Source organism: Gorilla gorilla, chromosome 8 (assembly GCF_029281585.2).
Source record: "Gorilla gorilla gorilla isolate KB3781 chromosome 8, NHGRI_mGorGor1-v2.1_pri, whole genome shotgun sequence".
NCBI classification, from domain to species: domain Eukaryota; kingdom Metazoa; phylum Chordata; class Mammalia; order Primates; family Hominidae; genus Gorilla; species Gorilla gorilla.
The window spans coordinates 66480835-66552748 of record NC_073232.2 but is presented as its reverse complement, the minus strand read 5'-3'; the positions used below and the strand labels follow the sequence as shown (position 1 = coordinate 66552748).

The 71914-nt window shown below is 48.2% G+C and overlaps 1 protein-coding gene across 1 annotated transcript; it reads right to left on the bottom strand.

Moving 5' to 3' along the window:
• Positions 1-28335: 28335 nt before the first annotated feature.
• DRGX (dorsal root ganglia homeobox) lies at positions 28336-60285 on the bottom strand. The gene is made up of 7 exons (XM_019034511.4): positions 60131-60285; positions 59602-59716; positions 55356-55453; positions 54325-54426; positions 50858-51036; positions 50656-50768; positions 28336-30648 (listed from the first exon to the last, which is right to left on the bottom strand). Exons 2-7 carry the CDS (start codon positions 59633-59635, stop codon positions 30383-30385), a joined length of 792 nt encoding a protein of 263 aa, XP_018890056.1. The 5' UTR covers positions 59636-59716; positions 60131-60285; the 3' UTR covers positions 28336-30382.
• Positions 60286-71914: the final 11629 nt, after the last annotated feature.

Genomic DNA, 71914 nt, shown 5'->3' with positions numbered 1-71914 from the left:
ATACCTGAGACTGGGTAATTTATTTTTTTAAAAAAAGAGCTTCAATTGGCTCATGGTTCTGCAGGCTGTACAGGAAGCATAGCAGCTTCTGCTTCTGGAGAGGCCTCAGGAAGCTTCCAGTTACAGTAGAAGGCAAAGGGGAACAAATGTCTCACATGGCAGGAGAAGGAGCAATAGAAAGGTTGGGGGTAGGTACTACACACCTTTAAACAATCAGACGTCATAAGAATTCACTCACTATCCCAAGAACAGCATCAAGATAGTGCTAAACTGTTCATGAGAAACTGCCCCCATGATCCAATCACCTTCCACCAAGCCCCACCTCCAACATTGGCGATTACAATTCAACATAAGATTTGGTGGGAACACAGACAAAACCATATCACAAAGATTTCAACATCAGTCTCTTAGTAATTGATACAAGTAGACAGAAAATCAGTAATGATATGGAAGACTTGAAAAACACCATTAACCAACTTGATCTTACTGACATTTATATAGCACTTCAACCAACATCATAAAAATATCCTTTTCAAGCGCACATAGAATATTTACCAAGATAGGCCATATTCTGGGTCATAAAGCAAATCTCAATAAATTTTAAAGGGTTCAAACAATAAAAAGCATGTTCTCCAACCAAAAGAAAATTAAATTAGACATCAATAGCAGAGATGGAGGGGCAGAGCAAGATAGCAGAATAGAAAGCTCCACCAATCATCACCCCTGCACGGACACCAATTTAACAACTATCTACACAGAAAAAAACACCTTCCTAAGGACCAAAAATCAGGTGAGCACTCATAGTACCTGGTTTTAACTTCATATCGCTGAGATAGACACTGAAGAGAGAAAAAACAGTCGTTAATTGCCAACACCACTCCTCCTCCACCCCTGGCAGTGGCTTGGCACAGACAGCCTCTCTGGGCCCTTGGGGAGGAAGACCATAAAAACTGTGAGGCACTGAATTTGGGACTATTCTGTTAGAACAGAAAGGAAAACCAGACCAAACAGCTGACACCCACCCACAGAAGGAGCATTTAAACCAGCCCTAGCCAGAGGGGAATTGCCTACCCCAGCAGTCCAAACGTGAGTCCCTGCAAACCTCACTACTGAGGGCTACACTACTCTGTGCCTCCAAGTAAACTTGAAAGGCAGTCTATGCCATAAGGACTGTAACTCTTAGGTGAGGCCTGGTGCTGAACCAGACCCAGAGACAGTGGACTGGGGGAGCATGAGACATACTGAGACACCAGTATGATAAAGGGATCAATTTAGCAAGAGGATTTAACCATTTTAAATATATATGCACCTAACACAGGAACATCAGATATATAAAGGAAGTATAATATGAGCTAAAGAGAGAGATAAGCCCAATACAATAATAGCTGGAGACTTCAACACCCCACTCTCAGCATTGGGCAGATTATCCAGAGAGAAAATCAACAAATAAACATCAGACTTAATTTGCATTATAGACCAAATGGATCTAATAGATATTTACAGAACATTTTATCCAAGAGCTGCATAATACACATTATTTTCCTCAACACATGGATCATTCTCAATAGACCATATGTTGTTAGGTCACAAAACGAGTCTTAGAACATTCAGAAAAACTGAAATAATATCAAGCATCTTCTCTGACCACAATGGAATAAAACTAAAAATTAATAACAAGAGGAATTTTGGAAACTACACAAATGCATGGAAATTAAACATGCCCCTGAATGGCCAGTGAGTCAGTGAAGAAATTAAGAAGGAAATTGAAAAATGTATTGAAATAAATGATAATGGAACCACAACATACCAAAACGTATGGAATACAGCAAAAATAACACTAAGAAAAAAGTTTATAGCTGTAAATGGTTCCATCAAAAAAGAGGAAAAACTTCTAATAAGCAATCTAATGATGCATCTTAAAGAATAAAAAAACCAAGAGCAAACCAAACCCAAGATTAGAAGAAAAGAAATAATAAAGATCAGAGCAGAAATAAATGAAACTGAAATGAAAAAATATAAAAGATTAATCAAACAAAAAGTTGATTTTTTTGAAAAGTTAAATGAAATTGACAAACCTTTAGCCAGACTAAGAAAAAATAAGACAAGATCCAAGTAAATAAAATCAGAAATGAAAAAGGAGACATTACAACCAATACTGCAGAAATTCAAAGGATCATTAGTGGCCACTATCAGCAACCGTATACCAATAAGTTGGAAAATCTAGACTAAATGGACAAATTCCTGTAAACATACAACTTACCAAGACTAAATCAGGAAGAAATCCAAAACCTGCACAGATCAATAATAAGTAATGACATCAAAGCCATAACAAAAAGTATCCCAGTAAAGACAACCCCAGGATCTGATGGCTTCACTGCTGAATTCTACCAAACAGTTAAAGAAATAATATCAATCTTACTCAAACTATTCCAAAAAATAGAGGACAGAATACTTCCAAACTTATTCTATGAGGCCAGTATTACCTTCATACCAAAACCAGACAAAGACACTTCAGAAAAAGAAAACTACAGGTCCATATCTCTAATGAATATTGATGCAAAAATCCTCAACAAAATACTAGCAAATCGAATTCAACAATGCATTAGAAAGATCCTTTATCATGACCAAATGGGATTTATCTCTGGGATGCAAGGATGGTTCAACATACATAAATCAATCAGTGTGATACATCATACCAGTAGAATGAAGGATGAGAACCATTTGATCATTTCAATTGATGCTGAAAGAGCATTTGATAAAATTCAATACCTCTTTATGATAAAAATTCAAAAAATGAGGTTTAACAGAACATAACTCAACATAATAAAAGCCATATGTGACAGACCCACAGCTAGTATCATACTGAATGCAGGAAAACTGAAAGTCTTTCCTCTAAGATCTAGAACACAACAAGGATGTCCACTGTCACCATTATTACTCAACACAGTACTAGAAGTCCTAGCTAGAGCAGTCAGACAAGAGAAGGATATAAAGGGCAACCAAACCGGAAATGAGGAAGTCAAATCATCCTTGTTTTTAAATGATATGGTCTTATATTTGGAAAAACCTAAAGACTCCACAAGAAAACTACCAGAACTGATAAACAAATCCACTAAAGTTGCAGGATACAAAATCAACATACAAAAATTAGTAGCATTTCTATATGCCAATAGTGAACAATGTGAAAAAGAAATTTTAAAAAAAATCCCATTTACAATAGCCACACATAAAATTATATACCTAGGAATTAACTTAACCAAAGAAGTGAAACGTCTCTATAAAGAAAACTATAGAATACTGATGAGAGAAATTGAAGAGGATACCAAAAAAATGGAAAAATATTCCATGTTGGTGAATTGGAAGTATCAATATTGTTAAAACATCCATACTACCCAAAGCAATCTACAGATTCAATGCAGTCCTTATCAAAATACCAATGACATTCTTCACAGAAATAGAAAAACCTAGCATTAAATTTACGTGTAACCACAAAAGATCCATAATAGCCAAAGCTATCCTAAGCAAAAAGAACAAAACTGAAGAAATCACATGACCTGACTTCAAATTATACTACAGAGCCATAGTCACCCAAACAACATGCTACTGGCATAAAAACTGACACATAGATCAAGGGAAAAGAATATAAAACCCAGAAACAAATCCACACAGCTACAGTGAACTCATTTTTAACAAAGGTGACAAGAACATACACTGGGGAAAAGACAGTCTCTTCAATAAATGGTGCAGGGAAAACTGAATATCCATTGCAAAAGAATGAAACTAGATCCCTGTCACTCACTATATACAAAAATCAAATAAAAATTGATTAAACATTTAAATCTAAGACCTTAAACTATGAAACTACTACAAGAAAACGTTGGGGAATATCTCCAGGACATTGATCTGAGCAAAAATTTCTTGAGCAATACCCTGAAAGCACAAGCAACCAAAGCAAAAATGGACAAATGAGATCACATCAAATTAAAAAGCTTCTGCACAGCAAGGAAACAATCAACAAAGTGAAGGGAAAAACCCACAGAATGGGAGAAAATATTTGCAAACTACCCATCTGACAAGGGATTAATAAGCAGAATATATAAAGAGCTTAAACAACGCTACAGGAAATAATCTAATAATCTGATCAAAAAATGGGCAAAAGATCTGAAGAGACATTTCTCAAAAGAAGACATACAAATGGCAAACAGGCATATGAAAAGGTGCTCAACATCATTGATCATCAGAGAAATGCAAATCAAAACTACAAGGATGCCTGGCATGGTGACTCATGCCTGTCATCCCAGCACTTCGGGAGGCTGATGTGGGTGGATCGCCTGAGGTCAGGAGTTTGAGACCAGCCTGGCCAATATGGTGAAACACCATCTCTACTAAAAATACAAAAATTAGCCGGGTGTGGTGGCATGCACCTGTAGTCCCAGCCCTACTCCAGAGGCTAAGACAGGAGAATTGCTTGAACCCAGGAAGCGGAGGTTGCAGTGAGCCAAGATCATGCCACTGCATTCCAGCCTGGCCACAGAGCAAGACTTCATCTCAAAACAAAGAAACAAAACAACAACAACAAAAACAAAAACTACAATGATGTATCATCTCACCCCAGTTAAAATGACTTTTATCCAAAAGACAGGCAATAACAGATGCTGGCAAGGATGTGGAGAAAAGAAAACCATGTACAATGTTGGTGAGAATGTAAATTAGTACAACCACTATGGAGAACAGTTTAAAGATGCCTCATAAAACTAAAAAAAAGAACTACCATACGATCCAGCAATTCCACTGCTAGGTATGTACCCAAAAGAAAGGAAATCAGTATATTGAAATGATGTCTGCTCTCCCATGTTTAATGCAGCACTGTTCACAATAGCCAAGATTTGGAAGCAACTTAAGTGTCCATCAACAGACAAGTGCATAAACAAAATGTGGCACCTATACAGGATGGAGTAGTATTCAGCCATAAAAAGAATGAGATCCTCTCACTTGCAATAGCAAAAGTAGATTTTAGAACAAGGAATAAATAGAAACATTTCAGAATGATAAAGGAGCCAATTAATCAAGAAGACACAATAATCCTGAATGTGCATGTGCCTAACAACAGAGTTCTAAAGTTCATGAAGCAAATTAAAGTCTAAATAAAACAGCATCACCTACCCATCAAATTGGAAAAATCATCAATTCTGACAAATCCCAAGTGTTGACAAGAATAGGGAGTTATGGGAATTCGAGTAGACTGCTTGACAGAACATTAATTCATACAAACACTGTATTAGTTATCTATTGATACATCACAAAATATCAAAAACATAGTGGCTTTAAAAAAAGCCACCTTACTTCCTCACACTATCAAGGGTCAGGAATGCAAGAGTAGCTTAGCTGCATATTCCAGGTTAGTGTAACTCATGAGATTGAGGCAAGATGTCAGCTAGGGCAGCATTTGTTGGGGCAGCATTTGTCTGGCCTTCCTCAGTCAAGGGGTCTGAGAGAAGGTATCCCCCAGTCACCACCTCTCACTGAAGGAGATCCCCAAAGACATGCAACCAAAGCATGCCAGAGTAACAAACAATTACCCAACTCCTACTCCGCAGAGGCAGCTCACAGTCACTACCGAAGAGAGGCCCCACCTATGAGGAGCTAAGGCACAGGCTTAAAATCAGATTGCCTGGGTTCACATTCCCACCAGACTACCATTTACTCAGTGATTGGGCAGGCCACTCTGACCCTCAGTATCTTCATCTGTAAAATGAGGATCATTCTAATCCCAACCTAATACAATGGTGATGAGGATTAGGTGAATTAGTATGCCCAGGGTCTGGCACCCACTAAATGTTCACAAGTGTCAGGCACTGTCACCATCATTTTCTGGTTCCTTTGGCCACAGGACCTCACTGCTCAGCAGAGGCTTATTGTCCAGTGATGGCCCTGAGAGCCTAGCAGGGCTAAGCCAGGGGCAGGACCCCTCCCAATCCTGGAGGCTGAGAAGGTCACTGCTCGCTGCACTTCCTCCCACAACACGGGCTTGAAAAAGCTGCAAGAAGACCTCCAGGAGCACAGGGCTCCTCAGAACCTGGTGGAGGCTCTGGATTCTGCAGCAGCTGCAGTTGTAGCTCACGCACAGGGAAGGCCCAAGTTTAATAAAGGACGGAATTAGATTCAGATGACGAAGCAAATGAGCCTTAATTGGAAAAAGTTACTCCCTCCTTCCTTGCACCAACTCCAAGAACATAATCTGGTGAAGCAATCGTGGCAGAAGTGGCCATGGCCTCTGAGGAGCATCTCTACTTCGGGGATGGTGTTCAAGGCTTAGGGCTCAGACCCTGAGCAGAGAACCTCCTCATGTTGTCTGTGAGCAATGCTGGCTGTGAGATACAGGCTGGTGCGCTGCTTGAAGCTCCCAGGCAGGCCCTGGACTGCACAGGACCTGTGTGAGAAAAGCCAGAGGGATTCAGACTCCTAGAGTTCCTGGCATGGGAAGTGTCATACCAGGCTTTGCAGTGGCCACCAGCATCCCCCACCCATGAGGGCTTCCCATTCCTCACCACCTCTCTGTCTCCTATCACCCAAGTCCATCATCCCAGCACTGCCAGGCTCCCCTCCCCTATTCCTCTTCATTACTTTTTCCCCAGTGCTTGTCACCTGCCAACATACCATGTGTCTTAGTTTGTGTTGCTATAACAGAACACCTGAGACTGGGCAATTTATAAAGAGAAGTTTATTTAGCTCACAATTCTGAAGGCTGGAAAGTTTGAAATTGCACGTCTGCATCTGGTGAGGGGCTTTGGCTGCTTCCACTCATGGCAGAAGGCAAAGGGGAGCCAGCCTTTGCAGAGATCTCTTGGTGAGAGAGGAAGCAAGAGAGAAGGGGAGGTGCCAGGCTCTTCAACAACCAGCTCTTGTGTGAACGAAGAGAGTAAGAACTCACTCATCTGGGAGGGAGAACATTGACCTCTTCTTGAAGGACCTGCCCTCATGACCCAAACACCTCACATTTGGCTCCACCTTCAACTTTGGGATCAAATTTCAACATGAGGTTTGGAAGGGACAAACATCCAAGCCATAGCACCCCATAATTTAGGATTAAATTAGGTCTACCTTTTATTGTCTCTTTTCTCTCAACAAGAATACAAGCCAAAAAAGGCAAGCATCTCTGTCTGTTTTGTCCTCCGATGTATCCAAAGCACCTGGAACATAGTAGATGCTCAGTAAATATGTGTGGAAGACCGGAAGGAGAGAGGGAGGGAGCAGGGAGGGAGGAAGGCAGGCAGAAAGACAGCAGTGTGAATTAGCATCAGATGGTAGACCACCGGTCACAAAGAAGGATTCAAGGCCCCTTGGAGCTCATGAAGAGACCAAGGAGCATCTTGGCATTCCAGTCATGCCCGCACCAATAAGCGCCCTGAGATAGTGGGGAAGATCACAGTCAGAGCCAGGTGGGAGGCGGAAGAAAACGGACGTCACTGGGGGAACTCTCAGAACGACAAAGGAATAAGAATTTTTTCTCCCTGCTCACTGCTTGTGGACTTGTTAGGCAAGAGGGTCAGCACACTCTGTAGGCCCCAGGATGAAGCTGCCTCTGCTGCTGGACCAGCACTCCCTGGAAGTGGAACACAGTGTCAGTACATAGGCCTGTGGCTACAGCAGTTCTTCCTAGGCTTGGGAGGGGCAGGGGTAAAGGGGGATCCTGGTGTCAATCATAGGAAAAGGGATGGATCCCTAGACAAGAAGTGACCTTGAAAGGAAGGCCTGGGACAGAGAGACAGGTCAGCCTGGCTCTCAGATCTCATTTCCTGGGACCTTGACTGAGGACACAGACTGTCCTTAGTGGGGATTGCTGAGCTGCTGCCTGTCTGCCTGTGGTGGAGGTTAGAGGTGGAGCAGAAAGAGGAATGATGCAGCCAGGGTGGCCTCCAAACTGAAGGTGCAGTACCCTGTGCTCTGATGGCCCTGGGTCATAGGTCTTTTTGCAGCCCACTTCCCTGTAGGATGAATGTGACAGATTGTATTTTCCAAAATGCTACTAAATTATTTCCCATCCCACATACTCTCCTGGAAATTTTTCATTCCCACAGTAAGAGATAGAGTCTATGTTTCTTCCCCCGCCTGCCCCTGGATGGGCCTTTGTGACTGCCTCCACTCATAAAGTACAGTGGAAGTGACCCTATGTGACTTCTGAGGCTGGGTCACAAAAGGCGATACAGCTTCTACCTGCTTCTCTCTTTGTAACCCAGGGCTGTCAAGTAAAAAGTCTGAGGCCACCATGCTGTGAGGAAGCCCAACTAGCTCACACAGGCAGACCACAGGGAGAGGCCCTGAGACTATGTGACAAGATGCTGGATCTCCCCTGATCTGCCACAGCCCTTGCCCTTCCAACTCCAGCCATGACCCGAGGAGAACTACATGAGAGGTATGGTGCCAGAGCCACCAGCCAAACCATTCCCAAATTCCTGACCCACAGACCCAACAGATATAATAAAGCATTGGTGTTGCCTTAAGCCACTGATTCTAAAATAATTTGTCACTCAGCAACAGAGCAATGGAACATTTCAGCTGGTCTCCACCATGCTCCACTGTGCAATAGGGGATAGGGGAAAGATGGAGTGTCTGTGCTTGGGTCACAGGAGACACAACCCTCAGGGACAGCATGGAGGAGGTGGCTGATTAGTAAGAGAGTAGTATGGGAATCCTCCATGGCAGAAGTTGAGGCTGTAAGCCCTGGCCAGCCAGCCCTCCTTGCCTTGAAGGGCAGGTCTCACTTTTTAGAGGCCCGGTAAGCCACTTATTGATAGCAATTATTCTCTCCATTGTGCTGAAGAGAAACCTGAGGCTTAGTGCACACCAAGGTCATTGTGCCCACACAGAGTGGAACTTGGATCTGAGCCTTGGGTTTCCCCAACTGCAAGCCTAAGTGGCTTTGCCAACACCACGGATGCTCAGGGAAGAGCCCAGTCATGCTGTGCAGACTGCAGCAGTGTGGGAGGAAACAGGGAGGGGTCCTGCATGGGGCAAGCTGAGGCCAACTCACTTCCCCACCCTGCACAGAGAACTGGACCAGTCCTGTCCAGTAACCTCCACTCCCTCCACAAGCAGGCATGACTATATCCGTCCAGAGACATGCTCCTCCCCATGAACCCCTGCTGCCAGCCTGCCTTGCCCCTGCAGCCCTCCACATACCTTCTGCAGAAGAATGTCCTCTCCATCAGACAGGGAATTGGTGCACTGGGAAAGATGCCCTATGCCAGGCAGGTTATCGTGAGGGTGTGAACCCCAAAGCCTGGATTCTGCAGGCTTCAGGCAGTGTTGCGGGACATAGCTGTCATTGAGGGCTGCCACAGTGGAAAGTCAGATTCACCCAAAGTTAGAAAGCTCCATGCCTGGAACACATGTGGGGTGGGCAGCAATAGTGAATGGGGCAATGAAGAATCTGCAGGTGGTAGCAACAGCCAATTCCCCACAGCCCCAGGTCTGCTGCAGGAATACTTTCCCAGCACAAAAGCCTCCTAAGAAGTGAATGTTAGGAGATGGTGCTTGGAGGGACAGAAAGGGAACTCAGAAGGTGTTATGATTCTAAGTTCCTCTAAATGGGGATACAGGGAGTAAAGTGTGAAGCTGTTCAGGCGCCCCCTGCCCACTGAGGCATTCTGATGAGGAGGCAGAGCCAAGCCTGCAGGACTATCTGGGTCCAACCAGGAGAGGAGGGTGAACGCCTGGCAGGGGCAGCCTGAAGGTGCTGTAGGCACTGGAGACCTGGAGCTGCTGGATGAGGGAGGCCAGCGGGGCACCAGGCTCTGACAAACCGCCACCCTCCAAAGTCACCCCACTGAGTAAACAGAGATGAATCTTCCCCATAAAGAGGGACTCCAACTGATGCCATTACTAATCACTGGCAATAAAACTGCTAAATAAAGAACGGAGACGGAATGATAAATCTACAGGAGGGAAGCCCGACAGAACAATTATGCTTGAGAGGCAAACATGCATTCACAGACATCACTGCCAGCCATGTATTATTAATAAAATAGTCATTGAGTTCAGTCAATAATAAAAGAAGAGGGGACACCAGCCTCCCCGACCCTAGTGGAGTCTTCCATCAACTCTCAGCCCTAGCACTGAGCACTGACAAGAGCTCCTAGGTATGGGAATGCACTGCCCTGCCCTACTCCTGGGGTCACAGGCAGGACCCTGATGGTTCCCACTGCCAAGCACACCAGGTCCAGGTCGTCCTTTCTCAGTTGTAATGACAGCATCTCCCACTACGGTCACATAACAAATCATCCTGAAACTTAGCAGCTTAAAAGAACAAACACTTATTATCCTGCAGTTTCTCTGGGTGAGAATTGGGCATGGCCTGGCTGGGTGTCTCTGGCCTTTGGTGTCTCATGAGGCTGCAGTCAAGCTGTTGACCTGGGCTGCTGTTTCATCCAAAGACTGCTGGGGAAGGGCACTCTTTCAAACTCATGCAGATGGGCCTCTGCTCCTCTAGGGCTGTTGGCCTGAGGCCTCCCTCAGTTCCTGCCTCATGATATGGCAGCTGGGGGCCCACCCTCTCCTGAGGGAGCTATCCAAGAAAAAGTGGGAGCACACACCTGGGACGGAAGCTGCCATCATTTTCTACCCTAATCTGGGAAGTGGCATCCCAAAGCTGCTTTTATTCATCAGAAATGAGTTACTAAATCCAGTCCACACTCAAGGGGAGGGAGCTACAGGAATCACTGGGGGACATTTTAGAAGCTGCCTGCCACACTTACTACATATGGGGGTTGGGGGTGAAAAGACCAGCTGAGAGGCAGGTGGTCCTCAGAGTCAAAGAAGGCATCAGGGAGTGAGGGAGGGATGGAGGGAGGCAGGACATTCATCAACAAGATGAAATATTTCCTCCCAAGTTGTGTTTGCTTCTCCCCCCTACAACCCTGCAGTAAAAAAGTACCCTAAAAGAACAAAGGAATTTGAGAATTTGTGTCAACGCACATCTGCTCTTTAATCCCCTCACACACATGGTGACACAGATACCAAAAAAGGGAGCGTGAGGGGGCTCCTTGGAGCATGGCTGGCAGCTGTGCCTGGCTATTGTGTATGACCCTCTTCTCTCCTGGCACTCCTCTGCCCACAGAGAAATGGGAACCAAGAAGCAGGTGGCCTTTTCAGGATAGGAGAAACATGCCCAATGTGGACTGCATTTGGGGTCCCGCCTATGCTCGGGGCTCTGTCTCCCTTACCTCACTCAGGGCTCATCCCAGAGCAGCCATCACTCTGCCTGCTTTCTGGGAGGGAGGAGCCCACCAGGAACACTGGTCTTTGACCCAGGCCCAGCACTGGGGAGCCAGCTCTGTACAGACATCTGGAGAAAGAGATCTGGATATTAATGAAAGTGAGAGTGGAGGTACCACTCATTTCCATGAGTCATTGACGGCCACTTGAGCTGGAGCTCCAGGAAGCTCACAGAGCCGGGGGTGTAGACAGCCTCTGGGGGCCTAAAGGTGAGCAGAGGTGTCCCAATAGCCTCCTAACTCTGCCCAGGACTTCCTGAACTCTCATGCTTTCTCCCACATCTCATTCCTCTACCTACCTGCCCACCTCTGAGTTGGCCAGGGGAGGGCTGGCCTAGGGTCAAGTTTCCCTCCCCCTGTTGTGACAGCTGGGGACCCCCCACCAAGACAGGCTGGAAGGCAGAACCCAGCCCCAGTCTTGAGACACCAACAGGATGACCTGTTGCCCCGTCTCCAGCTAGCTTCCAGCATCCCTCCCCACACCCTCCAGCCCCCTCCACTGCAGCGACGGGCAGTGCAGGATTGGCCGGGAAGCAAAGCAGGAGGAAACCCCAGCAGGAATATGTGTTCCCTGTCCCTCTCTGGGACTCAGAGCTGAGTGTAGTGGAATGCCTGTTCCCAGGCCAAGACTCCTATCCAGCAGCCCCCCTCCAAGCGATAGGGCCCACTGGCTCAGGGGCCCTGCCAGTGAAAGGAGCCGGGCACATTCCTCAGCCCCGGGCTCAAAACAAACAAGCCCAGTACAAACACATCCCATCTTCCCATCTCACCACATATCGCCATATATCTCTCAAACTTCCTGAGCCCAGTACAAACACCACCAGGAAAGTCTCCGATAAGGGGACAGCCGTTCAAAGTTTTACTGAAAAAGCGGGAACCAAAAGAATTCCTTTGTTCCCCTGTAACTCTCAGGCTATAAAAAGCAAACACTCCCATTGTTCAGGGCCCTCTTGTATGCTGTGGAATGGAGGGACCAGGTTCGAACTTGTAGTAAAGATCCTTGCTGCTTGGCTTTGACTCTGGACTCTGGTGGTCTTCTTTGGGGAACAAATGGTCTGGGCATAACATCTGGGGGCTCGTCCGGGATTCCCCAAGCCCACCAGACCCCTGGTCAATGGATCTGCTAGGATCGATCTACTGATAGGTGAGCTGGCTCGTCTCCGTTTGTCTGTCTGCGTCTGTTCTGAATCCGAATCTGTGATTCGCGAGGTCTGAAACTGGAGCTGGCACAGTCCTGGCGGACGCGCTATAGGACGGCCAGTGGAGACCGGTGGGAGACGTCCCCTGGCTCTCATCTGATCTATATTGCGATCTGAACTGCCCCAGTTAGGATGGCAGCAGTTGCCTCTAATCTGGGCTGCCTCAGCGCGACCGCGACCCAGGCAGCTAACTCTGACCCAGGCTTCCGGTGAGCGCTTGTGATCTGAACTGTCCCGGTTTGGCGGGCAGCAGCTAACTCTGACCCGGGCTTCCGGTGAGCGCTTGCGATCTGAACTGCCCCGGTTTGGTGGGCAGCAGCTGCCTCTGACCTGGGCTGCCTCAGCGCAACTACGATCTAGGCAGCTAACTCTGACCAAGGCTGCCAAAGTGCGCCTGCGATTAGATATCATTAAAAAGTCAAATCAGATTTCCTTTACAGGGATTCAAACCCACATTCCTTTATAGGAAGAGACTACAAATTATTACAGGATGGGTAATACCCAGAGCACTCCCCTATCTCTCCTTACGAGTAATTTCAAAGAAGTTAGAGCAAGGGGCCATGATCTTGGTATAGAAATCAGGAAAGGAAAGCTAATTACTCTGTGTCGCTCCGAATGGCCTGCCTTTAATGTGGGGTGGCCACCCGAAGGGACCTTCCGACTTGCTGTCATCACTAGAGTAAAGACCAAGATTTTCCTACCTGGGCGTGTGGGCCACTTAGATCAAATCCCATATATCCTCATATGGCAGGACCTTGTTGAGAACCCACCTCCTTGGCTGTCCCCTTTCCAATTAGCCTCTGAACCCTGTAAGGCACTGGTTGCTCGACCACTAAAATCCAAGCAGCCAACTGCCCCCCCCCATCCTGTTCTACCTGACAGCGGGGACCCACTGTTCACAGAACCCCCCTCCGTACCCCTCCGGGCCCCAGGCCCCAGCCCCCCTGGCTGAGCTGCGGGAGGGAGCAGGCGGACGGGAGGCGGCCGGCACACACAGGCCCGCTGAAAGGGAAAGTAACTTTGAAGGGCCGGCGGGGCGGACGCAAGGGCGCACTTCGCGGACTAGCCCCCCTCAGCCGCCTGACTCCACGGTGGCTTTACCCCTTCGGGAAATAGGACCCCCAGATGACACAGGAATCCCCCGGCTCCAGTACTGGCCATTCTCCACCAGTGATCTGTATAACTGGAAGACTCAGAGTGCTCGGTTTTCAGACAACCCCAAAGATTTACTGGCTTTACTGGATAGTGTCATGTTCACCCACCAGCCCACTTGGGATGATTGTCAGCAGCTCCTCTGAATCTTGTTCACCACGGAGGAGCGAGAGAGAATACAGATAGAAGCTAGAAAGCTGGTCCCGGGGACGACGGTCAACCGACTGCCAACCCCGACCTCATAAACGCAACCTTTCCTCTGACCAGGCCGGCGTGGGACTACAATACGGCAGAAGGTAGGGGACGGCTACACCTTTATCGCCAGACTCTAATGGCAGGTCTCCGGGCAGCTGCTCGCAAGCCCACTAATTTGGCTAAAGTATATTCTATTCTGCAGGGGAAGACAGAGAGCCCAGCTACCTACTTAGAAAAATTAATGGAAACTTTTAGACAGTACACCCCCATAGATCCAGAGGCTCCAGGAAGTCAGGCAGCTGTTATAATGCCTTTCATAAATCAGGCAGCCCCAAATATTAAGAGAAAACTCCAGAAATTAGAAGACTTGGAGGGAAAGCGGATTCAGGACCTCCTTCAGATAGCTCAGCGGGTTTACAATAACAGAGATACTCCAGAGGAAAAGCAATTTAAGGCCACTGAAAAAATGACCAAGGTCCTGGCAGCAGTGGTACAGAAAAAGCATCTACAGCCAGAGTACACCCAACCTAGGCGGCCCCCCGGCATGATAATCTGAACAAAGGCCTGCAGGACCGCCCACTTCCTGACGCCGACCTCATCTGGTTCACTGATGGGAGCAGCTTCATGCATCAAGGCCAGAGGTACGCTGGAGCGGCAGTAACTTCAGAGACTGAGGTAATCTGGGCGGAACCCCTGCCCCCAGGGACATCGGCCCAGAAGGCCGAACTGATAGCGCTCACCCAAGCTCTTACCTTAGGGGCGAGGAAAAAGCTGACAGTATATACAGACAGCCGATATGCTTTTGCAACGGCACATATACATGGGGCCATTTACAGGGAGCGAGGGTTACTGACGGCTGAAGGAAAAGAGATAAAAAACAAGCAAGAGATCCTAGCCCTGCTAACAGCCCTATGAAGGCCAGAAAAGTTAGCCATTGTACATTGCCCAGGGCATCAGAAACTAACTACTCCAACTGCTCAAGGCAACTTTCTGGCAGACCAAACTGCAAGGAATGTGGCGAAGGCTCCCAGCCAACTCCTTGCACTCCAGCTCCCTGACCCGGGCCCCCAGGACTTGCCATATTTCCCTGAATATTCAGAACAAGATCTCCAGTGGATTGACAAACTTCCCCTGAAACAAATCCAGAATGGGTGGTGGACTGATACTAATGACCAAACCATCCTACCAGAAAAACTAGGACAACAGGTGTTAGAACACATCCACCGAACCACCCACCTGGGGGCCCGGCGGATGAAAGACCTGATCAGACGCTCCAAGCTCAAAATCAGACATATAGCTGAGACGGCCAGCAGTATCGTGACAAGTTGCAAAGTCTACCAGCTTAACAACGCATACCCCCAATCTCAAGCTGCAACAGGAACAAGGCTCAGGGGAACCAGGCCCGGTATCTACTGAGAAGTAGATTTTACTGAAATAAAGCCAGGAAAGTACGGGTACCGGTACTTACTTGTCTTTGTAGATACTTTTTCAGGGTGGACTGAAGCATTCCCAACCAAAAAAAAGAAACTGCTCAGGTCGTAGCAAAGAAAATTCTGGAAGATATCCTTCCCAGGTATGGCTTCCCCATCCAGATAGGGTCAGATAATGGGCCCGCTTTCGTCACTAAGGTAAGTCAGGACTTGGCTTCCATCCTTGGGGCAAATTGGAAACTACATTGCGCTTACAGGCCCCAGAGTTCAGGACAGGTAGAAAGGATGAATCGGACCTTAAAAGAGACCTTAACTAAATTGACTATAGAGACTGGCGCTAATTGGGTAGTCCTTCTCCCCTATGCTCTGTTCCGGGCCCGTAATACCCCTTACAAACTGGGCCTTACCCCTTACAAAATCATGTATGGCAGACCTCCACCCCTGGTTCCTAGCTTAAAAGATGACCTGCTTAAGTCTGAAACAGAAAATGTCTCTGAATTCTTATTTTCCTTACAAGCCTTACAAAAAATTCACCAAGAAATCTGGCCCAAGCTGAAAGAGCTATATGAGACCAGTCCCCCACCGACACCCCATCCGTACCAGCCGGGAGACTGGGTCCTGGTTAAGCGACACCGACAAGAGACCCTAGAGCCCAGGTGGAAAGGACCACTCCAAGTACTCCTGACCACACCCACCGCCCTAAAGGTAGAAGGCATCGCGTCGTGGATCCACTACACCCACGTCAAGTCAGTGGACCCAACCTCCGACCTTCTGGGGCCAATCACGGCGGCGGCTGAAGCACCGGACACGTGGACTGTGGACAGAGCTAAGAACAACCCCTTAAAACTCACCCTGCGCCGGCAGCATAGCTCACTGCAAACATGCAGTTAGGTAGTCTAACTCTAACATTAGTCGCCCTAGTGGCCGCTGGGAAAAACATAAAGCCAGCTCCTAATCCCTTTGTCTGGAGATTCTGGCTTTATGAAAACCAAACCCACCCTGGGCGACCTCATAAGCCCGGGAAATTAGTGGCCAGTGCAGATTGCCCCTCCTCAGGGTGCAATAGCCCAATTTTACTAAATTTTACCGATTTCCCAGTAGCCAAACCAGTGGCACCAATAATATGCTTCGAGTATGATCAGACTGAATACAATTGTAAACACTATTGGTGGCACCAAAGTGCCGGCTGCCCTTATAACTATTGTAACATCCATAAATACCGATGGTGGGGTGGAAAAGAACAGATAGATCCCAGATGGCCCTTCCATCGCAGACGAGATAGAGACCTTTCATATACATAGATAGTTAGAGACCTCTGGAACTCCCGCTGGACCACGCCTCAACACGGGGCTGTATACTACTCCTCCGCCTCCACATGGCCTAGCAGTCACCTCTATCTGTGGCGGGGTCTAGTGCAGGTACGGCCCCTGGTCCATGGAAATATCCAGCGACAAGAAAACTGCCTGACACAAGACTTACGTCCTTTTTCCTGGTTAAAATTATTGCAAGAAGGATTAGAACTTGCCCACCTTACAGGACTTCACAGCCTGTCTGGCTGCTTTCTGTGTGCCACTCTAGGGCATCCACCGCTCACCGCTGTCTCCCTGCCATGGGGATCCTCCACCTCAGCCCGAGCTAACAACCACCGAAACCTCTCATATGCCCCTATCCCTAACGTGCCACTATACCTAAACCCCAGTCAAGAAAAGTTTCCCTACTGTTTCTCAGGAACTAATTCCAGCCTCTGCAGCATCACTGCAACGCCCCCTAACATCACCTTAAGGGCTTCGTCAGGAACATTATCTAAAAACCTGTCAAGCCCCTCTGTTACCAACCTACTGTGTCTTCCTGTCACATTAGTTCCCCGGTTAACTCTGCTTACTGCTGGTGAGTTCCTAGGGTATACCGGTAACTGGACTAGTGCTGTTATTCACCCAGACCCTAGACCGAGACCTGCACGAGCCATATTTCTCCCCCTCATTGCAGGAATCTCCCTCACCGCATCCTTCATGGCGGCCAGACTGGCTGGGGGAGCCCTAGGTCACACCCTTATAGAAAGTAACAAGCTGTACCAACAATTTGCCATTGCTATGGAGGAGTCAGCTGAGTCCCTTGCCTCCCTCCAGCGGCAGCTCACGTCCCTAGCACAGGTAACCTTGCAGAACCGGAGGGCCTTAGACCTACTCACTGCTGAAAAACGGGGAACGTGTATGTTTCTAAAGGAAGACTGTTGTTTCTACATAGATGAATCAGGGCTCGTGGAAGACCGGGTCCAACAGTTACGCAAGTTAAGCACAGAAGTAAGAACACGGCAGTTTGCTTCAGCTGCAGACCAATGGTGGAACTCATCTATGTTTTCTCTGTTAGCCCCCTTCCTTGGACCCCTGCTGAGTCTACTATTTCTGCTTACCATAGGACCTTGTGTTGTTAACAGAATTTTGCGGTTCGTTAGAGAAAGGTTTAACACTGTACAACTCATGGTCCTCAGAGCCCAATACCAACCTGTAAACGCTGAAGCAGAATCAGACTTATAAGACCCAAGATTGGCTCTAAAAATACCTGAAAAGAAAAGGGGGGAATGAAAGGAGCCGGGCACATTCCTCAGCCCCGGGCTCAAAACAAACAAGCCCAGTACAAACACATCCCATCTTCCCATCTCACCACATATCGCCATATATCTCTCAAACTTCCTGAGCCCAGTACAAACACATCCCATCTTCCCATCTCACCACATATCGCCATATATCTCTCAAACTTCCTGAGCCCAGTACAAACACCACCAGGAAAGTCTCCGATAAGGGGACAGCCGTTCAAAGTTTTACTGAAAAAGCGGGAACCAAAAGAATTCCTTTGTTCCCCTGTAACTCTCAGGCTATAAAAAGCAAACACTCCCATTGTTCAGGGCCCTCTTGTATGCTGTGGATTGGAAGGACCAGGTTCGAACTTGTAGTAAAGATCCTTGCCGCTTGGCTTTGACTCTGGACTCTGGTGGTCTTCTTTGGGGGAACAAATGGTCTGGGCATAACACCAGCCCTTATCCGCTTGGGCCCAGGGGTGTAATGGCTCCCCACTGTTGCCAGCTTCACCTACACACCTGAAAACCCTCCCTCCATGAAGCTCTTTGAAACCACCTACGGGAAGGCACCTGCAGGACCCTGACTGGTGGAGATGGGGTGGACTCAGCCCAGAGCTGGGAGCTGGTGGAGACAGGGTGGGAATGAGAATGGGACAGAGACAAGGATGAAGGCTCCAGTGGCCATAAGATGAGCTGCCAGGCCCATCTGACAGCTGTGTGGACGTGTCTGGCTGCCTCAACAAGCTGAGGTGAGCATAGAGTCTCCTCCTGGGACCCCACCTGGCTGCTGAAGTCTGGCTTTTTACTGCACAGCTGCCAAGAGGTACAAACAGGAGTGGCAGCATCCTGCTCCCAGCTCTCTGGGTGAGTGCCCTCTCTCTAGATCAGTCTGGTCACTCACCTGCCTCAGCCAAGTACTCTCAGGACCACAGTTGATGTAATACTTTTTCTTTAAATCAACTCCCTTTTTTATTCCACTAAAATATTCTAAAAGGAAACTTCATCTCAATGTTTTGCTGTGCCAGTTTTCTGTTTCTTAATGCATGTCAACATGGATACACATCTACATAACAACTGTGTTGATGCAGGAACCGTCTAAGTGTTTTTCATACCAGGAATGCAGCACTCCCCACACTCTACTCCAGCTCTGTGCCTGGGACACCCAGTCTTCTCACAGCCAGGGCATGATCCCTGCAGCCACCTTGGGGCACAGGAAGTGGGGTGCCTTGCTTCTTGTGTTGGCAGTCAGGATTCAAGCTGTCTGTCTTGGAGTGGGCAGGGCTGAGGGGTTCCTCAGCTTGGCAGTCCTGGGGAAGGAGCTTCTAATCCACTGTCAGCACTGCAGACAGCAGCAGGCCCACCTCTCTCCAGCAGGGCAGGGGGGCTCAGGACAGGTTGCCGATCCCTGAAGACCATGCCTTTGCTTTGGGACAAATTCCCAGGAAAGGAGGGAGCCTAGGCATCTGCATCAGATGTATTTTGGCTCTGCTGATCACTAGCCGTTTTGTCTCTAGGTAAGTCACTTAAACCCTTTAAGCCTCTGCTTCTTCCGGATGTAAAGTAAAAAACATAAAATAATGCCAGCCTTATAAATGTATGTGTGTATCAGAAATAATAGGTGAGAAGCCTCTGGCCGAATGCTTGGCACATAGATGGTATCCATAAATAATCTTTATTTTCATAATCAAAGACAAAGTCAGCCCAGCAACCCTTGATATTCCAAAACTTCCTTGGTATTACAAAACTTCCTTGCAGCCCATACAGTGTAAAGCTCAGACCCCCACCCTGCTTCTCAAGGCCCCTGGCCTCTGGCCTAAGCCTGTGTTCTGGACCTCCCCCACCACACCCTGGCCACCTTTGCTCTTCTCACATGGGACTACATTGACTCTTCATATAAATACATCAATTTTCCCACAGGACGGGTCTCCAAACATTGTACCTGCACCCCTAAGTCAACTTTCTAGTACCAAAGCTCAACTTCAGAGCATCAGCCTGTGCATGGACACTTTAAGCTAAATAGTCAGTGCTTTAGTGTGAACATACTTTTATCAATACCACAGTGTTGGTGCTATACAAGATTACTGGCCCTTATTATCTTTTTAAAAAGTGGGAAAGGAGACATTAAGTTGCTAACTAAAATTAAAGCAGAAAAAAAATATAAATCATGAGGCATACTGCTACCAACAAGCCACTGCTTTCACTCTGATGTTCACTGGAACAGTCTGGGCACTAGGTGTCCATCTGTGTAAGGAACAAACCAGGAGAAGAGCAGCAGCCAGAGGTCCGGAGGAAGCAGAAAGGAAGTTTCTAGAAGTTAAGTGCATGGATGGAGGGAATAGAGATGCATGGATTGAGAATGAACTGCAAAAGAACATTCCAGAAGCAGAAGCCTAGGCCCTGTGTCATTCATCCAAGTGTCCATGGGGGCTGAATTGTGAAGCTAAATGTGGATTATACTTACAATGAAATATTACCCAGTCTTAGAAAGGAGGGAAATTCTTACACCTGCTACATATTTTGGGACTCCCTCCAAAATAGGTATTTAAGAAGGAAAAAGCAAAGACCCATCAGTGTATTTGACATGCCACTATTTGTTTGAATGGGAGATATGCCTATATGCTGTCTCTGGGTGGATACGGGGAACCTGGTAGCAGAGGACATCTTTAGGGAGAGAGGCCAGAAGAGAGAAGGTCAGCAATGGGGAGAAAACATCCAACATAATTCACCAGGCTTCCCCGTTTTTTTCTTACCACGTGAGTAGGTTGTAGCATACGGATCCAAACGCAGAGTAGATTCATGAGTCCATATGTTACGCTGTGGCTTCCCACAGACTCCTCTGCCAAGCAGGCTGGCATTACATCTCCTCTTGACAGATTGTTCCCAAAAATTGATAAGACATCACCAAAGTCAATTTTGCATTGTCCTGCTCAATCCTATACACCTTGAAAGAATCCCCATCAGCAAGGCTTTTTCCACATCAAAAATAATTTCCTCCAATAAGCACATGAAAAGATGCTCAACACCACTAATCCTGAGGAAAATGTAAATCAACACCACAATGAGATGTCATCTCACTCCCATTAGAAGGGTCAATGTAAAAAAATAAAAAATAACTAGAATCCTTGTGCGTTGGTGGGAATATAAAACGATGCTGCCACTATGGAAAACAGTATGGTAGTCCCACAAAAAATTAAAACAGAACTACCATATAATCCAGTAATCTCACTTTGGGGAATAGGAAATATACCAAAAGAACTGAAAGCAGGGTCTCAAAAATGACAATAGCCCAAAGGCAGAAGCAACCCTCATTTGGTTGCTTATCCATTTGTCCAAGTGTCCATGGGGGATGAATTGTGAAGCTAAATGTGGAGTATACTTACAATGGAATATTACCCAGTCTTAGAAAGGAGGGAAATTCTGACACATGCTATAACATGAATGCCTTGAGGACATGATGCTAAGTGAAATATGCCAACTGGAAAAAGGCAAATACTGAATGATTCCACTTAGATGAGGTACTTAGAGCAGTCAAACTCATAGAAACAGAAAGTAGAATAGTGGTTGCCAAGGGCAAAGGAGAGGAGGGATTGGGGAGTTACCAGAGTTTCAGTTTTGCAAGATGCGAAGTTCTGGAGATGAATGTTGTTGATGGTAGCACATCAATGTGAATGAACTTAATGCCACTGAACTCTATACTCAGAAATGGTCAAGATGGTAAATTTTATGTCATGTGTATTTTGCCACAATAAAATATATTTTTTAATTAAAAATTTTTTCTGTTTCATAAATGTCACTATATGCTTTCTGACAGAACTAGATTCAAGTGTTTAAAAAGTATTTTAGAAGTTATGTTGTGTTGACTGTTTGTGTCCCCACCCCCAACTCACTGGCTTCATATGGTGAAGCCCTAATCCCCCAGTGTGGCTATATTTAGAGATGTGACATAAAGGAAGTAATTAAGATTAAATTACATTATAAGGGTGGGGCCCTGATCCAACAAGACTTGTGTCCTTGTAAGAGGAGATACCAGAGAGTTCTCTCTCTCCCCTCCCCTACCCCATGAGGAAAGGTTACTTAAGGACACAGCAAGAAGGCTTCTGTCTGCAAGCCTGGAAGAGAGCCCTCACCAGGAACCAACACTGCTGCCACCATGATCTCAAACTTCAGCCTCCAGAAGTGGGAGAAAATTAATTTCTGTTGTATAAGCCATCCTGTCTGTGGTATTCTGTTATAGCAGCCCAAACTGACGAATACATGTTGTATGTAGTCAATGTTTACTCTCTACAGTTAATGTTTTAAATCACCATGAGTAACAATCACGCTTAACACTCTTCTTTAAAAACCATATAGCCCCTGTGTGCTCTCATGTATATAACAGTCTCAAAATTTTTTAAAGTATAATGATGGAGGACAGATGAATACTGCCAGGGGTTACAGCTGGGGAGGGTATGATTACAAAAGAGTAGCATGAGTCTCTTGCAAGTGAAGGAACAGTTCCACATCCTGATGGAAAATGTATATGTGATGACATTTCATGCAATCATTACCTTCCTCCCCCAAAACGAGCATATGTAAAAATTTATGAAATCCAAATAAGGTCTGTAGATTAGTTAATAGTATTGTAGCAATGTCCGTTTTCAGTTTGGATCATTGTACTATTGTTATGTCAGTGTTCTCTTTGGGAGAAGTTGGGTGAAAAGGACATGAGAACTCTGTACTACTTTTGCAATCTTTAAGTGATTCAAAAATTATTTCAAAATAAAAAGACTTCCAAAATGTATCCACAGTTAAAGTAGCTTTTATCAAAAAGATAAAAAAAACAAAAAGCTGGTAATGGCATATACGTGGAGACAGGAGAACACTTGTACACTGTTGGTGGGAACATAAACTAGTACCGCTACCAAGGGAAAGAGTATGGAGTTTCCTCAAGGAAACAAAAATGAAACTACCATATGATCCAGCAGTTTCACTGCTAGGTATATATCCAAAAGAAAAAACCTCAGTATATTGAAAAAAGACATCTGTCCTCCCATGTTTATTGCAACACTATTCACAATAGCCAAGATATGAAATCAACCTGAGTATCCATCAACAGATGAATGGATAAAGGAAACATGGTATATATACATAAGGGAATAATATTCAGTCATAAAAAAGAATGAAATTCTGTTGTTTGCAACAACATGGATGGAACTGGGGGACATTATGTTAAGTTAAACATGCCAGACACAGAAAGATAAATATTGCATATTATCTCATATGTGGGAGCTAAAAAAAAAATGATCTCATGGAAGTAGAGAGTACAGTGAAGGTTACCAGAGGCTTAGAAGGGTGGTGAGGATGGGGGGATTAAGAGAGATTAGTTAATGGGTACAACAATACAGTTAGATGGTAGGGGTAAGATCTAGTGTTTGGTAGCACAATAGGGTAGCTATATTGACAATAATTTATTGTATATTTCAAAATAACTTGAGGAATGGATTTGGAATGTTCTCAACACAAAGAAAGAATAGTTGATTTGGGGTGATGGATATTCCTGATTTGATCATTACACATTGTATTTTTGTGTCAAAATATCACATTTACCCTATAAATATGTACCACTATTTCCTGACCCTAAAAAATTAAAAATTAAGACATGTATCCGATAGTTAGAGAATTTGTGATATTCTGTAGCTCCTTGGAGACAGAAGCCACTTTATTATGTGTAAGGTCTTGTTAGACTTCTGTACACAGGACTTTCTTATCATCCCAGGTGCACTCCTGGTGAAAACAGGGGCACAACACGCTCAGTGCCCCAGAGTCACTGGAATTCTGCCTCCCTCTCATTTATAGAGGCTTCTCTCTGCCCAGAGGATTCTTCTCCAGTTCCCTCAGTCTGAAGCCGCTCACCGTTGTCCAGGACAGCTCACACCCTCCTCTGCAGCAGTAACCTCACTGAGTGCTGGCCACAGTGCCCCTCACTGTCTCATCCCACCTAATCCTCATTGTCCCCATTTTACAGATGAGGAAACTGAGACTTGGAGAGGGCAGGGGACTTGCTTAGGTGGGTGGCATGGGATCCTGGACTCAAGGCTGGGTGTGGTGACACCCCCCTCTGGGCTGCCATCGCCCCCCCACCACCACCACCACTCAGGCTGCCACCCGCAGTCTGGCCTCTGGCAGCAGGTGTGAGGGAAGCCAATGGGGAGAGGGCACTAATTCAAGTCTGCAGCAGAGCAGCTGTTCTCTGGGTCCCTGTGGCCTGAGGCCATGCTGCTCTTAAGTTCCCGGGTAGATAAAGTGCTTCACTTAGGAGAAAGTCTCTCCCGGCTGCAGGGCCATTAGCTCCCTGACTCCTGAAAAAACCATTTGGCCAGTGCTGACAGATGTGGCCATTACACAATCACTTAGCCCCCTCTCGCTGCCCCATCCAGATCTTGGGAGGGGGAGGGGCCTTGAGGCAGGAAAAGCCCTGGGGAGAGTCCATGCGATTCACTTCCTGGCACTGCCTCCTCTCTGCTCTTAGGTTGCATTTTCCCAGGCCACACTGATGCAGCAGGAGGCAGCTTCAGACAGCACCATGTGCTGCCAATGACCTTGTTCTCCTGAGAGTCGTTCAAAAACTGCCTTCACATGCATCGTTTCCTTGACTCCTCACAATAACCCTCTGTACTCGAAGTTAGGATGATTCTTTCCATGACACAGATAAAGAAATGAGGCACAGAGAGGCTAAATGGCTTGCCCACGGTCACATAGCTAGGAATATCAGGACTCTGATTCCCAGGCCTGTGACGCTTCCTCCACCCCAGGCAGCAGTAACCCTGCTGGAGTGTTACCATGTATGGGGAACTCCACCTCAGAGGAGGGTTTCCAGGGCCAGGGCTATGGCAAGGGCTGCTCCTCTCTGCTGAGTGGAGGAATGAGGCCACCAGAGACTGCAAGGAACGCCTTGCCCCCTTGGCAGCTGCCAGGCAGCCCTTGACCTGGTGGGCCCCCAGCTTGGGTAATTTCCTCCTGCACCACCCCCCTTTGCTCCTAGACCCTGGCTCATGATGGATGAGTGCCCTCTCCCACTCAACCCCCCACTGCGGTGTGGCCCAGGCAGGGTTGGCAGCCCTCCAACAGCTGGCAAGCCTCCTCTCCCAGCCACAGCAGAGGTCCCAAGATAGGGGTTGCTGTGGCATCTGGGCCACCTAGTTGAGCCAGGCCAGGGCCAGGCAGCCGCAGCTCCAGCGTTGTCTGATAATGCACCCAGCAAGAGGGAGGGGGTGGTGCCCAGGACCTAAGGAGGTGTGCTAAAGAGCAATGGCCCGTCCTGAACTCAGCCAGGCTCTGACAAGAAGCAGCTTCGCCTGGCAGGGGCCCTGTTGTCAGCTAAGAGGCCGGTGAGCAGATGGCAGGCAGCAGCAGTAAGCACAGGCCGGGCTCCCAGGCCAGTCTCCTTGGTCCATCCGGCAGGGTGCAGGACAAGCCCTAGGTGCTTCCAGGGTACCAGGGCAGGAGAGGCCCTAGGCACTTCCGGGGCACAACCAATGCTGCTTTCCACCGAGATGCCTCGCTTTGTCTTGAGGTGGCTCAGAAAGAGGCAGCTGAAAAGCCCATATCTGGGCAGGGGCAGCTGCCTTCTCTAAAATGCTCTTCCTGGGGGCTGGGGGATGGATTCTGGTTTATCCAAACCCATTACCCTGACTCCTGTTATGGGACTGAGAGCCAGGGGGGCCGGCTCTGCCAGAACAGCTCAGGCTGGGAGGAAGGTTGGGGCCACTGCTCTTGGCCACGAGGACTGCAGGCCCCAACCACCTGCCAGTCTCGCACTAATTATGTCGTCCCCCTCAGATGGCAGTTGGTGGTGCTGGGGCCAAGGGCGTCCAAACTTGGAGGCCAGGGCTTTGCTGTCATTGGGAGTATGATCTGGACACAGGCAGGCAGCTGAGAATGGCTCCAACGGGACACCTGGGTGTTCCACAGCCCTAGGGTCTTTGAGCTTCCTGGGTGTGGCAGGCACACCCTCCATTCCTACAAGTTTGCTGGAGCTGCTGTAGAAGGTATTTGGCCAAGTCTTGATGAGAAAAACAGCCAAATGTGGAATTCTCTGAAGTAGGCTGACGGTGTTCATGAGTGGAGACCAGAATGAAGCTGCATTATCATTTAAAAATAATAAAAATATAAGCCCTTATAGTCCCTGTCTCAGGGAAACCTATCATCCTTTGGTTTAACTTGCCTCAGCGGGGACTGGGTTTTCTACATCTGTACCCTTCTCTGCCTCTGGTGCCATCCCCGTGGGGGTAATGGGGGTATATGCTGGGTGTCGACCCAGATCCCCAGCCCAGAGACTTAGAGCCATGTTCCCTCCCCCGGGCAGGGCAGGGCCAGAGTGGATATGATTGACCACTCCTGATGAGACCAGAGGTGTCTGCTGGCTCAAGTCCCCAAAGGGTGTGGCTGAGGCTGGAAAGTCACAATGATCCCTGCCTGGCTGATGACTGTGAGAGAGCAGAGAGGGCCAAGCTGCGGGGGAAAACGAGGGAGGTTCCTGACAACCCCCTGCTTCTTGGTGCCTGTCTCACTGGGATCCCAGGACTAGAGTCTCAGCCATCCTGAGCTCCATGAGATCACTTGGTATCCTCCTCCTAAAAGTGCTTTTTGACATAAACTGGCTTCAGTGCTTTCCAGTACTTGCCACTAGAAGAGCTCTCTCTAAGACACTCTCCCTGACCCCAGCCTTCATGCCCACCCCTGCCTCTGGGTACCACAGATTCCCTTCCAAGCTCAAGTGCCTGGGCACACGCCTCCTCCTGAAAATCAACTCTCCTACAGCCCACACAATTTGCTCAGGAAACGGAGTGGCAATCCCAACTCCCTCTGCAGGCTCAGGCACAGCTGAGAGCCATTCCATCATTTCCTTCTTGAGAAAGTGAGGTTTTCACCTGAAAAAGGTCTTCAAGCCTTTGACATGTGTGAGGCTTGGTGGAACAAGAGCTGGCTTTTATACTGCACTTCGTCCACGCCAGGCACCATGTAGCTATCCACTCATTTAATCTCCAAAGAGCCCCGGGAGGCTGGTGCCATTATTACGTAGATGACTGAAGCACATAGAGGTTAGGTGACCCACCCAGAGTCACACAGCCCTTAGGGCTAGGATTCTGAAGAAGTGAAACATGTTCTTAACCAACTTCGATGAAGCTCTGAATCTGTAAAGGTTTCACTTCTTCTGGTGAAGCCAGAAAATTAGGAAGAAAGAGAGTTTCCATTACGTAGACTGGTTGAGTCTCAGGCGCCTTCTTGGTGTCCCGTCTTGCTAGAATATCCATCAGAGGGGCCCAGAAGCTCTGGGCACCATTGAGTTCAGGGATCACCACTGGGCCTGCTCTCAGACAGGCACACACCTAAGGCCAGGTGCAGATAAAATGGGGGCAGGCTTGCCCCTGCCCCTGCCAGGCCGGACCCAGGGGAGGGAGACACTGAGGTCTGACAGGGCGCTGGGGTGGTTCATCCTCCCCTCCCACAGGCCCATCCAGGACAGAACCCAAAAGACAGTGAGCAAAGTCAAACCATGACTCACCATCTGTGAAACCTGCTGGGAACAATGGGTCCTCATATGCCTCCGTGGAGCTCCTGGCCTTGAAGACTGAGCCCAGTTGATCTCATCAAGTCATTTATTAAACACTGTCTGTGTGACACCCAATAAAGCCGAGCTTTCCCTCTTCCTATCAGAGCCTATCAACTATGTAGCTTCACAGAAGTTGCCCGACCTTAATGTGCCTCAGTTTCCTTAACTGTTAAATGGGAATAGTAGGACTTACACTGTGGGTTTATCATTGGGATTAAATGTGCTAACCTGTGTAAAGTTCCCAGGAAATGAGACAGTGGCAGAGTCAAAGGAAGTTCTTTCTACCCAACTGAGAGATCAGACACTGGGCACCCACTGAGGAATGGAGGAGGAGCCCCCAAGTCTCCCAGGTCCTATGCCAGGGCTGCCCGCCCTGACTCCATGCCATGCCACAGTTGCTCCTCCTCCGGGCAGGCTGTCATGCCCAACAAGGCCGGGCTGCTGCCACAGCCACAGTCACAACTTCAGTGGTTTCTAGACTCCTTTCCCATAACCTGGAGGGCATTCAGGAATGGACTTCATTTGCCTCAACTAATAAATGAATAATAATAATTAATTAATTAATCAATCAATCCCTGGGGCCCGAGCCTCCTTCCCACACTGAAGCCCAGCTGCCTTTTACAGTCATGTGATGAACTTCTGCAGACAGGGCAACCTACAGGGGCTCCAGCGAGAATGACCCTGCAATGCAGTGCTTGTCAATGCCTTGGGGAGGGCTCTGATCTGCACAGGGGCCCCTGTCTTGTCCCAGCATCCACTAAAAGGTTCCTGAGCCAAGGCCTCAATGCCCTCCTCCTGGAAGTTTCCAGGTTTCTATTTGCACATTGGCCAAAGTGGAAGATTGAAGAGCGCAGACTCCACCCAGCCCTGCAGCCTCAGGGCTGGGAGGAACAAAGAGAGGACCTGAGCTTTTTCGGTCTTTGTGTTAACTCCTCTAAATTTATTTGGGTATTTAAACAAACAGAAACTACATCATGCATCATTACTTTTTGCCTTTGTACAACAAAACTAAGTGCTCAATATCTCTGCAGAGGTTTGGTGCTCATTTTCTTTCCTTTCAGTAACATCAGGCAGACTTTTCGATATGATCCAGTTTTGCACAGTCACTAGAGTGTCGCATCATGAATTATTAAATCAGTGCTTCGTGGTAATACATAATTTCTTATCAATTATTCATGCTAATGTGTGTGTAGTTTACTTAATTGTGTTATTGACGATCAAAAGTAATTTCCTGAAAGTCCTCAAGGACACAAAATTTAATCAGCATAACTACTTTTCAGATGCAATGCTGTTAAGTATTCTTAATTTGCTCAACAGTTCACTTATTTATGTACCTTTCTGGAGGAAATACGAGTTTAATCAAACAATTAGATTGAAGAGTTAGTGTACATAAGGGCTTGAGCTTACATCCTTCAACCAAACATTCGTAATTACAGGGAAACGGAAGCAACTTTGCCGCTTTTTGGCAAATCGTTTCATCTTTATACTCAACAAGCAAAATACAGCAGGAAGGATTTGATTTTTTTCTTTAAAGGAGACAGTGGGTTTTATCAAATGCTTCGTAGTGATCATAGACAAGGCATGATACACTCAGGAGTATTATTTGGGGGTCATGGAGTGGGGGAAGGTAAAAAGGGGACAGGAAATGTGAAAGTAAAACATTTTGACGATAATAACTGAAACCAAAATAACCATCATGAAGGCAATAACCATCCGCACGGAAACACCATCAGCAAAAGCCACCAAAGACTGCAACCTTTCAGATGCCGGGCGCCCCTGCCAGAAAGCGGCAGAGCTTATGCTATTGCACGTTCCCCTTGGATCTCCTCTAGGTCACCATCCTCACCAGAGAAAACGGCCACACTAGACCAAAACAGAAATCTCTGTGAAATTTGGCCCTTTGGAATTAATGCTCTCCACACCATGAGAAAGCTGTCTTCCCCATGCTCCATATCTGCACATACGCCGTTCCTGTCTCCTTTCCTACTTTTTTTTCGCCAGTAAAAAACCACCACCACTGAAGAGCCCCCTCTACGTGCCAGGCATGTGGGGAAAGGTAGTTCATCTGTATGCATAATTACTTCAGAGGCATTCCTGAAGGGCTTCTTCCCTCTCCAAGGGCCCTCAGGCCCTCCTGGACCAGAGAGCTGCTTTTCAGTTGCTTAACTTCCCACCAATCCACAGGTCTATCTGGGAGAGAGGAAGGGCTTGCAGGTGAGTGCTTCAGGTACAGGGGCCACACTAGTTCCACACCCACAGTGTCAAGACAGCAGCCCCCAGTTCATGGAGCAGGTGGCCTGGGTGATTAGCCCAGCCCCCCAGCCAGATGTGCCAGTGAGATCTCCTGGGTCAGAGCCACCGTGGTCCTCTGGGACAGGCTGTGTCCTGTCGGCCCCTCCCTACCCTGCATCTTCTCACTTTGTAATGAAGCCCACAACCAATATTCTCCAACAAGAGAAATGGCATTACTGTTCATCTTGGTCCAGGGGAGCAAGAGTCGCTTGGGGTTCCACCAGTTCCCCAGTTCTTAAACACTGTAAGCGGGACAGGCCCTTTTCTTTTCATGAAACTTTAGCCCATGCTACAGTTCCTGGGGTTGACAAGACCTTCAAAGGCAGCCCAGGGAGGAAATAGGAAGGGAGACGGATGAGGAATCTACCTCCCTCCGAGACTCTGGGCCTGGATGGAAATCCCAGGGAGGCTTCTCACAGAGAGGGCTCTGCTGCCACCAAGTGCCATTGGGATCTGTTGCCAAAGAAGCCAGGACAACACTGCTGCACTGGTGGGACTCCAGAGGGACGCTCCAGGTGCCAAGGGAGCTGTGGGTCTCACTTGCCCGTCCTGGGTCCATGCAGAGGCCCTGGGGCCGCAGGCTTCTCCTTGCTATTTGGAGAGTTTTCTGTAGGGGCTGAGGCTGGGAGAAGGAGGGGCAGGGGAGGGCAGGCCGGGCAGGGCACTGTGGACCCTCATACACTCTTCTCTGCCTCGCTCTGTTCCTTGGTGGGAGAGGTCTTTTCCTGGCTGCCATCTGGGGGCGCCGGCTTGGTGACAGGGCCGGGGCTGCTGCTGGTGGAAGGCAGGAGGTTGGCTGACTGCAGGACAGCTTCTGAGTGCTCACGGGCCTTCATGCGCAGGGCGGCCACGCTGGCCGTGCGGTTACTCTGGCAGCCATAGGTGGGAAGGAAGGAGAGTCCCATGGGGTCTGGGACACAGCAAGAGCACAGTGGGCCCCCTGGAAAAAGGAAAAACAACAGGCTCCCATCACTGTCTACTTTCTGCCTCTCAGGGCTGGGTGACAGGAAATGATCTGAGTTCTGAAGGACAGAAAGATTGATTCCCTCTGGTGCCAGATACTAAAGGGAGAAGGACAAGTGCTCAGAACCTCAAAGACACACAAATAAGGGACCTAGTTAATTGTTCAAAGGATTGTCAGAGCATCAGGGACACCTGGCGAGTCCTGGCTCCCTTGCCAAGCAGCTGTGTGGCCTTAGGCCAATATCTTGGCTTCTCTGAGCCTCAGTCTCTACTTCTGTAAAATGGGGTAATACCTACATTGCAGGATTATAAGGACATTCCCATTAAGTCATTCCACACTCCCAAACTGTGTCAAGGCACCCCTAAGAACTCACTGGGGCACTGCGGGGATACCTTAAATGGAAGGAAACCCAGCCACACATGTCAGGTGCCGGGCAAGCTGCTGGCTGCAGGCAGTTCCCAGCCTAACCACGAGATCCTGCTGCATTCCTGTCAAGAATTTAATTGCTTTGTGAAGCTGGATTTTGCAAGCGCCACACAAAATTCCACATTGGAATATAAAATGTGTGTGGTGGAGTCTAATAGGATTCCAAGATTAGAGAAGCTGTACAAAGCTTATAAGGCACATAAGCCCCTTAGAAAGGAATAGTGGCTATTTAAAAATGAAAGCAGTCAGGTACAGTGGCTCACACCTACAATCCCAACAGTTTGGGAGTCTGAGGTAGGAGGATCGCCTGAGCACAAGAGTTCAAGACCAGCATGGGCAACATAGTGAGACCCTATCGCTACAAAATAAAAATAAAAAATAAATTAACGAGGCATCATGGTATGTGCCGATAGTCCTAGCTACTTGGAAGGCTGAGGCAGGAAGATCACTTGAGCCCAGGAGTTCAAGGGTGCAGCGAGCCGTGATTGCATCACTGCACTCCAGCCTGGGCAACAGAGCAAGTCCCTGTCTCTAAAAAATAATAACATTAAAAAGAAAAAGAAAAAGAAAAGAAAAGAAAAACATTATTTTTCTTTCAATTTATAAGTATTATTTTTCAAATGGCTACTAAGTTGTCAGGACATACTTAGTGAGCTGCTTGGACCTAACCATTGAATGAACAGAACTGTTAACTGTTAGATATTGCTTATGGCCCACGGGTGTCATGAACTGAGGTCTGAGAACCTCAGAGGGAACCAATTTGGAAAGTGCTTAGTGTAGGTCCAAGCCCAGGTCAATCCTTCTCACCCACGTGTTGCCTCTTGGCTGGTGATAATGGAAAATACGGAGAAGAGGGAATTTCTGAAGTGGTCCCAGCCGAGGCTGAGGGCTGCAGCAAGGTCAGCACCAAGGTCAGCACACTTGTGTCCCAGCTCCCCTGCAGTCCTGGACATGTCCTCGGGCTGCAAGTGAGCTTTGAGCTGCTGTTCTGCCTTTCTGAGCGTGCTCTGGAGTCCTTCCTCAAGCCACCAAGGGGCAGTAATCGTGAGACAAATGTCTGTGCTCACTGGAGCCTGGAAGGCCACCCAGGCCTGGCACCCACTTGTAGAGATCAACCTCAGGGGCAGCCCGAGCTGCACCAGCTTTTCCGGCAGCTGGGACTTCCCCACCTCCCTTCCCAAGATAGCCTTCCTAATGCCAAAGCCAGGGTACCTTCTGCTCCCCTCAAGCATATTCACGTATCCTCCTCTTCCTTGCCAAGCCTGCTGAGAGACAAAGGGAAGCTCACCTTTACCACCCGCTGCTCCTCTCATCACATTACAGCCACCCATAATGTAGGCGTGGTTCATCCCCCTCTCCAGGTAAGAAAACTGAGGCTCCAGATTTGCACAGTTTATTGTAGAGATGGGACCAGAACCTCCTGGTGGCCTTTCCCTCTCCTGTATTGTAATGGGAGGTTTAAATGCAGCTTCGCCTCCTACCTCAAGTTTGACTGAGGGACTGATCCCGCAGGCAGCAGATACGAAGATGAGTGTGAGGCAGCACACACGCAGAGTGTGCAAGGGAGCTCTGAGACCAGCCCCACTACCCTGCAGGCCCACTGGCCTCCAGCCTGTCATGCTTTTGGTCAAACCCCGGGGCCTGGCTGCTCCACTTCTCCTAGGGGCCCTTACACAGGCATAGCCACACCCTGACACCAGTCACTGAGAGACTGTCATGGGAGATGACAGCTTTTGCTGGGAACAGTGCCTGCTATGAGCCTCAGTCCTTCCTGATGGTTAGAACCCACCCCCATGGGGCCTTATCTTCCTCCAAGTCTTCCTGCCCAAACGCACTCACTGGTGAGGAGCACCTAACGTGTGAAGACACCAAGTTATTAAGAATGGTGGTCTCCCTTGGAGCGGGTATGCTGTAGATTTGTATTTTCCTCTCTATATCTATTTAGAATTTTTCTTGTTTTTCTACAACGAAAATGAATGTCTTTTAAACTTAGAAACATAATGTTAATTTTAAATGAATGTTAAAAAGAAGGAAGCCTGAAGACAGACCCAGCAGGCACACCTGAGAGCAGAGACTGGTTGGGGCTATAGGCTCTCAGGGACCTGGAAGGGGCCACTGTCCTTAGGCTTAGCCCTGGGTAGCCGGCCCTGGGTCAGGCCAGATGAGAAAGATGGGCTCAGGCTGGTATTAACCCAGTCAAGGGCTTGCTCCAATGTAAGCATCAATGGTGAGTTCAATGCTCAGTGGCAAATCTAGCCATGTGCCAGACGTAGAAGTGACAGAGCCTCCTTGCCCTGGAACCATAGCCTACAGCTGCTAGGTCACACCTGCAGCAGACCCCAAGAAAGCTACCCATAACTATACTCCTGGCCCTCAAAACCCAAACTTGGAAGTTAAGAGGAATAAATTAACTCACAAAACCAAGGCTGCAGCGGGGTAAAGAGTCTACGTGTGCCTGGCTCACCCCCTACACACATACTCACACAGCACTGGATTGATGGGAAACTGAGGACCAAGTGAAGCCAAGGACCCTGTGGTTAAAAACCATAAGGACTGTACATACCATGAAATATGACTCAGACTTAAAAGGAAGGGAATTCTGACACTCGCTCCAACAGGCGTCATTATGAAGACAGTATGCTAAGTGAAATAAGCCAGTCACTAAAAGAAAAAATCCTGCAGGAGTCCTCTTCTGTGAGGTCCCCAGAGTACTCAAATTCCCAGAGACAGAAGTAGAATGACACGGACCTGGGGCCGGGGAGGGGAAGTGGGAATTGTTCGCAGGTCAGAGCTTCGGTTTTGCAAGATGAAGAGTTCGGGAGATTGGCTGCACAACAGCAGGAATGTGCTTAATACGACTGACTCATACACTTAAAAATGGTTAAGACGGTAAATTTTATGTTACGCATGTTTTACCATAATCAAAAAGAAAATAAGATTTTTTTTTTTAAGTGTGCTGGCCAGAGGGGAGTTGAGGGCAAAGTGATCCAGGAAGATGAAGTGCACACAGGGCAGCCAGGGCTGTTTTTATGGCTCCTGCAGTGAGCAACAATCTTCAAAGCCCCTTGAGCCGCCAAACACTCACCCAGCCACACCCAGTCCCACGTCCATGGGGCTGGCACTCTCAACCCACCGCACTCACCGGGCCTTTGCCTAAGGAAGCTTCGCAGGCTTTTCACACGTCCCTCCAGCTCTTGACTATTGGTGACAGGGGCAGGTGGGGGTGGCATTCCTCAGCAGGCAGCTGACCCTGATAGGTGTGCACTGACCAACAAGAGTCTTGGGGCCTGGCACAGTGGCTCACACCTGTAAAACCAGTACTTTGGGAGGCCTAGGCGAGTGGATCACCTGAGGTCTGGAGTTCGAGACCAGCCTGACCAATATGGTGAAATCCCGTCTCTACTAAAAATACAAAAATTAGCCAGGTGTGGTGGCTTGCACCTGTAGTCCCAGCTACTCCAGAGGCTGAGACAGGAGAATTGCTTGAACCTGGGAAGTGGAGGTTGCAGTGAGCCAAGATCGTGCCACTGCACTCCAGTCTGGGTGAAAGAGTGAGACTCCTTCTCAAAAAAATAAAAAGAGCCTTGGGCACACAGCCCGACACGTGCCATCGCTCCCTTTCCTCATCTGCACCCCGAGCCTGGACTGCAGCAAAAGTGTCCATCAAAGGGGGCGGATGCCTGCAGGTGGACGCACAAACACGGTAACAGCCACACCTAGGAATGTGGCAAATGAGCCCTGGCCATCTGAAGGGAGGTCCTCAGAGGCTGCTGAAGGGGCTTCCCCTGGACCTGCCCAGACCTGAATGAGAACTGGGAAGATGTGTGGATCCAAGACAGAGGTATGGAAAAGACTGAGAGAGGCCATCTGTGTAAGACACAAGATTAAAAGCAAACAGGGGACAAATCTAGTGAGATGGTTAACAAGGAAAAGTATAAAGTCTATAATCTGCATCCAAGGATCCAACTACACAAAGGAGACATGGCTCAGCAATCAATCACGTGGTCAATGTGACTTCACAGTAACTTCATTGCCATCCCACAGGGTTGTGGGTTGCCTTAACAGAGGCAGAACCTGCAGAAAAAGGGAGGGTAAAGTCCTTCTCTCTTGTGTGATGGTCACACCCTGCCTTATGTCTCCCATCCACAGACACCTCTGTCATCACCCTAAAGAGAAAAGCAGTGGGGGAATAGGAACTACAGTGATCTGGGCACATACATATGTTAACTTAAATTGTCCAACAACCAGCATCTCCCTTGAATTCTATAGCCATTTTTTGCAAAGGAAAAAAATGATTTCCACAAGCAGGATTCTTAAAAAACTGACTCTTGATTTCTCAGTGATCTGACAGTATCAATATGCCACTTGCACAAACAACTTCATGGACCCTGAACACTGCTGAGAACTTGAAATAACATGATGGAGCTTCATCCTCTGGGGTTCCCACGGTGACTTATTAGTAAATAGCTACTGAGTAAAAATCCAGACCCAAAGCTCATGCACTTTGGCCATGAAACGTGTGCTCAAGTAGAGGCCAGGCACAGTGGCTCGCACCTGTAATCCCAGCACTTTGGGAGGCTGAGGTGGGTGTATCGCTTGAGCCCAGGAGTTTTGAGACCAGCCTTGGCAACATGGCAAAACCCTGTCTCTACAAAATATACAAAAAAATTAGCCAGGTGTGGTGGCAGGCACCTGTAATCCCAGCACTTTGGGAGGCCAAGGCAGGGGGATCACCTGAGGTCAGGAGTTCAAGACCAGCCTGGTCAACATGGTGAAACCCCATCTCTACTAAAAATACAAAAATTAGCCAGGCATGATGGTGTGCTCCTGTAATCCCAGGTACTCCGGAGGCTAAGGTAGGAGAATCACTTGAACCCAGGAGGTGGAGGCTGCAGTGAACTGAGATCATGCCACTGCACTCCAGCCTGGACAACAGAGTGAGACTCCATCTCAAAAAAAAAAAAAAGCCAGGTGTGGTAGCACACAGTTGTAGTCCCAGCTACTAGGACCCTCACCAAATGCTTGAACATTCTCCTATGTGCAAAGTGCATTTCTAACATAAGTTGTCTGATTTCCAAGACTGCCACAAACTAGAAAGAAATGCGACTGCTAGTGGCAGACACATTGATGGTTAATGCTGAGAAAAGAGACAAAATTTTCTGAAACAGCCAAAAACACTGAAAATGCACAATAACCTGGAGCCATTTGCACAGAGGCAAGCAGAGCAGAATCCCAGGATGGCCCAAAGCCATCACAGTGGTGACTGTGGGTCACAAGACATGATGTTTGACAGGGCTTTGAAAACTGCACCAAGCCTGTGACTATTAGTCATGGGGCCACTGAGTTGGCCATGAGAGGAGCTAGGCACTGCCTCTTTATTATGTCATAAGGTGACAAACACACTTAGAAAAGGTCTACCCTAAAACCAAATCATCATTATGGAAATCCTATAAATGAGTGACAATAGGACATCTCTGGGGCCAGAAAAGCCAATGCAGCTGTGTAGAGCAGAAGAAGGTGATCAAAAGAAGAAGGTGGTCAGAAGAAGGTGGTAGAAGAAGTCTGGCCCCTGACCCCACTGTTAACCAGACATGGGACCCGCCTTCATCCACTCAAGCTTCAGCTTCTTCGCCTTAACACACCTACTTTGGGGATAAATCCTATAAAGCACCTGGTACTTAATCCTCAAACAATTATTTCCACAATTCCATACAAATTAAAGGACAATTCTAAGTCACAATTCACAGCTTATTCCAATTTCTGGTTCAATTCCATGACCAGCTGAAGAACCCAAGTTGTCCCGAATATTCCCCAGAGGACACCATGATGGACACGAGACCTGCAACAGTACTCATGCACACACACGTAACACTACATACATGCACATATGGTACACGCAGTGACTGCTCTCACCAGCACTGCGTGCCTACCCTGCCATTGGCACAAGCCGTACACTTTTTCACAGCTGTATTTTTTCCTCAGTGAAATCTTCCCATCTGGCCAAAAAGTAATTTATACTGCCAAGAGAATTTTGAAGAGTAAGCCAAACAAACTTTCAAAACTCCCTCCTAATTACTTGATTTCTGGACATGGGACTCTAGAAGGGAGTAGCAGAGTATTTTTTTTTTTGTTTTTGTTTTTTTTTAATTTATCAAAAAGCTATCATGTGCTCACTTCAGCAGCACATGCACTAAAATTGGAACAATAAAGAGAAGATAAGCAAATAATATTTTCTAAAGATAAAAAATTTAAATAAAAAATTGTAAGCTATTATGAATGGGCTAAAAATTAAATTAGCTACTAAGGAGGTCATCTTTGTGCACATATAGCAACAAAAAATAATGAATCAACCCATGGCCCAGTAATAGGGAACTGGCTGAATAAGTTATAGCCATATAGAACACACTACAACTACGACAAATTATATTAAAGGAGGATATTTAGTACCATGAAAAAGATACTAATGAAATAAGACATTTAAAAAATAGGTAAAGGAGCAGTAAATAAACAATAAGTCATCAGTAAGTCAACATGAATACATTTTGCAATATATATGCATGTGTATAAAACATACACATGCGATAGACTGAATGGTGATGTCCCCCCACCCCAAAATTCATATGTTGAAATCCTAAACTCCAAGGTGACAGCATCGGGAGGTGGGGCTTTTGGAAGATGATTAAGTCATGAGCACAGATCTCTCAGGGACTAATGTCCTTACGTAAGAGACCCCAGAGGGTTGCCCTGTCTCTTCCTCTTCCACTATACAAGGACACTGCAACAAGACACCATCTATGAATCCAGTGCCCTCACAAGACACTGAGTCTTCCAGCACCTTGATCTTAGACTTCCCAGCCTCCAGAACTGTGAGAAATAAATTTCCATTGTTTATAAGTCCCCGGGTTTACGGTATTTAGTTATAGCAGCCCAAATGGACTAAGATGATCCATATCCACATATACTAAAACACATATATGCATGTAGTGTACATATGTATATGTACAGCCATAGACCACATCAATCTAGCTTCATAGGTGTATGTATATAAATATAAATTTACTTAGAAATAGAAAAATGTATAAATTTAAAATCTTAATTTAAACTTTTTAATTTAAAAGTTATTAAACTTATGTTTATTAGGGATATATATTCATAAATGACATTTTAAAATGTTCCAATACCAAAATATTCACAGTGGCTGGTTCTGGGTGTTGAGGCTATGAATTTTTTTTATTTGTGTTTTATTGTATGTTTTGCTCTTTCTAAACTGACCAGGTATTACTCTCATAGAAAGGGTAATCTCCTTGGGGTTTGTGATTTCCTGTCTTCTCTCATTCAGACGATGGTGACAGATGTTCTCCTTCAGCACAGAGTCCCACACAGGTTGCAAAGGGATAAAGACCGTGTCTTCATCACCCAGTGAAGACTCCAAGATGACTAATGGCCTCCGCCTGCACTCAGGGTATTGACAGCAAACATGGGGCTGAGGGTGCGCCATGAGATTCACCAGCAACCTTCTATTCGTCTCCCCTCCCATTTGTGTGGACCGAAGTCAGTGAGTCCCTTCCTGCTTGCCCCCACCCCATGAAGCCCCTAAAAGGCCATGACTCCCTTCCTCCCCCTGGCAGGCTTGTGCCATCACAAAAGTCTATGTAAGAGCCCTCTGGTCCTTAAATGCAGCCTGAGAACATGCTACTACCTCCTGGACACTAAATTAAAACACACAATTTGATTTCCATTAAGTTCCATCAAATTCTGCTGAATTGATCTAATCGGCCTCCATTCCTATATGACATCATGCTTTAAAGGCTTGGTCTGAATATAAATACTTAATGTAATAAATACAGTCTGAAATATTTGATCTCCTTGGCAGTTTAATTGATCTACTACCAAGACTGACAGGAAAAATTAAGTTAGCTCTGTCTCGTCTCTGCCAATAGCACATTTTCATCATAAAGGTATGTAGACTGCAATGCCAGTGACAAGGAGAGCTCTTACACACGGTTTTCCTGTTGAACGTTCAGGTTAGGGTAACAAGAGTTGAACAGAAAATGAATACATGGATTTATGAGACGTCTAACGCAAACAGCATAGTTCACTTATTTCCACTTTGTAGTAAAATAAATAAACTAATAAACATTTTGTGAGTCATCACACCAGTTCCTTATAGTTCACAAGGAGAGTTTAACTGGGAATGTTGGTAGATGCCTACAATATTTAAGCATATTTTTAGCTGCTGTTTTTAAGTGCAGTCACCAATAATCAAACAAAAAACAAGGCCAAATTCACTCCTGGACACACTGTCTTCTACTAATGGGACTCCTGAAGTACTTTCTCCTCCTCTTGTTTTATGGTTTATTTCTTGTCTTTTCACCATGAGCCGTGTTTGTTTTTGTACACACCTCACCTCCCAAGCTTGATGTATGTGCCTCCCCCATCCAATCTCACAGCCCTGATTGCAGAACAAAACTGTCCCATTTTGGTACAAAGTAAACACTCAGTGAATATTTGGTGAAGGGAGAAAAGGAGAGAGAATCTATCTTTCTTGACCGAGTTGGCACATTTTAGTTCCTCAAAGTTGCCATCTCCCAGGTTCTAAGCTTCCTCAATACCCCATGGAAAGAAAAACTGTATTCTTAACGAAGTTAACCAATCTGATTAATGTCAAAATCCCTGAGTTAATTTGGAAGGGGTTTTGGTGGAATCAGCTCTAAATCCCACCCGTCCCTTAATTTCACCTATTACATGTAAGGCCTCTGTTTCGACAATTACTTATTCACTCAGCAAACACTCATTGATGGGGGCCAACTCAGCCGACCATTCCAACCAGAGCCTTGTGCTGTGACACAGTCTCAGGGCCAGTGCACATGTTCTTTTTCTGCTTGGATGTCTCTGCAGGGTCAAACAAGTAATGACAGTTGCCCCCAGATCCAAGGACACAGCCAGAGCAGTCACAGGGACGCATGTTCCTCGCAGTCAGATGCCAATTCACACAACCCTCCCTCCTTCCAGCGGCAGCCAGAGCTCAGCATGGGCAGGCTGCTTCTCCTGCTGCCTCTGGCACCAGCCAGACCCTTCTGCTCAGCTCTGTGCATTCCAGGGCCCCATTGATTAGCAGGAAGGGCAAACCCATCAGCACCCATAGGAAATGGCTTCTGCAGAGTGAGTTGCAGGTTTTCAAGCCAGAAGATGACAGAAGGTGCCTGTCAAAGGAGCAGAATCAATACAGGGTGTAGGGGGCTGGAAGGTTGCACACCCAGGTCCCTGAATTGTTGTGCCTCTGACATTCATGCTATGTGACCTTGGACAGTTCTATCTCTTCTCCAGGCCTCAGGTTCCCCCACTATATTCTGCAGAAGCAGTGGTAACATGCTCAACAAAGAGATCTCCTACAAATCTTAAGTGCCAGGATTCTCCACCTGTCTTCCTGACATCAGCTATGCATGGAGGGGCCAGGGCTGACCCAGCCACTTTCCCCATGAGGAACGACCACTTCTGTCCCCTTGAGTCCTCTGCTCTCAAATACCTGTATCCTCAGTAACAAGCCAGGAGCCCTGGGAGACTGTATTGCTTTCCTGGAGCCCTATGTGCTGCCCACACACCATGAACCCCAGTCACCATGCACTGGGTACTGGGAGACTCTCCCATGGGAGAGTAAATGCTTGCAGGAAGCAGAAACCTCTGCCTCAGCAATCCAAACCCAAGCCCTAATCAGATCCCAAGTGACTTTTTGGCTCAACCTCATGACTCTAACAACAATTACGAGCACTTAGGTGGATTTGGATGTGCCAGATGCATGGGCACCATTAGGTATGGCTGTTACAGTCTTTGTTTCACAGGTGAGGAGCCTGGCATCCACCCCAAGGTGACCCAGTGTCAAGAAGGAGGCAGCATTGCCAGGCTCCTTCCCGGTGTTCATGTTTCTCTCTGCCTGGGGGACCCTCACTCACTGCACAGCTCAAGCATCTTCTCTGGAAAGACTTCTTCCTGTGGAGAAAATTCCTCCCTCCTCTGGGCTTCCCCATACTTTGTATGCCCTTGTTTGCTTCTATGCGAGTCCATGACTGTCACCTGAACTAGGATTCTTGGTGGACCTGTCTGTCTCTCCAAGCCCACCCCCTAGCCCTCCAGATCCTTCACGTAGGGATGAGTCTAATTCATTGCTAGATGCTCAACCTGTGGTTCAGAGTCTGGCAAAGTGTAGCTGCTCAGTGGGTGCTGAATGAAGAACAGGAGAGCCCCGAGGTCTCTGGAGTCCTGCAGGTGGCCAGCAGTGCAAAGCCAGGGCCAATATCTTTGGAATCTCCTAAGAGAGGATCTTCTCCCAGGCCCAGAGCAGCACAAGATTCTTTCCTTCTTTTCTCAAACTGCATTACATTTTACTCTGCACCAGACTCTGTGCTGGGGCAGAGGTAGGTGGAAGGATCCAGAGGCGTGTTGGATGTGACTAGTGCCCTTAAAGTATAAATAGTCCCAACTGGAAGTACGGGTGGTCAAAAACAAACACCCCAACTCATGGCAGGGGCCAGCATAACCTTGATACCTGTGGCAGTTAGTGTCTGCTGTCAGTCTTCAATGGACCACACCTCCCAGGACTCACACCCACGTGCAGTCCCCTCTGCCTGAGTCTGGGCTGGCCCAGCGATTGGCTTTAATCAATAGGATGCAGCAGCAGTGACACTGTACCCATTCTGGGTGTGACCCTTAAGAAGGCCTGGCATCCTCTGCTTTTATACTCTTGGTATCCAACCACCATTCAACCCTACCCCAAGCTAACCATAGGAGAGACCATGTGGAGAAAGAGGGAGAGGTTCCAGCCTCCCAGCATCTCTGTAAAAGCACCAGAAACCTAAGTAATGCCATCTTGTATATACCAGGCCCAGCTGCCATCTGACTGCAACCTCACGAAAGATCCTAAGGAAAAGCAGCAGCAGAACTGCCCAGTTGAGCCCAGCCAGCCCTCAGAATGATGAGAGATAACACAACAGTTGCTATTTTATAATACTAACTTTTGGGGCAACCACAGTTAAATAAAACCATACCAAAACCTGGAATGGAGAGTATAAGAAAAAAACCACAGGCCCATCTCCTCATGATCATAGCTTCAAACTCCCTAAAGAAAACATTAGCAAACCAAATTCAGTAATATGTAAAAAGAATAGCATGTCACATCTAATTTGGGTCTATTCCAGGAATGTGCAGTTGTTTTAACATTTAAAAAAAGAATCAATATAATTCATCCTACTAGTATATTGAGAAAGAAAAAAAATCATGCAGTCAGCTCAACAGCTACAGAAGAAGTGATGAAATTCAATATTCATTAATATTAGTAATTTTTAAAAATGATAAGATAAAATTCTTAGAAAACTAGGATGGAGAAAATATATTTAATTGATAAAGGGTATCTTTAAAAAAAAAAAAAAGGCGGCAAACACAACTGTGAAACCCTAAGAGCTTCCTCATGAAATCAATAAAGCAACAGCAGGTCACACACACCACGTATTGCACTATTCCATTCACATGAGATGTCCACAGTCTGCAGAGACAGAGGGCAGAGTCAGGGTTGCCCTGGGCTGTGCAAAATGGAGAAAGTGCCAGTGACTGATAATGAGTACAGAGTGGTGAAAATGTTCTAAAATTTATTGTAGTGATGGTGAACACTCAAATGGTGAATACACTAAAATTACTGAATTGTACACTTTAATGGATGAATTGTATAGAATGCAAATTATATCTCAATAAAGCTTTAAAAACATTAGAATAAGGCCAGATGCCTGTTTTCACCACTTCTGTTCAATACTGTACTAGAGGTTCTAGCCAGCACAGTCCAGCAAGAAAAAGAAATTGAAAAGTATAAGCTTGGAAAAGAATAGACAAACTGTCTTTATAGACATGCTTGTGTACATACAATATCATAAAGAATCTATGACTAAACCTAATTGCAACAAACCTTGTAAACATAGTGCTGAGCCAAAGAACTCAGACACAAAAAAAATACATACTGTAAGACTCCATATATATGTGTGTGTGTATATGCATGTGTGTATATATATGCTGTATATCTACTATATATATAGTACATATATGTATATGTGAAGTTCAAAAAAGTCAAGACTATAGATTGAGCCTCCCAAGTCCAAAATTTGAAATGCTGTAAATCTAGAACTTTTGCATGCTAACAAGACACACAAATAAAATGCTCATTGGAGTGTTTTCAGATTTAGGATTTTCAGATTTGGGATGCTCAACCACTAAGTAAAATGCAAATATTCTGAAATCCAAAAAAAATGCAAAATCAGAAACACTTCTGGTCCAACCACTGTGGGTAAGGGAAACTAACTGGTACAGTGTTTCAGAATGCCTACTTCAGTGGTAAAGTTATATCATCATAAAAGTCAGCAGAGCAGTGTCTTTTGCTGGGAAGAAAAGTGACGTGAGTAAAACAAGGCACATGGAGTCAGGAGTGTGGAGTGCAAGCAAGGCCATTTGGATGCTTGAAACCATTAATAAAGTCCTAGGTGCAAGCTTCGTGCATTTTTCTAATGAATATTCTATTTTACAATAAAACCATTATAAAAATTGTTTTTTAAATTTTTTAAAACATCACAATTTTTTTAAAAAGGAAAACATTGTTAAAGAAGAAGAGGGGAAAGACGGTTTTGGGGGGCCTCAGAGGAGGGAGAGGTCACTTCTGACTCTGAGGTCAGCCTTTGTGGACAAACGCTACGGCCAATACAGCCCTCAGAAGCTGGACACTTCAGCCTGGCCTGGAAGTCCAAGGGCAAAGACCAAAGCAAAACAAAACATCCTTGACTAATGCAGGGGCCTTGCCCTTAGGAAGGCCATGGCCAGACCTCTGCTAGCACTCCCTTCCCCTGAACATCCTTCCCCTCGTCTTCAGACTCGGTGCAGGACCAGGACTGCGGCTCAATTGCTCGTGTCTAGTGAGTGCCATTGCATGCCTGCACCACGCGGGGCACGTGACCTACAGCAGCTCCTTCAGTCCTGACAGCGTCCAAGGCCTCTGCGGGGAAGATGGGGCCAGGCTCCAGCCTATCTGTCCCCACACTCCTCCCAGCCTGGGCCTTACCTGCAACTGGCTGGAACCATGTCACCTCTCCAGAGGGGATGAGGAGGAAGGCAAGGAGTCAGATCTTACTCCATTGTCCTGCCACTGTTCTCTGGCCTCGGGCTCTGACTCTAGGGAACCACGCTGGGGATGAGGGTCCCCATCATGTCCACCTTGCCCAGAAGGCTGACCCCTCCCACCTGGGAAGGTCAGCTATGATGCCGCCACTTGGCAGGCTGTCCTGCCCAGTGCAGGGGGGTGGCTGTGACTCCTGCAGCATGAGCGTGCAGTGAGTTATGAAAGCTCTCCCCTGGCAGCTGTAATTATGTCCCACCTCACACCCAGCTCTGTGAATCACAGGTTAGAGGCAGACCAGCTAATGCACCGGGGAGAGCACCTCCTCCGCTGACTGTGGCTCTCCAGCCCCAGCCACTCCTGCCCGGCCTGTGGCCAGCACTTCTCCGGAACAAACCCAAGCACCTCCCTGGCCATTAATAACCTCCTCTGCATTAATGAATTGTGAATGAAATCCTGGCCATTAAGACAGCCTAGGAAAATTCTTTGTATTGGGACAGATTTTTCTCTGGACACCCATTATTGTCATGTTAGTCCTCCCTGCACAGGAGTAGGGTTCCTGCTCTCTTCTTATTTGAGAGTTTCCATAAAATAAAACATGCCCACAGTGAGCCCAGCAAGCCTGCCTGGCCATCCCAGAGGACAAAAGCGCATCACTGCTTGAAGCCCCAGGGAGCCCCAACCAGGAAATCCTACAAAGGACACCTCATGGTCAAAAATTGGAGCAACAAGGGTTACAAGGAAAAGGTAAATTTCAGTAGCAATAAAGTTCAGAGAAATGGGAGAGGTTTTGGAGAAGGTACTTCATTGGGTCCTTTAAAAGTGAATGGGGTCTAGGGACTGCAGCTGGGCATGAGAATGGAGGACTCTGGTCAACAATAGTAGTTGGTGCTCAATGATGGTTAGTGATAGTGTCGCTTCCCACATGCTACCCACTGTCCTGAGGGCCTCGAATGCTCTAGCTCGTGTTCTCCTCATTCAGTCTTATGAATTCAGTGCTATTATGATCAAGATCCCCATTCTGCAGATGAGTGAGCAGAAGTACAGAGCGTTTCAGTGATTTACTCAAGATGTACATGGCTACAGAATAGAAGAACTACGGTTCACACCAGCAGGCCCTTGCTGGAAGCCACTGTGCTAGTCAGCTGCTTCAGAATTAAAGGAGAAAATCCCCGCAAGAGCCTGATTTCTGATTGCCTAGCTCTGTCCCTGGTGGGCAGCTTCCTGACTCGAGGCAGGCCTCGATGGGGGCAGCCCGAGGGCCATCCAGGAGCCCACGTGGTAACCCTGCAGACTGGTCTGCCACACCTGCACCTGTGGACACTCCACCTGGCCAGCCTCACTGGAGTGGCCAGGATCTCCTTCCCAAAAACGGCTGCCATCTCCCACAAACCTCCAACCCTTGCCCGGCTCCCTCTGGCCCGAGCAGCCCTGCTGACCTTGGCAGCCACATCTTTCTCATGCACGTGCTGCCCCACAGGCCCCAGCACCAACCCTGCTGTGCTAGCATCCCCAGCTCTCTCAATATGTGGAGGCTCTCTCAATATGTGCAAGACAAGGACTTCACATCCATGACAACCGTGCCCAGAACCAAAAGACCAGGACCCCCAGCTCAGAGTCCTCTGATGTGTAACCACACATAATGCTCTCGGCAGTGCCCCAGTTGCTCACTGGGAGAACAGGTCTTGCCCTGGGGCATTGGGAGCCCTGCATCGGCCTCACATTCTAGCTGGGGGCTGGTGCAGCACAGAACAGCCTTGGCTTGGATCCTCAGTCACAGGGGAGCAGCACCCAGGGGGTATCTAGGGCTGGGCCCGAACCTCCGTGGCCTACCCAGAGATGTTTGCTATCTTTGGTCCAAGGCTGTATGATCCCAGTAAGACCACAAAGCCTGGGGAAGGAGACTAGCACTGATTTGGGTCTGGGAGCTGAAAACAACTTTGATTCATTTCTTCTGGGTGAATTGCAAGCTGCCACGGGCTTGGAGAAGTGGTTGGGATGTCTGGACTAGAAGGGGCCCCAGGGCTCAGCCCACATTGGTTCTGGTCTCTGTGGTCCTTGGCAAGTCCAGCCCCTCCCCCAGTAGATTTATGACTGTCACTACTTGCTGGGGAGCAGCAAGGAGGGATGTCCAAGGCCTCTCATTGTCCCCCAACCAGCCATGCTCATCCAGAGGAATTAATGAAAAAGTGGTGTCTGGTAGTGCCAGGCAGGGAGGGAAGGACATATCAGGAACCTGAGGACAGCAGCCTCCATCCCAAGGGGGAGACCCACCAGAATCAGTGATGTGTGAGCAAGCGACTTCCCCTCCCCAAGCCTCGGTTTCTCATTTATAAAAAGAGCTCAGTCAGGTGCCTTCTAGCACCAGCATGCATGCTGTGCTAGTCCCCGAGTTGGCTAGCAGCCGCTAGGAAGCAGGGTTCAGGCCTGAGAAAAGGAGAACTAGTTCAGCCAACAGCTGTGCCCAGCTACCTCTGGGGATGCAGGAAGATGAGGGAGGCTACGTCATAGCCCAGAGCTCCTCAAACTGAGCTAGGACCTAAAAAATTGAGGTCATTCCTTGCCCAGGCCTAGATTGGGCTGTGTGCTTAATTTCTACAGCCTGGGGAAACCTAAGAGAAGGAGAAGACTGGGCTGCAAGAGTCAGAAAGCTGTGCTGGCTCCAAGCCACGTAACACATGTTCCACCCTCACCCTACCTCTGGGCACTCTCCCATAGGCACCCAACACACCAGCCATTCTCCAGAGGGGTCTGGTTCTCCTCCTCACCCCTGGAACGCTTTGCCTATGCCATTCCCTACACCCAGAATCCCTTCCCTCCTTCTTCCCGGACACTGTCTAGGGAGACTCTATCATATTCTCCTTCTGTCTCCAGAAACCACCTTTGAAACACAGATTGCCACACTGTGTGTGTGTGTGTCTCACCTGCTGGAGAGGGACCCCGGGGAGAATTGAACCCTGGCGGTGTTCGAAGCTGACTATGCTGCAAGCATACACCTCCCACCCCCACCCAGGGTCCTGGAGCAGAGATCCCCACACACCTCCAAGGGCAAGGCAGTGCTGACCTGCTGACTCCAAGGCAGCCCCAGGGACTGGCAGCTCAGAAGACCTCACTTCCAGAAGTGTCCCACAATGGAGCCAGGCACTTTTAGAATGCAGAGGTGCCGCGACTCACATAAGCAATCCCAGCTTCACCCACTGGTTGTACAACTACAGACCCCCCCTTCTATAATACTGACCACACTACCGTGAGAATTGAATGTCAGGTTGCCTGGTAGAGCACAGGAGAACTTTCCATAATCGCTCACTTGCCTCCCTTTCCAACATGACTTAGCTTGTCGGAGATTTAAAAGCCACTGCTCAGAAAGGCCAGGCAGGAGTGGGCCATGGAAGGGGAAGGTGTCAGGATGAGCCCAGGGAGGAGAGCTTTGCTGAGGGCAGGAGGTAGGTATGCAGAGAGAACTCAGAAAGCAGAAATGGGACACCCCCTCACAGCCTGTCACAAAACAGCAGGGCCATGGCAGGTCCAACCAAGGACCAGCCAATTTGGCCCAAAGACTTGGAGGCAACATTTAAAAGATGGAAATTGTTATGGACTGAATGCTTGTGTGTCCCTCCCAAAATTCATAGGTTGAAATCTTGTGATGGTGTTCAGAGGCAGGGCCTTTGGGAGGACATCGGCCATGAGGGCAGAGCTCTCGTGAATGGGACTCGTGCCCTCTTAAGAAGAGTCCTGAGAGGAGCTTGCTCTCTTTCCACAAGGAGCAGTCAGCAGCCTGCAGCCCCAGAAGAGAGCCCTCACTAGAACCCAACCCTGCTGGCGTCCTGATCGCAGACTTCCTGCCTCCAGCACTGTGAGACATAAACTTCTGTGTCTAAGCCACCCAGCATAGGGCACTGTGTTATAGCAGCCTGAACCAACTAAGACAGGAATACTTCAAATATAAATACAAATCTCCAGCTACTCTGGAAAATGCAGCAATTCTGGCAACACAGCATCCACGTTCCCACACAGCCACAATCAGCTGGCTGAGCAACGGCTGCCCTTTGAGTGGGCAAAGGTGCCCCAGCCTGCATCTGCCCAACCCAAATCTGAGGGTGCCCCCAGCATGGCTCCTTGCATAGCTGCTTCTGGTGGTAGCGACATGTGCCTTTTACCCAGGCCTCTCTCAGAAGTGGGAAAATGATAAACAGACCCAGAGGGCCTCCTGTTTCAAGAAAAGGGAGCAAGAGCTCATTTGTAACTGGGGGAAAAAAGACAACACCTGCACACGCTCACTTTGCGCCCACCTGCCTGGCTCTGGAAACACGGTATGTCGCCGACCTCAAGGGCCCGCCATGCCCCTGACTAGTCAGGAAGGGGATCTCACAGGAGTGTGCTGGCTGCCCCTGAAGGGCCCCTACAGTGCACAAAGACACGTCCAAGTTTGATGAGCACACTGTGGTTCCTGCCACCTCCACAGGGCCCTGCACTGCCCAAGATCCGACAAGAAAGGCAGCAACAGAGAAAAGTCCATCTCCAGCAAGGCAGGCATGGGGCAGGCTCCGGGGCGGGGTGGCAGGTCACAGCCCAGCCAGAAGGGCTTAGGGAAGGGGTGGAGGGGAGAGGAAGAGGATGGACAGATGTTTGTGGCCACGTTCACTCAGGCCAGTTGGTCCAGTTCAGCACCACCCCCTCCTGTCCGCACCAGCCTCTGTCCTGGGTTGGTGCTGAGCTGGGAGCACCCCCAGGGTGTGGGAGCCACAAGCCCAGTTCTGTCTCCCTCTCACACACTGCCCTCTGTCCCCCCACCCTCCTGGCTGCAGTCTAGTCCTCAAGCCCCCTTCAGCCACTGCTGGCGTCCAACGGGGCCTCAGCTCAGCCTATCAGAGACGCCGTGGGAATCACTTCCTATTCATGAGGCCAGAGTAGGGCGAGCGACCCTCATTTGTAAAAGAGAAGATGACTCTCAGGAGCTGACCTGGCCCTTGCCGAAGCAGACAGGGCTGGGTGGACATAGGATTGATTGCTCCTTTGCCAAGCGCCAGCCCCTTGGATGATGCCCACATCCCACTGGTAATCTTCTGGATCCCCCTTCTAATTGGCTGCCTGCACACCTGTAGCCCCTGAGCAGCCCACTGTGTCTTATAAATATGTCCCAATGTTGCTCTATGGGGTTGGGGAGTGGGGGGGTTCTATGTGGCCCCCAGAGCACCTGGACCCTGGAGCTGAAGGAAGTACCAGGAGAAGGTACTGAGCTAAGCCTTGTCCACATCAGCCGACTGAGCCAGGGGATGCACCCAGCTGCCTGGACCACTCAGAAGCAGCCCCAGGCTGAAAGGGCTCCACCTCCTGCAGTGGAAAGTCCAGACTCAGGATCCTGGCATCCAGGGCCATCAAGCTCTGGCCCCTGCTGGGCACCCTCACCCTCTCTGGGCACTCTCCCATGGGCACCCTCCTCGCCCCTGGAACTCTTTGCATATGCTGTTCCCTACACCCAGAATCCCTTCCCTCCTTCTTCCTGGACACTGTCTAGGGAGACTCCATCATATTCTCCTTCTGTCTCCAGAAACCACCTTTGCAACACAGATTGCCACACTGTGTGTGTGTGTGTGTGTGTGTGTGTGTATGTGTGTGTCCCACCTGCTGGAGAGGGACCCTCCTCGAGAGCAGGGAGACCTCAGGCCTTAGCAGAACATGCAAGGGACACCCTAAGGGTGTGTCTTCTACTTCCTATTATCAGAAAAAAAAAGCCTACAGCCTGCACCTATGCCTCCACCTCCCAGACCCCCTGTGACAAACGAGCCCCCTAACACTCACTCCCCCAGACGCACGCTGGGGGATAAGCCCATTCCAGTGAGTCTGCTCAGAAATCCCAAGGGCCAATCCACAGAGGCTCCTCTCTCTGAGTCTGACAAAATGCCCCTAAAGATTTCCAACCTTCAGATGAAACAACAGCCACCGAGAAGAGAGCACATACTGGAAAACCACAAATCCTAACGGCTCAGACCTCTGGCATCAGGAGACCTGGGGAAGGCAAGTGGCCCAGTCACATGCATGGAGAGGGAGCTGGGAGCAGGGATCATTGTCCCACACAGGCCCCACCTGTGAGCTGCAGGTTGGCACCTAACACTGTTACCAGGGAGCAGGAGAAAGCTGTGAACATGGAAGGTCACTGTGGGGCAGCCTCCTCTAGGACCAGCCCTCTGTGGGTGAAATGATGCTTAGGACATTCTCTCTATGCTCAGGACGCATGTAGGAAGCAATCAAGATAGCACTGGACAGCACCAGTGGCCCTGGCTGTGACTGACAGGAGGCGAGGAAGCTGCACAGGCCCAGGTGCAAGGACGGCCGAGCCAAGACCCAGGCCGGTCACACAACCTCCACCAACCCCACGAGGTCATGCCCACCAGCCCAGCTGAACCCAAACTCACCTTTGAGGGAAGCCACATGGGACAAGGCCTGGGCATAGGTGGCCGTGTTCAGGAGAGTCCCCGGCAAGCAGGAGGGGAAGAAAGGCCCTGCAGGACCTACCGTTCGCCCCAGGCTGGCAAAGGAAGGAGATCATATTGAGGTCTCACCCTGTGTCTGCAGTGCTGCCCATGGCCCACCGGGCCCAGAGACCCACAGCCTCACCTCTGCTGGGCCTCCAGCGCCTCCTTCTTACTCCGGGCTTGGTCCCCAGGGGGCGGGGAGTTGATGTTTCTCACTGGAGGAGGCGTCACCTCTGCCATGGGCTCCTTGGCTCCTGGCTCCTGGTCTGAGGCCCCTCTCTCTGTCTTCCTCCATTTGGCCCTTCTGTTCTGGAACCAAACCTGAATCCCAGATGGAAACATACACCCAGTGAAAATCAGACAGGAGGAAGAAGCCAGAACCCTGGACCCAGTGCTGGCACTCACAGCTCACCCTGCAGCCTCCTCTCCACACCATGCCCTCTGAACTGCAGCGTCAGGCCCACAGAGGGGTCAGAAGATCCGCTTAAAAGGTTAGGACAGGCATTTTTTAATGAATGTTAAATAATAGAAAGTATCCGAATGCCCATAGTAAGGGTAAAAGCACTGTCTTGTGGAAATCCTTAATGTTGAGTCACATGCAAGTTCATTTATTTGTTGTGAAATGTATTTCCTACTGGAGGTGGAGGATCACCAGCAAAGCAGCTTAAGAAACCTGACCCGGGGCTTCCTCATCACAGACTCACTAGCTTTTCTGACAGCCATGGCCTGGGTACCTGGGTGTGTCTGGTCTGGCCTCATATCTATGATATCATCTGGATACACATCATGACATATCCGTGATCAGCAGCCCAGTGCACCCATTAGAAACATTGACTCTGGGTCAGGCGTGGTGGCTCAGGCATGCAGTCCCAGGACTTTCGGAGGCCAAGGTGGGCGGATCACTTGAGGTTGGGAGTTTGAGACCAGCCTGGCCAACATGATGAAACCCCATCTCTTTTTGTAAAAATACAAAAAGTTAGATGGGTGTGGTGGTACATGCCTGTAATCCCAGCTATTCAGGAGGCTGAGGCAAGACAATCACTTGAACCCGGGAGGTAGAGGTCGCAGTGAGCCGAGATCATGCCACTGCACTCCAGCCTGGGTGACACAGTGAGACTCCATCACAAAAAAAAAAAAAAAAAAAAAAAAAAAAGACAGAAAGAAAAGACAGAAAGAAAAGAAACACTGACTCTGGATCTAGCCATGGCCTAGAATTTGGGACCTCAGTAAATCTGGTTTAGAATCCACTGCATCCCTATGAGGTAAGTAGTCCTGTTATCCCCATTTTTCAGATGAGAAAATTAAGTGCAGAGAGGTTAATTAACTTGCCTAAGGCCATCCAGGTGGTAAATGGCAGATCCACAGTTTGAAGCCCAATGGCTTGGCTGGGAACTGTGATTCAAACTGTTTGGGGGTAATAACTGTGGCCACCCCATAAGCCTTGTTAGGAAGATTGGCATGTCTGCAAAACACCGAGCACAGGGTCTGATGCATAGCCATCCATCACTCAGTAAACACGTACTCATGTCATCTCCGTCACCCTCAGGTTACAAAAAAGCTGGTAATTCACCTTGACCTAAGCACCTTCTTAGAGGTAGGTGCAGGGTTCTTTAAGCCTTAGAAACCAAAACTGTATTCTGCAGGACGGCCTCATGGAAGCTGGGCAGCCCAGATTCAAGGAGTTTCCAGAGGTCAGTGAAATCCTGCTGCTGTTTACTCCTTCCAGCAAAACCTCTTCCCTCCTCTCCTGGGAGATAATTCCTGACTACAAAGAAAAAAGAAATGCTTGGCAAGACCTCCCTTCAATTCCCTAGGGCATCCTCTCCTCCCCTGGCTGCTGGCACACTGGCCCCAGAGAGAGCCTGGGTCCTTGAGGCTGAGCCCTCTGCTGGGCTGGCCCACCTTATCTCTTAACTTTCATTCTCCTTTAACTGGGTTTCTTTCTTTCTTTTCTAATCTACTTGGCTTTTAATTGCACATATCAGCAACCATTGAATAATGATTTTATCTATATTCTAAATTTAGGGCAGTTAAATGCAAAGCAAAATGCAGACACTTTCTTGCGTCTTAATTGAATGAAGGTCACAGCTATAACAACATTTAATTGAGCTATTTTTCATTATCATATTTTAATGACTTTGCACTGACAGTTCGCCTGCTTCTGAGGAAAGAGCATGATGGAGTCGTTTATTTCCCTATTTAGTTATTGTTTGACAACATCAGCTTCGATTAAGACCCTGCTTTATAGAACATTAATCATATTTGAATGAGCAAGGGGTATAAATGTAAACACATCTCCCTTCCCACCACCGAAGCCCATGTCCCCACACGGAGGCTCACTAAACAAACGCTTCACAGCCATTGTCTGTCTGCATAATAGCCAACAACAGCCTGAACAACAATTCCCGGCTTTAATTGTCACCACCCCTATCTTACCCTTGCACCTTTCAGGGAGAAGTTATGTTCTTCCACTTCTGAATGCTCAATAATTGTGTCATTTATCTCAATTTGCAGTTCAGTCTTTAGGCAGCTATTGGCAAGCTGGCATTAAAAAAAGAAAGGATAGACGGTATCCTGGCCAAAGGAGATTTTCATTTCCAAATAATAATCAGTTTAATTTGCCCGCATATGACCAATGATTCATGTTCAGATTTAATAATCAGGATCACATAATCTGATTATAGGGGAAATAATTTGTTTACAACCCCCAATTTACTGCTCAGAATTCCATTATCTCTCTTCAGCCATTGGTTTTTAAGAGATACTAACATGACCCAGGGGAACCGAAAGCAAACTATTATATTTCCTACAATTAGATCTTTGCATAGTCTTAACCCCAAGCCCCTACATAAAAAAGAACAGAAACAGCATGGAGGAAACCCCATAAATAAAATGAATATATAATTGTGCTCAAAGAATAGCTCGCCCAGAGAGGCGGCACCGTGAATCCCTTCCTCTCGCACTTGGGCACATCTGCTGGGTTCGGCGGGCAGGTTTGTGTGCCTAAATGTAATCACCGTGTAGCTTCTAAACAGAAATCCTGTTTAGAGACGGTCACCGCGGGCCATACTCATCTCTGAAGCAGCCCTATCACTACTGCTGTTTAAAGATTTTTAAATTGCACATCTTCTTCGGATCCACTTTGTTGAAAGAGTCCGAGGGCAGGGGAAAAGTTGGACATGATGCAATTTCTGGAAAGCAGATCCTACTCTGCTTCCCATCTGAAAACGCGGTTCTCTGCAATTGACCAGCCTTACCCCAGAGCGGTCAGAGCTGCTTTGAGAATAGCATCTCAGCTCTTTTCTTTCTTTCTTTCTTTCTTTTTTTTTTTTCCAAAGCGAGGAAATGGATGTGCATTGATGTAATTTAGTACCTTAGAGACGCGGACAAATTAGTGTAGAACATTATCACTAGTTAATTATGAATGACCGATTAATCAACCTAATCTAATATTCCACATTATGTTGATGTTATTAAAGTGCATCATGAAAATGACAGATAGTCTTCATTTGCTTTCTTTGGCCAAATGTGCACTCTGCAGTCATGATGTCAAAAAAAAGTTTGCCAGTTTTAATATTAGAGAGTTAAATAATTAAAAAGAAGGTTTACCTGCACTCTGGCTTCTGTGAGGTTTATTTTCATGGCGAGCTCTTCTCTGGTGAAGACATCTGGATAGTGTGTTTGGGCAAAAACGGCCTCGAGAGCTTCCAGCTGGCAAAAGGAAAAAATATGTACTGGTGAGAGGCTGTGGCTAGGTGAGGGGAAGTAGATGCATATTTCAAATCTCCTGTGAGTGGTGAGGAAGCAGTTTCACAGATCAAATCGAGGAAGGACAGGGAGAAGAGAGCTCTTTGGAAAGATCCCACAGAATGAGAATTTCAACCGCGGATGACTTAGGAGCTACGGCTTACTAGCAACCTCTGTGCTCTGGCAAGAAGTAGAAATAAGAGAGGTGTGAATATTTATATGCATTTACATTTAAGTATTGTCATAGGAATAAAAAAAAACTAATGGTCACCTTATGAACTGTTAAGAGTAATTGGTATCGCTTTCACCATAGGAAGCCAGGGAACAGAAACAACTTGCAGAAGCCTCATGGTATCATCCCACAAAACGCCATAGGGATATTTGGTCACCTTCACAGCCACTCCAGTTCACTCCAAGAGTAGGACAGTGGCTGATCGAGGGGAAAAAGCCCAGCTCTGGGAAACACAGTATCAAGGTCCCAGTTGTAGCCCTTCCACTTGTGGGCAACTATACCTTATCCAAGTCAGCCAACTTCCAGGGATCCGGTTTTTCATCTCTGTACTGAGAATGAGAATGTCTGACCTGCCTTCCTCAGAGGATTACTGTGAGGTTCAAATTATATTGCTGACATGGACGTGTTCCCCAAACTATCCACCTAAGGCAAGTGGGAGAGAACGTTGCTGCCTCTTCACTCATCTGGGATTACAAGGTTAGCGTGATCTGCACTCCTCCTAAATTTTGATTCCTTGGCACATAAGTTGTTCAAGAAAACAGAAAGATTCAGTTAGCATAATCAATTGGTCTTATTTTGAAAGACAAAGAAGAGTTGCTCAACTTTGATTTGGGGAAGGTAGGAAGTAGCTGATGTTTGAAAGGAGAATCAGCGTTGGTACCTGCTGAAGAGTGAACGTCGTCCGGTTCCGGCGCTGTTTTCTACGCAGAAACCCGTCATCAAAATCCCCTGAAGAGTGGTTGCCAAAGGTTGCAGTGCCTACCAAGAGCAAACTGATCAACCTGGGCAGGAAGGGGCCCCAGTCCTCAGACCGCCCCCAGACACAGTTCAGAGGGCACCCACCTGACCCACCAGACAGGAAGCCCTGTTTGTCCCAAAGGATATTTTTCTGTTCCTCCTATTAAATCCTCCTCTTTTCCACTCTGTCCCCAAAACCTCTGACTTTAAATCCAGTTATCCCTATTACATAGGGCGAGTGGTGACCTTAATCCCCAAGATGGCCAAGTTCAATTCTTGTGAAATTCTAGACTCTGAACCAGGAAGGGTCACTGGCTTGAGGCAGAGCCTTCACCTGCTCTCCAGCTCCCGGCTCCACCCCTGTTCAATGTGCCTTTATCTCACCCCTACTCCAGATCCTTTAATAGAAGCCTGTGTGTCTCCCTTTGGCTCATATGGTAGTTTACTTTCCCTTGTTTCTATTAACAAGAATTAAAATCTGGGGGTTAGGAGAGGCTGGGGGAGGAAAGAAAACACCAAGAGCTTTTCACGGCACTTTTCTCCTATAAGTGCAGAACGTGAGGAGGTAAGAAGTTTATAAATGAATATTAATTACCGTTGGTCACAGCTCATCAGCACCATAGTGGATCTGTTATATAGATGTCAATTAACAAGAGATCTGCACCAATAGTGACTGTCCTGAATGCCAAGCAGACTTGAACAAGGCCACTCTCAAAGGGCACCCCACCCTCTGGCCAGGCCTTATAAAGCACCTACTGCTTCTACTTCCCCACAAAAGAAAGATGTTGTCGTCCCCAGCAGGCTTCAAAGCTCGTTATAAACCCAGAACAGAGTTTGGCCCCAAATGTGCATTCAGATCATTTTCCAAATGTGCTCTATTTACTTGATAGTCCACAATGGCTTCTTAGGAAAACAAATGAGCAAGTTGCCGTTAACCAGTGAATACTTTACCTGCCATGGGCTCTGTTCTCAGAATCACGGCATTAGGAGTTCTGGAGCTACACTGTCCCAGACAAGGACCCTCAGAAAGACCTCAGTCTCAAAGATTGAAAGTCCTTTGGGCTTCTTAAAATTCTGTCTACTAGAGGAAGTTCCTTTTAGTTATTCTTTCACCCTCCAGGGCCACATCCTTTGCCAAACACCCTGACTCTCTGCTAAAGCATTCTCCTTCCATCTTCCTGTCCAAATTGCATTGTTCCTCAAAACCTTAGTTACAGGTATTTCTCTCCAGCTCATTGGAAACTTAAAAGAAATGACCTCAAAGCAGTCTTATTTTCATTACTTTGCAAGAAAACAAATTGTCTTTTTTTGAAACAATGCACTTGACTGGTGAGGATGCAGTACAATTTCTGAGGATCTCAAATCACAATTTCGCTCAGTCTTCTAATTTATACATCATGGTCCCAAAGTGGCTCACAATGTGTACATGCAGAATCTTTAAGTAAAACACTGCATGTCGAACTGAATCCTAAAAGAGGGCTGACCGTTCACCAAATTAATAAAAGATTGACAACCTAATAGAAAAGAGGAAAAAATGAGAATAGCTCTTTTACTTAAAAATAAGTAGAATAGTCGATAATATTATGAAAATGCTAAACCTTGATGATAATTCAACCAAACACAACAGAACAATGGAATATTATTTTCAACATTTTGAAGAAAAAATGAGGTGCATAAAGACACCCAGTACAGATATGAGTGTCATAAGATGTGCAGGCTCATTCACCATTTGTAGGAGTACAAATTGGGTACTGCCTTATTAGAAGGTAATTTGACAACATCCATCAAAAATGTAAGTACACATACAGGTATTTAATCTATAAATATATTTGTAATGTGTGCCAAAATAGAAAAAAAAAGTGCTTCTGGAAACACTGTAGTTGAAAAAAAAAATGAAAACAACCAAAATGCCCATCAGCAGACGCTTTCTTCACAACATACAGTGGAATACTACACAGCAGTTTAAAAGAAATCAGTAGATCTACACGCATTGGCATGAACAAATCTCCAAGATATATCACAAAGTAAAAAAAGCATAGTACAGAATGATGTAGCAATATAATTTCAGTGCAAATAAGGCAAAACACACATTTTAAAAATACATAAATGAGAATTAAATCATGTTTTTCTTGAAGGAATCACAAAAAAAATAGCAGATACTTTTAGGAAAAGAGGTGGAAAAGGAGGATTTTGCTTTTCAATGTATAAGTTTCTGTTGTATTCAAACTTCTCAGGCAGGTGCCAGTAGTACTTTTTAATGTAACATTAGCAAAATTATCTGAGAAGTAAGATTATGAGCCATTCTTTCTTTTTCTCCCTTATACCTATCTAGATTAACAAAAAATTAAAATAAAAAAGATGATAGGCTATAATTATGTCATATTCCAAGGATCTGTTCTCAACTTTTCCATTTGCAGGATATCCCTTTCACCCAGCAGCACTAAACTAAACTAAATTACTCCTTTCTGCAAAACTGGCATAGAATCACATCTACAAAGGGATGAAAGGCTCTTAAAGACCCATCTCCTTTTCTTCTGGTTATATCACAGAGTCAGCACTGAGGTGGGATGTGCCCAGGGTGTGGGGAGCACAGTAAGCCAGCTGAGCTGGGCTGAGAGCTGGGGTCCCGGCAGGCCAGGCCAGGACTCTCCCTAAGTCACTGCTGCAGTCCACCCCTCAGACAGACATTCATGACGTCCCCTACCTGCCAAATGCCCAAACTTCTGCCTTACCCACTTTGACCAGAAGTGTGGCACACTGGCTGGCAATTAGTCCAGACCCCTGGTTCAGATGCACAGAGAAGGCACCCTTAACATATAGAAAGTCTCCCTCATCCCCTAGGGTACACTGCCAGGGGATGCATGTCTCCCACCCTTCCATAAAACCCACCCTGCATGGGAGCTTGGGGATAAAATGTGAAATGCAGGCAAATGTGTGGCCTTCCCTTCCTAGGAATGCTGACAGAGCTAGCAGGGCTTAAACACTGGTCCTCATTAGCCTCCTTTAGAAAATCCTATTGGACTCTTAAGAGCTTTTATGAGAAAAACAAAAACAAACTTTCTGAGGCTCAGCCACTGCTCAGGGCAGCCTGCGGCAAGACTGACAAGCATCACCTGAAGTCTCAGGTCTCCTAGCGCCTCACAACATATACCCTGTCCCTTGTCTCCCACAACTACTTGGCTTCCCAAATTCTCCCACCACAATAATAAATCAAAGGAGTAGGTTGCCAAATGCCAGTCCCATGGTTACAAAAGTCCAAATACCCCAGTGCTGAGACTGCTGCTCTGCAGAAGGCCCCATTAAAGCCCACAGTGTGGCATTGGCTCACCTGATGGCTACTAATTGGCCCCCTGATGTGAAGACCCCATCCTTGGATCCCTCGGGTCCTGAGCAGGGGCATGCCGAGGTCCCAACTGTCCCCTTCTCACCAACCCACTCCCCCACTAACAACTGGGTGCAGAAGCCAGACTGGGGATCCTGAAGGGAAATTTCTTCTCAGGCCTGGAGACACTCAAAGATGGAAATTCTGGCCTGGGGAGTGGGGAGTGGTCGACATTTAGGGTTAGTGAGTCACAGAGAAGGAGCCATGCTAGGTCAGTCCGGGCAGGTGGTGGGCAGGGCCACCTGGTTCCAGGGACAGCCAGGAGGCCGGGAAGGGAATTGAGCTGCCCAGAATCCAGGGCGGACGAGGCCCCTGCAGTGCTCTCGCCAGCGGCCCCAGTGAGAGCAGCCCAGCGACGGGCCCTTGTAGGCTCGTGCAGCTCGTGATCCGGGCCAGGACGCGGCGGGTCCACTCGCCTTTGCTTTCTGGGATGTTTGCAAAAGCACCGTGAAAGATTGATGCGGCCCCCTGGGTTGCGGAGCCCCAATTAGAGGCGTGACACCAGCATCTGTGCTGGGAGGATTCGGCCGGTCCCCGCGGCACGCCTAGCCCGGGGCGTCCTGGCCCAGGCGGGGAGGGAGCTGGGAGGCAGGTGGCGACGGGGCGGGGAGCTGGAGCAGGGCTGGAGTGGGGTGTAGGGAGGGGGCCAGGGACGCCCCTACTCACCGGCAGGCGGCTGCGCCCCCCGCAGGGCGGGGACCCAGCCACCCACCAGCCCTGCTGCCGCTCCGGCCCTTTCTGGCCGGCTCTGGCTTCATGGAGACCCTGGGGCGCAGCGCTTACTTACCCTCTAGCTGTGGCGGGCAGTGGAAATAAAACATCGCCGGCTGTCAGATCGGCTGGACGGCCGAGACCTGGGAGGGTGGCAGCAGAACGGACCCGCGCGCGTTGCTCCTGCCTGGCTGCAAAGCAAACAGCGATAGAGCTTCAAGTCTCGCTCTGCCAGCGCTCCCTCCCAGCCCTAGGGCGCACCCGGCGCTCCCCTCCTGGAAAGTCCCTCCCAACGCCCTCATCTCACTGCGGGGGACAGGAGGGAAGGCGGCAGCCCCGTCGCAAGCAGCAACCCCACGGGGCAGTCCTTCGGGTGTGTCCACCTCCCGGACTGCCGTGCCCTCACCCTGGCCCCAGCACCAAACCCGCGCAGCGTAGTTTCTGGCTCTCCGGTGTCCCAGCCAGAAGCCCTGCACCCGGGCCACCGCAGCCAGGTCCGGCTAGCGCGCAAGACCATCTGCGAGCTGCAGCTCAGGCCAGGAAGGCAGCCGAGCCCCAAGGCCCGGCGCTCGGGGCCCGGCGAGTGGGTCAGGAGCCGAGCATACCTCGGCGGGCGGCGGTCGAGGAGGCCGGAGCGTGACCGCCTCAGATCCGCAAGCCCTGCTCGGCTGGCGGCGGGCGGGGCTCGGCGCGGCTGGCGCCCGCAGGACCAAAGAAGTGACTCGGGAAGTGGCCAGATGTCTTGCTGTCTGTCTGCAGCGCGCGCTGCCGCTCAGCACTCGCCTTTATAATCTCACGCATAATTGGCCTTAATCTGATTATTTCCAGCGCTGTCTACAGCGAGTAACTTGGATAGGTCTATTGGGCCTTACAAATGGCCCACGTGGTGTTAAAAAAAAAATCCGTAATTTCTCAGCAAACATCAGGAATGTTTTTTCCTCTTTTAAAAGAGAACGATACAACAACCACCACCACCATCACCCCCAAAAACATACATTTTCCGAAAATACACTAGGCCCCACCCCCCACCTCATGTCCCCTCAGAGGCAAACCTTTCTCCGAGAGAGCCTGGTTTGGGCTGCCCTTGTCAAAGGCCTGGCGACTCCCGGGCTGCAAATTGACAAAGCGCTGCTAATTGTCGCCGCCGGATGGGTTTTGGGGGGACTCTTTGCACACGGCTTCCCTTTCCAAACGATCGTACAAAAGGAAAGTTTGATTTTGTTCTCAGCAAGGGGTCCCTGAATTTATGTTCGCTTCTCGATGCAAATGATATGCGGTGGGACCCTTTGCAATTACTTTTAAAATGCATCCGAGGCAGACACTCAACGGAGAGAGACCGCCCTTCTCTCTGCCTGGGTGAAAATTAAACTCTAAAGTACCGGGCTGAAATTTTCAAGTCAGGGGCGCGGGATTGGATCAAATCACATAAACTGCAAAAAAAGCAAGTCTAATGGCGCATAATTGGTTCTGTAATAGCATTACACCAGGATAATAGCCCGTTACGGCCCCCTGCACTATTAAGTGCTTCCCTGGCGGAAAGCCTTTATGATATTAAAGGGGGAATATAATGATATTTTGGTTATTAAATGCGTGTAATTAATTTATGCACCACTGAAAATAAAGTTGGTATTATGACCCACTCAAGATGCATCAGAAGATGCAAGTCAGACAACTGTTGATAAGTTCTGGTGTCTGTGCTCCGTCTAGACTGCTGATTTTATTTTGGGACGATGGCTTCTTGGACAGACTACATAAATTGAATATTTTATAAACATTCTAATGCTGCGTTAGGGAGCCTTGGCGAGGTGGTGGGTCGGGTCCCTGCACGGCCCGGGATACAGCCTTGATCTTAAAGACGCAGCGCTTTGGAAACAAAAGGCCTGGCAGGCCCGCCGCTGGACACCAGCGCTGGGCAAGGAGCATCGAGCTGCAGGACAGAGCACTGGGTCCCGGCCGCCGTCGACGCCCCTCCGAAAACAGCCGGGAGGAAGACCAGTCTCGCTCCGGTCGAGGCAAGTCAGGATCTATTCCAGTGAAGCGGCCCTTCCTGGGCTCAGTCGCTCCAGAGCAGAGTCTGCTCTGCCTCGGGGAAAGAATCACAGGAAACTCCCGCTCGTTTCAGAGCGGAGAGAGCTCCGGACGCCATTTCCGCCAGGGCCACCGACTCCGAGAGTCCAGGCAGCCGGCCCGGGAGGAGCGGCTAGCAGGTCCCGAAGGCGGGTGCGGTGGCAGGCAGGGGCCGGCAGGGCAGCCGAGGGCCTTTCCTACGTCATGCCAAGAGGGCTGGGAGCCCCTGGAGCTGATCCTCCCTTAGCCCAGGTCAAGAGACTGGCTCGCGCGCGCTGTCTCTCTCCCTGTCTCCCTCAGAGGGCCCCTGCTCTCTGGAGTTCTTGACAAGAGCCCGAGGCTCCACTTGCCGCCTAGGTCTGCCGAAAGTCCCCTCGGGTTCCCTCCTGCCCTAGGCAGCAGTTCCCTGCCTGTGCGCTTTGGGAACCCGGTGGCCGTGAAGTGAGGTGCCGACAGCTTCTGGGCCGCCTCGGCCAAGATGCTCAGGCGCACCTGGGGGTGTGTGCGGGAACCCTCAGCGGTAGCAGCCCAGCGCGGGGTGCAGTGTTGGCCCCAGAAACCAATGACGTCCAAACGCCAGTCTCAGTTCCCCATCCCTGACATCGACCGAGGCAAGTTCCTATTAAGGCCCAGAGATGACCCCGGGACGAGACAGGCTCATCCGGCGCGGATGAGACAGGCTTAGACCGGCGCGGTCTGAGGACCGCGCGCTCGCCGAGCATCCCGGCAGGTCAGAACCCTGGACAGCGGCGCCGATTTCCGCAACCCACCCACCCCCGGCTGCTGCGGAGAAAGAAGCCGTACCGGGGGCCCAGCCGGGGCCCCTCGCTGCTCAGGGGTGGGATCCGCCCGGCCGGACCCCAGGCGTCCGGGGACCGACCCCAATCCTCTCCCAGTCCAAACCTGCGAAAGTTACTCCGGACATGCACTCAGCGCTGGCAACAGAGACAAAACTCCCTTCTCCGCAATACCACGCGCCGCTCCTACCCGGCCGCTGCAGCCGGAAACCATCTCGCGGCCCCCGAGGAGAGTCTGGCCGCCTCACTGACTAGATAACCAGCCGAGCTCCCGCAACACACCCACCTCGCGGGGGCTCTAAGCCGGCTTGGGACCCTCGGCCTCGCCTCGCCCGGCGCTCCTCTCCCGGAGCCGCTAGGCTGGGCTCCTTCCCGTTGGCAAAACAGCGAGTAAACAAACAACCAAACAACCTTAGAAACGAAAGGCTGCACCAAACTTTGATGACGCCAGCCCCCTTTTTTTCCGAATGTCTCGACACCCGGGAGAAGGTGACTAATAGGTGTTCGCTACGGTCCCCCTCACCCTAAAAAAGGGCGTTAGTAACGAAAAGGTTATTTTTCCTTAATTCTTGTGCGGTAAAATGTATTTTCCAATTAACCAAATTCGCCGATCTGTCTCGCTTGGACACTCTGATAATTTACAACCTAAAAGTGTACTTTCTTTATCTAAAGACCAAGGTGACTGCTTTTAATTTTCTCTAACCTCTTTACACTTGATGTTCACCAGACTCATAATGTTAATTGGCTTCATATACGGATCATCAGTTTAATGAAGAAATAAATCCTGTGTTGCTTTATGTTTTAACAGTGATTGCTTTAATGAGGAATGTGACGTGTTCCAAAATCAAAGCTGCAGGAGACATTAGAGGGGCTTCCACTAGGACGGAAATGCTTATTTAAAGTTAAAACCGCGGGGTCGTATTTCAGCAGATTCACAGTCCTCCCCACCCCCTCCCCCGCTCCTCGCCCTCACCTAGCCTGCCTCCCGCCTCTGTAGGGAGACAATCCTGGGTCCTTAGTGCACCTTCTCTCCGCATCTCATACCCGCAGCCACAGCATCTGCATTCCCGAGAATCATTTCCTGGTTGCTAAATAGGGTGTGCTACTTTGCCTCCTGTCCCATAGGGAAGAGAGAAGCCAGCTCAGGGTGGGGAGTTCAACTTTCAAAGTTGTTCATGTTTTTAAAAATAAAATGGGAAGACAGTAACACACACGCCTGAAGACTGGCGTGCAGATGTTGTTACAGATGCAGCTCCCCCAGAGCCGCATGTCTTAGTGCTGAAAATTCGAGGCTTGGCTCCCAAAGGCTGACAGCTCTGGCTCAGGCCCAGTGAGTGGGCTGCTGACCCCCCAGGTTCTAGCCACTGCAACTGTCTGCAGGGATGCACTAGGCTTCTGCCCAGGTGATGGAAGCTTTACATCTCTATATCAATTAATAGCAGAGTAAATCTGCTTTCTCTAATGGGTGTTTGATTTTTCTAATTTTAAGCTGGTTCTATGAAAGGAAAACTGTCATCTCAGAAACACTAAGAGCAGCAATAAAAAGCTGGAAATGCGAGCATCTATCTAAGCCCTCAATTGTTTTCAGTTGAATTATGAATCGTTTTAAATTGATTCCTGAAAAGAATTCCAAATCCTTAGAAAATGTAGGGGTTTGAAGGCTCTGAGTTGAGGTCTTAAATACCATACATAGTATTCATTTCTTACTGTTTGCCTTGTTTTAGGAAAATTGGAAAAATATTTGGAGACACCTCTGTCCTCATCTTTTGAGCCCAAATACAAAAATATGTGTTGGATTTGACATCTTAATTGTGCTCAGAAAGGATTTTCACAACCTCCCTTTTAAAACTTTCCTTAGCAGAAATGACTTCAGTACACATGGCTTAAACCCATAGCAACAGGGTAAAGCAGGTAAAATACTTAAATTATCAGGGAGGAAAAAACCGCACTGAATTCCTAATTATATGTTTTGGAAGGGCCCAGGTTTGATATTTTTACAAATGTTTTAAAAGCTCTCTAGCATAATCCCCGGTGGATATATCTCAGTGTGAATATGGCGTATTCTCTACTTGTCGGCAAATCTGTCGTTATATTGTAGTTTTGGAAATTGCCAAAAAAGTTAGCTTAGCTAAGCTAAACATGAGAGAATATGTGAACGACATAGCAGTTAATGGAAATTCCAGATTTCCCGGGGACTTAGGAACAGAAAATATATATACACAACAAGGGATAGATATGCATTTTATCATCCTGGAAATTCCCTATAATTCACTAGTTTCACTGCCATATAAAACATAGTAGCTGCTCAAATGCAAGCCAACTTCCAATAACTTCACCTGTTCTTGTCCAGTGACCACAGGACAAAGTATATTCCCATGTGGTTCCCAGGGATCTCAGAGCTCAGCTTCAACCTTTGGCCCTGTGTTTGCTGCAGAGCTTGGAGGGTTGCCCATAGCCTCCTAACTCTCATAAGGAAAGAGAGCACAGCCCAGGAGGAAGGCCCACCACCTGCGGAGTCTGTGCCCCTGCCTCCATTCAAGCAGGCTTCGGTCCTCAGGAGACCAGTGAGCTTGAGCAGGTCACTTACTCTCTCAGGACCTCCCTGTCTCATTGTGTGACATGGGACAACAATGCCACATCAAGTGCTGGAGGGAGGATTAAAAGACAGTGCCAGCCGTGTGCGGTGGCTCACGGCTGTAATCCCAACACTTAGGGAGGCCGAGGCGGGCAGATCACAAGGTCAAGAGATCGAGACCATCCTGGCCAACATGGTGAAACCCCGTCTCTACTAAAAACACAAAAATTAGCTGGGCATGGTGGCACATGCCTCTAGTCCCAGCTACTTGGGAGGCTGAGGCAGGAGAATCACTTGAACCCAGGAGGCAGAGGTTGCACTGAGCTGAGATTGCACCACTGCACTCCAGCCTGTTGACAGAGTGAGACTCCGTCTCAAAAAAAAAAAAAAAAAAAAAAAAAAAAAAAGACAGTGCTAAAAGACTTTTAGGACAGTTAAAACTATTTTAACGGTAGATATATGTCATTTGACATTTGTCTAAACTCATAGAATGTACAACACCAAGATGAACCCTAATGTAAATGGTGGCCTCTGATGACATGTCAGTGCAGGTTTACCCACTGTAACAAACACACCACTCTGGTGCTAATGTTAACAGTTGGGGAGGCTGGGGAGTGGTTATATGGGAACTCGCTGCACTTCCTGCTCAATTCTGCAGTGCATAGAAAACTCCTCTACAAAATAAAGTCTATTATAAAAATTAAAAAATTTTAAAGACGGTGCTGAACACAATGCCCAGCACATAGCAACTGCCCTGTGAACATCAGCTGCAACTGTGGCATTATCATTATCATTATTATTGTCCTGCTGCTAGGGCCACGTTCCTGGAGAGATGATCCTGTGAGCCATTTTGGGAACTTACAGATGGCATCTGAATCTTCTGGTGGTCTCCTAAACGAGCCCTGTTCCTCACCAGGCCAAAGCCACACCACCCTTGGGAGAGCTCCCACTCGCCTGTCTGCCACACTTGCTTCCTTACCGTTTTTTGTTCTTCATACTTAATTGCCTGGTTTGTTGAACTGTACTCAAAACACCTATTTTGCTAGAAAACCTAAACCAAGGTCCTTTGAGCTCAATCAAAGGCATCTTATCCAGTTAATAGAAATGTTTTAGAAATTTAAATCCATTGCCTTTAGATTGGGCATGTCAACTACTTGGTCACAGACCTCACTATTCCCTACTACTTTCCTCTCTCCAGGTTGTGTAACCCCCCAGCTCCTGCAGTTATCTGTCTTTCCCACCCCTGACATAAATTCTATGTGAGTTTATCATTATTTTCAGACTGATAATGACTTTTTGTCAAGTGTTAGGATAAGAAAGGGGTGTGTTGAGGAAAGCCAAGTCTTTGGCTTCTAGCATTTCAGGGTCTCGTTCAGTCCATTTCAACTCTTCTCTCCTTCTCCCTTCTTTCTTTCTCTCTCTCCTTCTTTCTCTCTCATTCTCTCTCTCTCTCCTTTCTCTCCTTCTTTCTTTCTCTGTCTCTCCTTCTTTCTCTCCCCTTCTCTCAGGTATGTAGCACCTTCTCTGTGCCATGCCAGGGGATGCAGATCTGAGCTCACAGCCGTGGGGAACCAGCCCCTAGGGATCCTGGCTAGGGAAGGAGATGGGGATGCAGAGGTAAGGGAAACTCGTACCACGTGGAAACCACACCCAAAGGTACTGGATCCACTGTACCTTGTCTCCACCGCCCTAGAGGAACTTCTGGATGGGCAGCTCTGAGAACATAGCTCACCTCCAGCTGGGGAGGAGCTCCTGTCCTTATGTGCTCTCCTGTAGCTTCCAGTGGAGAAGAGCCCAAAGACACAGTATCTCCTCTGTCCCCAGAGTTCTCACCAGAGTCTTGTCAAGGGGTCTTGACAGGGCTAAGCATCAGCCGTCAGCCTCCTAATGGGACAATCTTGAGGGGCTGGACCCCACATTGGTCTGGGAGACCTCCTCCGGGTACACCCACAGTTTTGATTTCTAAGATCCCAGCATCCAAGACTGCTCTAATTGATTCACTGGAGTCACTGACTTGGAGCAAAATACTTTTATAAGTATTTAGTTGGTAAGTCTAGCTATTATTAACATGCAATAATGAATTGCTAATAAGAAAACTAAATCAATCTAAGGAAATCTCAAATTGGGACCGGCCAGAAATAGAAGAAAGATCTCAGTCTCCAAGTCTAAATTATTTCACCAATAAACCTCTAGAAAAAAAAAAATAGCTTTCAAGGTCAGCTCTTGGGTGCAAAGCTCTTTGGGTGCATTCATATGACTTGAATGGAGCTGTGGTACATGGAGAGGGAACTGGGAACAGCAGAGGCAGGGTTGGCGGCCAGTCCTCCTGATCCCCAGCCCGACACCCCCGGCTGCTCCCCCCTAAATAGGACATGGCTCCCCTCAAACAAAACGCACGTTCGATTGCCCATATTAAGTGCTAGATAAATGTGTGGAATTTAATGGAAATTACCATGGAAGGAACGAAGTAAGTTTGCTACATGAATAATTAGCAAACACAATGAATCTTTTCCATTTCTAAGACTTGGATTATGTACATAGCTGCAGCAGGAGGCGTATGGGTTTTCAACCAGGAGAACTTGGGGTCAAGTCTGGCCTCTGAAACCTCCCTATTGACAAGGTCTGCCTGTCAGTACTTGATCCAGGCATCAGTAGGTTATTCTCGCTGCCCCCAGCACTCTCTCTTCTTTCTCTCTTTCCCTCTCCCCGTCTCTCTTTCTTCCTTTCACCACTTCATTCTTTCTCTTTCCAGCCCTCTCTCCCTTCCTCTTTCTTCTCTCCCTCTCTCTCTTGCTCTTTCTCTCCTTCTCTCCCTCTCCCTCTCTCTCCCTTCTTTCTCTCTCTCCTTTCTCTCTCATTCTCTTCTTTCTCTCCTTCTTTCTGTCTCTCTCCTTTCTCGCTCTCCCCTTTTTTCTCTCCCCTTCTCTCTCTCCTTTCTTTCCTTCTTTCTCTCCTTCTTTCTCTCTCTCCTTCTTTCCCTCCCTTTCTCTTTCTCTCCCTCCCTTCTTTCTCTCTCTCCTCTCTCTCTCCCCCTCCCACTCTCTCACACACGCAAAGACACACACAGTGAATACTTCTCAGCTGTGACTTCACTGTCATGCTCTTGCAATCCTGGATCAGCAGGGCCCTCCGTCTCCCCACCTGACCAGCCCACTCCCATCCACATCGGTCCCACCTCTCCAGGACTGCCCTCTGCCCTCCCCAACACCTCACTGCTCTGCTCTTGGTGACTCTGTTGGCCATGACCTTGCGTGGCATAGCCAGGCCATAACAGGACTCCTCAGCACATTTCCCAGGGGTGGGGCACTGCCTCCCTCTCCTCCCCGTGGCCTCAGTCTCACTCAACAGCAGACTCTCAGAGCACATTTAGATCCCAATAGAAATATTTATTCCATGAAATTGTCTGCTGTCTAAGCAAGGCTGGCCCAGGCAATTCCCACTTTTCAGCCCCATCCCCAATCAGCCTGCAGCCCCCACAGGCCAGCCTGGCGAGAGGCAAGGTAACACACAGGGAGGCATGCACCTTTGCCCACCCATCCATCCGCCTCCTTATCCATTATTCAGACAGCTGTGCAGCCCCGTTTCGGTGGTCAGGTAACATTCAGCAGATGTACCTGGGGACCTGGGGAGGCTGGGGTGTTGGGAGGGCCTCGTACAGACACTGTAGCAAAGCTTGCCAAATCGAGACCTCCAGCAACAGGGAGCAGGTCCCCTGGATGCAGCCCTGGAGAGGACCTCAGCTGTCCAAGGCAGCCCCTCAGCCCCGGCAGCTTGGGCTCAGGGAGTCCCAGCCAGCCAGGCTGTCCATGGCGTCTTCACTCCCCAGCCGCACCAGCCCAGCTCGGGACCAGGCCTCCCTTTTGCTGGAGGATGGAGGCCCCTCTTGTAGCCTGCACATTCTTCTTCTCCCTTAGCCACTCATTTCTTCAACAGATGCTCACTGAGAACCCTGTTCATGCCAGCCTTACGTGGGGGCAAAAGAAAAGAGATGTCATTTCCTTCACAGTGCTTAAACCTTTTAATATAATATTTGTGTGTGTTCGTGTATGTGTGTTTACCAATATTATTTCCCCAACTAGACTGTAAATGCTGACTGTAAACAGCAGGTCAGCATGGGCTTAGCAGTGCTGGCACCTAGTAGGCATAAAATAAAGATCTGTTCAATGCATACATTAATAAGACAAGATCTACAGCTTCAAGTCACAGAGGACATAGCCGTGAACAAAGCATTTGGAGATAAGTGCCTCAGACAGCGAACAAAGCCAGTGCCTCCCTGCAGTGCTGGGCTGGTGTCCTTCAGTACTCTCTGGGACAAGTCAGGCCTTGAATAATCACATGAATTAAAGAGGGACAATCAATTGTCTCTTCTTTCCTGTATCTGTTACTAAAGGTTGCTGAGGGCCTTTAGAGAGTCATCTTCTACACGGTCATGGGGATACACGGTGTGCGAGCCAGGTGAACACCCTGTCCAGTCTTACAGGAAAGGCTGCAGCAGTGGGAAGGCACTTCTCCCTAGCCTGCTTCTCTTGACTGCACCCACAAACCATCCCAATGGCTACTCTCCCACCACGCTGCAGCTGAAGTCATAGAATGGATATGGGGCTTCATGTCCCAAATCCTTATTGCTGCTTTCCAGCTCTTTGGTTGTCTTAGCTTTTTGAGCATCATTTTTCCCATCTGCAAAGCCAAAAGGATTCCCATCATGGAAGAACTACTGTGTGAAATGGTAACATTCTCCACAGCTGATGGTGGTGGTTAGCACCTGTGACAGCCTTTCAGAAAACAGAGGGGGGCAGCCCTTCCACATCTGCATATCTGTCCTCACTCCTGAAATGCCCCCGTCTTTCTCTCTCTCCCTCTCTCTCCTTCGTCCTTTTCTCTCTCCTCCTCCTCTTCCCTTTTTCCCACCCTCTCTCCCTACTCTCCCCTCCACTCCCTCCTTCTCTTCCTCTTTCCCTTCCCTCCCACTCCCTCTCCCTCTCTCCTCACCCCTTTCCCTCTCCCCTCCCTTCTGTCCCTCTTCCTCCTTTTCCTTCTCCTCCTGCCTGTCCCCACCCAGGTCCAGCCTCTGTCTGGCAACATCTATGCTAAACTCTGCTGTGTCCAGGTAATGCCTACTCCCCATTCCCTGCAATGGCTCTCCCAGGAGCACCTGCCTTGGCTCTCATGTCATCGCCCCTTTAACCAGGAAATTGTGTTTGGAGTTGGGGGGTAGGAATGCAGAAGGGGTGAAGGGAAGGGGACCCTCATTTCTTACTTTAGGCAAAGGTTACCTTCTGGCTGTCCAGCCAGTGTGAGCATTGAGTTGTTTGGCCAGTGTCAGTATTAGAGTTGTTTTGTATTTTCTAAAATGTGAAAACAATTGCACGGAATGCATCTGGCGGAGGTTCTGGTCCCTTGGAATATCTCACCCCTCACACAAGGATACTTTCTGTCTCATGTCTGAAGGCAGCTGAACTTATAATCCCTGAATGGATTTTTTAAGTGGTTTGTTTATGGCTGACTTTCCTTTTATTATGCTCTTCAGAAAAAGTTGTCTAAAGGAAAATCAATCAATCAATGAATTAAATGTTTAAAAAAATTTTAACGAAGGACATAAGACAAAAAATTAAAACTAGCAGTAGGAGGTGGCTCATGCCTGTAGTCCCAGCACTTTGGGAGGCTGAGGCAGGCCCAGGAGTTCCAGACAAGCCTGGACAACATGGCAAAACCCCATCTGTACAAAAAATCCAAAAATTTGCTGGGCTAATTTTTGTTATTTTCTTAAAATAAATTTTCAGTAGATACATGATCTGATCAAAGAATAAGCATATTGCTGATGCCTCAAATTACTCACAGTCCTTCCTATTTCTGTGAAAGCCCATCAGTGACCAGTGGCATGCAAGTGTTTTTCTCTTCATCTTCACTTCTACCTTGAGCACCCTTCAGCTCCCCCTCCTTAACCAAGTGGCCCATCCTCTTGGGTGGTGAGACACCCACAAGCACAGCTCCATGTGGAAAACTACATCCATCATGCAAATCCCACAGGCCTCCGAGTCAGCCACTTTAGTCAGTGGTGGCAAAGTTAGAGCCAGGCAGGGTCTCAGGGACGGCCTGGGATGTTGGACACTTATGTGAGGACCCAGGCCAGGGACAGAGGTCTGTAGGGAAGCCCTGAGCCTCCAGATAGATGTTTCAGTAAAGAGGCTGGCTGGGGGAAGAGGTCATAAGCAGGTAGCCCAAGGCTAAAGGTCTCTGGGGTGGAGCTGGAAGCCTGTAGAGGCAGGTCCTAGGACAATCAGTCATGAGGTCAGGGGTCTGTTTTCCGTGGCCAGGAAAAAAGATACTCACAAGTTCAGATAGTAAAGGAGTCAAGGTCAAGGCTGCTGGCTGTTTCTCCCAGGCAGGGTCATCTAGCATGTGGCATATGGTGGTCCTCAGAGCCTCCCCTGAACCCGCTTGGCTCCTCCCATGGTCTCAGAGGGCTGTCAGCAGCAGATGGGGCTCTCTCTGCCTACAGCCCTACAGAGAGACTCCTCAGTGGCCATACTTTCTGGGTCACTGGACAGAACTATAAACTCCATAAAAATGTAAATTCAGAGTAGTAACCACTGCCTCCGAGGGAGCACAGGGGAAACAGTGGGAAGCCAGGTAGCCTGCCACCAATCGTGGGAAAAGGGAAGTGGGGGCAGGGAGGGGTCTCTGCATCCCCAACATTCTCCCAGCTCAACTTCCTCAGACTGGGCTGAGAAGAGGCATTAACCTAGTTGGTACTTTCTGAAACAGCTGCTGCTGTCCTGAAGTTGCACAGAGCCACCCAGCCCAGAATCATCCTCACTGATTTCAGCCAGAGCCAACAGCTGCCACCAGGTGGCACCAAACTGCAGACAGAGTAGCTCCTTTTCCGCTGGAGAGACAGCTTCATGTGGATCGCAGGAGCCAGGGCCAATCTGGGTGTTCCTGCTCCTACT

Bases quoted from the DNA above. Each gene is read 5' to 3' on its own strand.
- DRGX (XM_019034511.4), bottom strand. From the start codon at position 59,635: ATGTTTTATTTCCACTGCCCGCCACAGCTAGAGG. The intron at 54,427-55,355 runs GTACCAACGCTG...TCCTTTTGCCAG, and splicing joins CGACGTTCACTCTTCAGCAG to CTGGAAGCTCTCGAGGCCGT. The intron at 50,769-50,857 runs GTGAGGCTGTGG...TTCCTTTGCCAG, and splicing joins GCGCTGGAGGCCCAGCAGAG to CCTGGGGCGAACGGTAGGTC.